At 38.7% G+C, this 72089-nt stretch overlaps 1 non-coding gene across 1 annotated transcript; it reads right to left on the bottom strand.

Annotated features, from left to right (window-relative positions):
* Positions 1-16790: 16790 nt before the first annotated feature.
* Positions 16791-16897, bottom strand: LOC145168233 (small nucleolar RNA R71). The gene has a single exon (XR_013741801.1). It is a non-coding gene; the product is annotated as a small nucleolar RNA R71 (small nucleolar RNA).
* Positions 16898-72089: the final 55192 nt, after the last annotated feature.

Below are 72089 nucleotides of genomic sequence, written 5' to 3' on the forward strand. Positions count from 1 at the left end.
AACGGGGACTGATTAAGTAAATCAGTAATATTTATGGTTTGGGCTCATGGACCTTATTGTTATAAGGTGGACGAAAGCTCTATGAGAATCCATAAAGATTTCGTCCAAGGCTTGTCCATTGGGAGTCCATATGTTGCTTAGGGCCTAAGCAAGGGAATTAGGGTTTCTAAGTTGAAAACCCTAGTAATCCTCAACTATAAAAGAAACCCCAATGGCTCTCAAAATCATCCCATGCCTTCAGAAGGAACCCTAGCCGACTTTTGAAGCCTCTTCCTCCTCCTCCTCCTCCTCCTCCCCCTCCTCCTCCTCTCTCTCTCTCTCTCTCTCTCTCTCTCTCTCTCTCTTATTCTTCCTTGTTGCTAGTGGTGTTTGTGACTCCATTAGAGGTGCAACATTTGAGGCACTAACCTTTCAAATGTCAACGATATTCAAGGTGAACTTGTTATTACTACATAACAAGAGAGGTAAGATCTAAACCTAGTTTATATGTCAATTTGATTGTTGTATGCTAGTCATAGGGTTATTGCTTTGGTATTCATAGTTCTATGTTCATTATAGAAAAACCTAGATCCAAAGCAATTAGGGTTGGATGTACACCATAGGAATGATGTTATGCTCATAACCCAACAATGGTATCAAAGCCTAGGTCGTTTTTCTATTGAATAGATGCAAAAGTGAACTGCCAAAGATCAGGAAATCGAAAAACTTGCTGTCTGACTGGATGACTCGCCGAGTCCATGTATGGACTCGACAAGTTTCATGAACTCGATGAGTTCCATAGTGGACTCGACGAGTTGAGCGTCCTGGTGTCGGGATTTTCAATTTTCTAGCCAGATTTTGATTGGCATAATCACCAAAACTCGATTTTCTTGCCTAAATTCGTTTTTTTAAGATTGGTATGGATATCCTTATCAAAATTGGTGGATTTGGTTAAATATGGATAACATAGGATTATTTTGATTCAAATATTTAACCTAGTAAGTTTGAAAAGTTTCAAATTACACCCTTTAGGTTTTATAGTTTAAATTTGAACTTAAAGTTTTAGTTTTTGAAATTTAAATAGTTAAACCCTAATATTTTGAAAGGTTTCAAAATTTGTTCTCAAGTTTTGGAATTTAAAATTAAATTAAAAGGTATTAATTTTGAAATATTAAATTCTAAAACCCTAGTGTTTTGAAAAGTTCAAATTACACCCTTATGGATTTTATTAAATTAATTAAGAGTTTAGTTAAAAGAGAGAATTAATAAATCCATAATAATATGGTTTAAGATTAATCAAATTAAAAGTCTAATTTATTAATAAATTAAACCACTTAGTATTTTAAAAGTGTAAAATACAACTTTATACTATATAAAATTAGAAGTCTATTTCTTACCGTTAGTAGGCCTCATTCACGAAGCTGGTCTACATGGGGTGTTTAAGGAAGCGGCATGTAAAATGACCGCCATTGGGTATCCATTCTTACCCACCGCACCTTGACTAGTGGAGGGTCATTAGCCGAACGGGTAGGATAGGACATAACTTTCCATTATAAGTATAATGAAATATGAAGTAACTAAACACTTTTATAAATTCCTAAATCTTAGTTACTTTAGGAAAATGTGAATTTGGTGCTAATTCATGAAATTGCACATTGCACCTTGTTGGTCGTTAGTGGAGCGTGTGTGGTTAACCGACACACTAATATGAGACCAATGAAGGATGGCAATGGGTAGCTCATAGATTATCATAGATAAATGAAGCGTATGTGGTTAACAGGCACATTGATTAGGTGATATAACTCTTCGAGAGTACCAAGCTAATTTGGATGGTTATTTGTACCTTGTTTGTGATCCTCGGTATCCCAGTCACAAACATGAAGGGCATAATCGAGATTAAACATGCCATTGAAAAGTTCAATGAATCTCAAAAGATCTAGGAGTTTCAATTCATTTAAAATATAATTTTCATTTTCGTTTTTCATGGTGGAAATTGGTAAATCGTCATTTACATACCTTTAAATATTCTGCAACTGGATTACGGCATCCCTCTTCCGAGTTGTAGAATATTGTGTTGGGTCCTGGCCTTAATATTTCATTCGGGTGTTATATTAAGGACTGAATCAACTAACTTGAATTTCTCCCGTTTTGTAGATGTCAAATTCTAACAACTATGGTCTTCCCGAATCTTATGGAAAAAGCTTTCCTCATGAAGATGATGTTCCATAATTGGATCGTGGAAATGAAAATCATTGTTCACTTCTGTGACACCAGTCAAGTTTTGGTCAAAAATAAATTGATCAATAATCATAATTGGGATGAACCAAGTGGTAGAGTTTGTAACAAGGTTTCCAAAAACATAAAGAACACTGACATCCGAGTTATAACGAAGAAGTTATGACCAATCGAAAATCCGCGGAAAAACCGGCAAAACACTGTTCAGTGTAAAAAGCGAATTTTCGATAAAAGGATTTTTAGCCTTAACAATCTAAATGAAACTTGTAGAATATGTTAAACCGAGAACGTTCATAAAAAGAACGTGAAAATCCGACTTCGTATGAGGAAGTTATGATTTTTCGAAGTTTCGGTTTAGCAGTAGACAGCTAAAAATTCGAAATGTAAATCGATCGATATTTAGCCGACGCAACTTAAACGAGAATCGAAGGTCTCGTCAAAAGTAGCACAACGGTAAAAAGACAGACGAAAACGGACGTAGGATGAAGAAGTTATGAATTTTTAACGGATTCCCGTCCTGGTCTGTTTAAAATAATAATATTAAAAATAAAGTCAAAATTAGCCGACTAAGTCTAAACGAAAATCGTAGAGTATGATTTTACCTACGCGTGCATATAAAGAACGCCAAAAACGGAGCTCGTATGCGAAAGTTATGATTTTCGCAAGTTTTGGCACAAAAATAAAGAAAAATAGGAAAACCGGGCAATTTCGCAAGTGACACGTCATCTCGCACGTGGCAGCTGCTGAGTGGACCAAAGCCATGCGTGGCACCTCCTGATTTGACCAACGCCGCGGTCCAATCCTACTCGGACAGCCTCGCATGAGACACCCCGGAGACACACCTCGGATGTTGCCTTCGCACGTGTCCTTCTTCTATTGGACCGAAGTCCGGTCCAATCCGAGCCACCCAGCAGCGAGCCTCCGGTCCGAAGAAGCCCCCTCCCTTCGCCATCTGTCCGATGCGTGGCAGCCTCGCATAGGCTCGGGTCCGAACCTTCGGACTATATAAAGCATGCGAGGGTTCCGAACTAGTTTACATTTTTCACCCTAATTTTCATTCTCTTTCACATTTTCCACTTCCACAAACTCATATACAACCCCGAAGGCCCCGGTATCACGTCTAAAGCCCGAAGCAAGCCCCGGAGCCCCGGAATTCTCGAGAATTCATCCTCTCTCCTGTCGAAACTCTGCCCGTTTTGAGCCGGTTTTTCGTCAAAGAAACTATTTCCGGGAAACGAAACGCTGCCCGAATCACCGCCTATCAAAGTGAGTTCATACCCCTATAATATACATTTTTAAATGGTTTTATATGCTTTTTAGGGGGGGGGGGGAATACAAGTTTTAACACAATATTAAATTGTGTTAATAACTGTATGTGATAATAATCATACAAAGAATTTCTGTATGCTTTTAAGAATTACCAAATACTTCCAAAATAACGTAAAGCCATGTTAAATTCTTTGAAAAATGTTTTATAAACTATTTCAAATTATAAATGCCAAAATCATGTTTATATATGTATAAATATATAAATAAGACTTGAAGGGCTGATAAATAATGAATTATCTTATATCCTTTTCCTTGTTTGGATGTGAAATTAAGGTTGTGTTATTTGTCCAAAGGTCGTTTCCTTCTTAATTATATATATATTATACATATATGAGTCTAAAAGGTTACTCCTTTTAGTATCATTACCTTTGTATCAGGCTGAGCAAAGGTGATATTCCATGAGAATTCATGTTAATCAGATAGAATATATAAATTATAATAGGTATAATTTATGATTCAAAACTAAAGATACAAGTATGATTTACAACTATATATACTTTCCAAGGAAATTACCAAAATACATTCAACTATACCAAGATATGTATAATACCTTTAATATAAAAACAACATATTAAAGAAGTAAAGATACATCATACCTAGTTTGCATTAACAAACCAGGGTTAGCAAACACGTGGTAACGCCGAGTTTGCATTAGCAAAGGTACTATACAGAGTACCCGAGTTAGCAAACACGAGGTAATAATACATTCTGCCGGGTTTGCATTAGCAAAGGTACTATACAGAGTACCCGAGTTAGCAAACACGAGGTAATAATTCATAATTTAAGTATACTAGAATACACTGTTTTACAAGAAACCAGGGTTTTGATTCAAAACAAATCAAGGGTTTACACTTATCAAATACATGTTTGGAAAACTAAGAATATACTGTCAATCATTATTTCAGAATGATTGTGTTTTCAAAACTAATATACATGTAACGTTTAATATGCTTTTTATGAGACTCTATATTCAGGTTGTTTAATTCATTTTAGACAACATAGGAAAGTCCTGACATTAAAACCAGAATCTCCAGCCGGGGATCGAAACAAGTGTGTGTAGATCTATATCGGGATTGACAACCCCGCACTCAGGCTGCTAGCTACAGTTAGATGAGTGGCAATTGTTATCACCAGTTTAAACGCCCACAAAGCGTTTGTTTCAGGCCATCCGTCATAGTATGGTTATAATAAAAACTACTCATTAAAAAGGTATTAACAATACGTTAATGTATAAACAAATAAACGAAAGTACACCTTCAAAATACCAGTTTATAGAATACAAAATACAATGGTTTAATACAATTTTCATTAACACCTGGTGGAGCCAGGCACACTCTCAGTTTCAAGTTTTTATAAAGGAATACAAATAATAAACAGTAATACAAAGAGAACGGTTTATGGGATTAAACCACTTATCCAATGGAACTTAGTCACTCAATCTCGGTAAACTAGTATAACATAAAAGACCTTTAGTGGTTAATTCTATAATTCCTTAGTTATTGCATCATAGTTATATATAAGTAATGTCCGATTGACAGTGAAATGTGTGACTTCCGCCTTACTTCCTGTTCGTTGTTTGGTTGTGGGCTTAGGGCAGATACACCCATTTAACTGTCAATTCAATATTAGGTTATGTATAATCAGTATAAACTAAGTAATTACAGAGGGAAACTATTGAGGTTATCAGTTAATCACCTCAGGAAATATATGATTTCCTGGAGAAACCAGTGAACTTATTCAAAGAAATTAGGGTATACTTAACAGAACTAAAATACTTATGAACTCACCAGCTTAAATGCTGATCTACTCTTTTCAAGTAACTTGTATTCTCAGGATTCCAGTAGACAGGTACACTCCCGAAGCTTTTGAGAAGACTACCTAGTACCGTACTACGACTCCTGTCTTCTCCTGTACCTACTTCAGTGTTTGAATATGTAATGTTTAAACGCTTATGTAAAACTTATACTTATTAATGCAATGGTTGTTTGTACTTTGATTACTATGTTACATGTGTTGTGATACTTACCTAAAGTCCTCCGCCCCCGAACGTTTCCGCCGTTCTGGTTTGGGGGTGCGACAGATTGGTATCAGAGCAGTGTTTATAGTGAACTCAGTATATCAGTCATAAATGATATACAACTATAAACCCATTGGGATAAAAACACTATGACCAAGTGTTATACTTTAAAAATATATTAATATTTTATAAAAGTATAAGTACATGCAGAGTATATATACCAGAATAAGTATCACAAGAAGAAGAAAACAAAAGTATTTGGATGTTGGACATTGCAGTTAAACCTAGACAGTGACGTAATCATATCTGGGATCAATATAGCCTGATCAACTATATTCATCCGAGATATGACCAACATGTGTTTAGGGGAGTGATTGTAATGTTGCAACTGGTCTAAAACTTACCTAAGCACCAGAAGAATTCTAGAACCAAAGACTAAAATACTATGGGAGTATTTTAGGATGCTATAACATGGAAACTGAAAACTTGTTAAGTTCTTGTATCTAGAAGTCCAAGAATCAAAGTCATAACTAAAATAACATGGAGGTATGTTACATACCCCTGGGGAAATGTTAAAAAGATCTTTTCTAATAGGTTTATAATTACTAAGTGGATACGTTAAGGTTATATATAGCCGATATTTTATAGACTTAGAATATGTGATTTTCACTCTACTTCCTTTTCCTTGTTTGGATGTGGTTTTAGAGTAGGATTACTTATTCAAAGGTCTATTTGATCTGGATTATATATAATCGGTACACACCATGTGATTATAGAAGGACTAGAAAGAATCACCTTCGTAAAAATTCAAATTTTCTAATAGATTCTTTAGACATTCCCATTCTCGTATAAACCGTTAGATAAACATAGTTACTCCAGCAATCAATAGAAGAATCAAGGAGGATCCAGCAAAATTTCATTAGGAGAATCCCAAGAAAGAAACATAGGAGAAGTAAACAAACCATAGAAATCATTTAGTGCCTTTACCCTATTAAGGACACCAATGAGATATTCGCATGAACTTCCGAGATTCAAAATCTTCATTATGAAGTAATGGGGATCTGTATCAGAATCGGAAGTAAGATAGCTCGGGAATTCAATATACCTACAGAGGAGAAGGACACCCTATAGATACCAGGAGAGAATGAATCATTACCACCCGGAATAGAACAGAGAACAAAGGAAAACCATGCATGATTCATGTGAAGTGTTCGAACACCTCTTCATCTAAGTAATAACTAGTAAATCCGTTCAACCTAGCGAGTTAGTGATTTCATTACTCACATTAGGTTTGGAGCTTATCCTCTTTTCCTGTCACGACTAATAACAATAAATCAGATCACAGAATCTTAATTGATAGTGATTACTTCCCAAATTCATAAATCTATTTTATGTAGACACTGTTATGAATTGTTTTCGAATATTTTCGAAAATTGGGAAACGATATCCACCAAACGAAGGTAACTTAGTTCGGATGATACTCGGTTCCTAACCGTTCTAGAAACTTAATTCTGTTCCTTACCAGGACTGCATCATAGGGATGCAGGTCAAATCATTAAGAACAATATAACAAAACGAAAGATTAATACATAGATACAAATGGTTAGAATACATCTAGATACACGATAGTCACTCACGAACTCATTTTCATATCATGTAACAGAATCATGCCTCCAAAGAAGTGTAACCAACCCACCAGCGAAACACCAATCCTTCAGATAGATGCGACTACGTTTCAAGCTGCGGTCACAGCAGCTGTAGCAGCTGTCATGGCACACCTTAATGCTAACAATACAAATGTTAGTAGTAATGCTATCAGTAACCCCGATCGTGGTGATGGCCAAGTATAGCAACGAGCACCTACTTATAAGGACATCTCGAACCTTAAGCCTAATATCCTTAAACGAAAGTTCGAGAACACGAAAGGGAGTTGTTCAACTCAAGAACCTAGCAGAGGGCAACGAACTGGGGCAGTCAATACCCCCATCAGCCCTGTTATTCTAGCACCTACCAAACCGTACTTAGGAAACCTCCCACACTGCAGCATGTGCAACTACCATCATCATGGAGTTTGCCGAGTGCTGCATTGCAATAGATGCAACATGAAGGGGCATACCGCCCGCATCTGTAGAACTCCGGTTGAGTTCATCAGTTTAACTACCGATGTTGGAAGCATTCCCATATGTCACCTTTGTGGTGAAATAGGACATTACAAGAGGGATTGTCCAACAGAGAAGAACGACGGGGAAGCAGGAGGATTTTGATCCCAATACATGGGAAAGCATCAAAGAACCCTGCTATATTTTGGTACGCTTCCAAACCCCGATAATTATTTATAATTATGATTACTCTTCCGTTCAAATTAAATCATAACACTTATATAAAATTTGAAACCCTAACAGGTAAGCTGTGATGACTTAGTGCATACATAAGGGTCATTTATAATTAAGATTTGTAGACTTAGAGTGAGTAATCCCGCCTCATTTCCTGTTCCTTGTTTGGTTGTGGATTTAGGGTAGGGTTGCTCAGTCAAAAGTCTTACCAATCTTAATTGTACATGACTTGTATACACCAAGCGATTATAGAGAGACCTAGTAAAGATCGTTTCATGAAAGTTCATAATTTCAAATTATCAGGACCCTCGTATTGGTAGTACCCGCCAAATTCGAATCAAAAGGGGTTCGTAGTGATAATAATAGAATAAAACCAGAAGCACGGAAAACTTAGGTACATAGGATAGCACCCTAGTAATCATTCGTCCCAAAACGACTTAATATCTATTTCGTCGAGAAAATTCTGACATCCTCATTCGACATGGTTTGGCCTGGCCCTTACCATGTGAAAATTCTTATGCTGTATAAGAGAGCTTTTTCCTTAATCTGCCGTAAGATGAAATTATTCCAATCCATAACGCAAAACCCTTAGGTTGTCTCTCATTTCAAAACTTCAGAAGTACTCATGCGAAGAGTACCCCGCCATTCTAGCCTACTCAGTAGACAGGAAACTCCAAACGAAAAGCACCGAAGTAGTCTTGGAAGTCAGTAACTACCGAAGTACCTCAATAGATCTCATAGGAAAATCATCGAACCATAGGTCAAGTTTAAGAATAGAGACTAAGAACTCATTGAGTTAATCTATCGCTACTAAGTGTATACACGAGAGTGGTATATACGTTAGACTTAACAAGATTAAGGATGTGTGATTCCGCCCTATCTCCTGTTCCTTGTTTGGTTGTGGACCTGGGGCAGAGTCACCCATCCGAACGTTTTGTGAAATCTAGATTATATACGACTTGTATACACGAGGTTATGGTGGATGAGCCAAGTATAAGTCTGATCATGAACTTCGGAGCAAAATCCAACATCATGTATTCTACCAGGTAGAATTCAACATGAGACCATGACAGTGTGTCGAGCTACTAAATGACTACGAATTTGAAATTTGTTATCATCTCGACAAAGCCAATATAGTAGCTGACACCCTAAGTCGGAAAGAGTACCCAGGTCATAGTGCCACTCACGGACTATGATAACCCTTTCAAATCTCTCCACACAAAGTAAGGAGGCTCAACAGGAAGCCTTGAAACCTGAAAATGTGGTAAGTAGAGAAGATAACTAGAACGTGTGAGTGTACGGTATGCCAATATCTGTTATCTCCACTAAGATAATAGAATCATCTCCCAGTTCAGGCCGTCACTCAAAAACCTCTAGGAACCAGAGTAGTCATGATTCTATGGGATCGACTATGGTAAAGAATGGGATATCCATTTACTAATTAGTCGAGTCCTTTATCACGCTAGCATTCAAGTTGCTCCATTCGAAACCTTCTGCAGTCAAAAGTGCAGATTCTATCTGCACTGGACTAAAGTAGGTAATACGCAACTAGCTAGAGATCCAATTTCCACACAACACCCTTGCTGATCTGGAATTCATCCGAGAAACTACCAAAAACAAAATACGAATCAGGAAGCGCCATAAAGCTTCCAAAGTTAACCAAAGAAGCTACGGCTTCGATAAAAGAAAACCTTTGGAATTCCAGGATTGATGACCTTGTCATGTGAAGGTGTCACTCAGGAAGGACAAGATGCGTTTGAGAAAGCGTGAAATACAAAACTCAAAGTACATAGGACCATTTGTGGTTCTTACCAGAATCGATCTTGTACTTTTAAACTTAAACTACCACCAAAAACTTAATAACATTCATCCCATCTTTCACATATCTAATCTAAAGAGGTGTCTACCCGCTGAAACACTTGTTATTTCACTCGATGAAATCAAGTTAAATAAAAGTCTACACTCTGTAGTAGAACCAATGAAAACCATGGATAGGGAAATCAAAATAACCAAGCAAAGTCTTATCCCGTTAGTGAAGGTTCGTTGGACTACAAACCGGGGACCTGAATTCACTTGGGAAAGGAAAGATTAGACCTAGTCCATGAGTATCACTTTAGACTTAATTTCGGGACGAAATTCCCCCTAACGGGGGGATAATGTGACACCAGTCAAGTTTTGGTCAAAAATAAATTGATCAATAATCGTAATTGGGATGAACCAAGTGGTAGAATTTGTAACAATGTTTCCAAAAACATAAAGAACACTGAAATCCGAGTTATAACGAAGAAGTTATGACCAATCGAAAATTCGCGGAAAAACCGGCAAAACAATGTTCAGTGTAAAAAGCGAATTTTCGATAAAAGGATTTTTAGCCTTAACAATCTAAATAAAACTTGTAGAATATGTTAAACCAAGAACGTTCCTAAAAAGAACGTGAAAAATCCGACTTCGTATGAGGAAGTTATGATTTTTCGAAGTTTCGGTTTAGCAGTAGACAGCTAAAAATTCGAAATGTAAATCGATCGATATTTAGCCGACGCATCTTAAACGAGAATCGAAGGTCTCGTCAAAAGTAGCACAACGGTAAAAAGACAGACGAAAACGGACGTAGGATGAAGAAGTTATGAATTTTTAACGGATTCACGTCCCGGTCTGTTTAGAATAATAATATTAAAAATAAAGTCAAAATTAGCCGATGAAGTCTAAACGAAAGTCGTAGAGTATGATTTTACCTACGCGTGCATATAAAGAACGCCACAAACGGAGCTTGTATGCGAAAGTTATGATTTTCGCAAGTTTTGGCACAAAAATAAAGAAAAATAGGAAAACCGGGCAATTTCGCAAGTGACACGTCACCTCGCACGTGGCAGCTGCTGAGTGGACCGAAGCCATGCGTGGCACCTCCTGATTCGACCAACGCCGCAGTCCAATCCTACTCGGACAGCCTCGCATGAGACACCCCGGAGACATACCTCGGATGCTGCCTTCGCACGTGTCCTTCTTCTATTGGACCGAAGTCCGGTCCAATCCGAGCCAGCCAGCAGCGAGCCTCCGGTCCGAAGAAGCCCCCTCCCTTCGCTATATGTCCGATGCGTGGCAGCCTCGCATAGGCTCGGGTCCGAACCTTCGGACTATATAAAGCATGCGAGGGTTCCGAACTAGTTTACACTTTTCACCCTAATTTTCATTCTCTTTCACATTTTCCACTTCCACAAACTCATATACAACCCCGAAGGCCCCAGTATCACGTCTAAAGCCTGAAGCAAGCCCCGGAGCCCCGGAATTCTCGAGAATTTATCCTCTCTCCTGTCGAAACTCTGCCCGTTTTGAGCCCGTTTTTGGTCAAAGAAACTATTTCCGGGAAACGAAACGCTGCCCGAATCACCGCCTATCAAAGCGAGTTCATACCCCTATAATATACCTTTTTAAATGGTTATATAAACTTTTTAGGGGGGGGGGGGGGAATACAAGTTTTAACACAATATTAAATTGTGTTAATAACTGTATGTGATAATAATCACACAAAAAATTTCCGTATGCTTTTAAGAATTACCAAATACTTCCAAAATAACGTAAAGCCATGTTAAATTCTTTGAAAAATGTTTTATAAAATATTTCAAATTATAAATGCCAAAATCATGTTTATATATGTATAAATATATAAATAAGACTTGAAGGGCTTAGGACTAATGAATTATCTTATATCCTTTTCCTTGTTTGGATGTGGAATTAAGGTTGTGTTATTTGTCCAAAGGTCGTTTCCTTCTTAATTATATATATATTATACATATATGAGTCTAAAAGGTTAGTCCTTTTAGTATCATTACCTTTGTATCAGGCTGAGCAAAGGTGATATTCCATGAGAATTCATGTTAATCAGATAGAACATATAAATTATAATAGGTATAATTTATGATTCAAAACTAAAGATACAAGTATGATTTACAACTGTATACTTTCCAAGGAAATTACCAAAATACATTCAACTATACCAAGATATGTATAATACCTTTAATATAAAAACAACATATTAAAGAAGTGAAGATACATCATACCTAGTTTGCATTAACAAAGGTACTATATACAGAGTACCAGGGTTAGCAAACACGTGGTAACGCCGGGTTTGCATTAGCAAAGGTACTATACAGAGTACCCGAGTTAGCAAACACGAGGTAATAGTACATTCTGCCGGGTTTGCATTAGCAAAGGTACTATACAGAGTACCCAAGTTAGCAAACACGAGGTAATAATTCATAATTCAAGTATACTAGAATACACTGTTTTACAAGAAACCAGGGTTTTGATTCAAAACAAACCAAGGGTTTACACTTATCAAATACATGTTTGGAAAACTAAGAATATACTGTCAATCATTATTTCAGAATGATTGGGTTTTCAAAACTAATATACATGTAACGTTTAATATTCTTTTTATGAGACTCTATATTCAGGTTGTTTAATTCATTTTAGACAACATAGGAAAGTCCTGACATTATAACCAGAATCTCCAGCCGGGGATCGAAACAAGTGTGTGTAGATCTATATTGGGATTGACAACCCCGCACTCAGGCTGCTAGCTACAGTTAGATGAGTGACAATTGTTATCACCAGTTTAAACGCCCGCAAAGAGTTTGTTTCAGGCCATCCGTCATAGTATGGTTATAATAAAAACTACTCATTAAAAAGGTATTAACAATACGTTAGTGTATAAACAAATAAACGAAAGTACACCTTCAAAATACCAGTTTATAGAATACAAAATACAATGGTTTAATACAGTTTTCATTAACACCTGGTGGAGCCAGGCACACTCTCAGTTTCAAGTTTTCATAAAGGAATACAAATATAAAACAGTCATACAAAGAGAACGGTTTATGGGATCAAACCACTTATCCAATGGAACTTAGTCACTCAATCTCGGTAAACTAGTATAACATAAAAGACCTTTAGTGGTTAATTCTATAATTCCTTAGTTATTGCATCATAGTTATATATAAGTAATGTCCGATTGACAGTGAAATGTGTGACTTCCGCCTTACTTCCTGTTCCTTGTTTGGTTGTGGGCTTAGGGCAGATACACCCATTTAACTGTCAATTCAATATTAGGTTATGTATAATCAGTATAAACTAAGTAATTACAGAGGGAAACTATTGAGGTTATCAGTTAATCACCTCAGGAAATATAGAATTTCCTGGAGAAACCAGTGAACTTATTCAAAGAAATTAGGGTATACTTAACAGAACTAAAATACTTATGAACTCACCAGCTTAAATGCTGATCTACTCTTTTCAAATAACTTGTATTCTCAGGATTCCAGTAAACAGGTACACTCCTGAAGCTTTTGAGAAGACTACCTAGTACCGTACTGCGACTCTTGTCTTCTCCTGTACCTACTTCAGTGTTTGAATATGTAATGTTTAAACGCTTATGTAAAACTTATACTTATTAATACAATGGTTGTTTGTACTTTGATTACTATGTTACATGTGTTGTGATACTTACCTAAAGTCCTCCGCCCCCGAACGTTTCCACCGTTCTGGTTTGGGGGTGCGACAACTTCCTCCACCTCCTCCATTAATTCTCCCCAACCCACATGTTCGAAGACTTGAAAAGTTCAAGGTCACTCAAGCCCTGTTGGCAAGCAAACTTGAAGATGGAAGGTCTGTGTGTGCACACGTCTTGGAGATGAAGTCACACATTGACAAGCTGGGAATGTTTGGTGTCGATGTCTGAAGGAATTTGGTTGTTGACTTGGTTCTTCAATCACTTCCTGACTTATATAGTGAGTTCATTAAATATTACTATATGATGGACCACGACGTGACCCTCATTGATCTTACCTATTTGCTTATTTTTGCTGAATCAACAATGATTTGGCGCACTAGTAAAGCAAATTTGACTGGTAGATCAAACTCCCAAAATTCCATGGACATTGGCAATGGCAACATTGGAAATCCAGAAATTCCCAATGGAAAGGGATTGGCCAAGGTCAAACCGTTTGACCGGATGGTAAAGAGAAAGGCTGGATCTGAAATTGTCCCATGTGCTATTCCAAAAAAGTCCGTTTGTTTCTACTGCCAAGAGAAGGGGCAATGGATGCGAAACTGCCATATCTACCTGAAGGATCGAAAGGATGGGAGAGTCAAGATGTATGACTCTGCTTCAGGTAAGTCCACTATCTAACTCTATTAAGTTCCTATTAGTAGATTCTTAATACATGATGCGATAAGATTTCATTTTGATGTTTTGTAGGATCGAAGAAAAAAAAGGAAGCTTAAAGGAAGAGCATGCGGATTCTGATCATGAAGAAATGAATTTCGATCGCATGGTTCGAAGATCAGATTTTTGAGCCGCTGTTTAAGAGTTAGGATAGATTGTTTAGAAATATTTAGTAACATAGTTTTCATTTGTAATTGCGTTGTAAGGACAAGTTTTTCCTTGTTTTTGTAAATAAAATAAATTTTGATTTTTGTCTTATTTATTTATATATCCTTGCAATGGCATTTGTGAAAACTGATGTTTGTATGTTTCTGATATTGCCTTATTTATACATATTTTTAGGCAATATTTATTTACATTTTTATTAATAATTTGGTTATTTGCATAGAATAATGGTACTTATAAGCTTAAATTATATTTTGCAGCCAAATTGAAGCATTTTCGAGGAAAGGGACTAAGATTGTCAAAACATAGAACTTTGGAGGCTTGGAGAATGATTAAAAAAGAAACCCACGAAATCTGCCATATTCACGACGTGAGCATTGAAGGCTCACGATGTGAGTAGGAGTATTCCAGAAGATTGACATCGCGAAGTAGAGTCCTTAGCCACCACGGAGATCCACTATTCACGTCGTGAGACATATCCATTCACGACGTGAACTTGGAAAAATCAGAAAGTATTTATACCCTTGTCCATTACGACTTGGGGAGACTTTTGGCTACTTGGAGGGTTCATGGAGACGATTTGGAGAAGAAGAAAAGTTCCGGAATTAGCTATTAGCATCCAAGGAGAAGAGAGTTCATAATTAGTTCAATCGTTTGGTACTTTAATCATGTCTATTACTTTCATTTGTTTTAGTTTGATTTTGAGTATGAGTAGCTGAATTTAGTTACTCCTGTTTAACTAGATGAAACTTTGACTTATGGTTTAGCTAATTTATTATGGATTTGATTAGTTGGTATTAAGCTTGTGTTTGATTGTTAATTCCTAGCATGTTAATATTTGATTCTTTAATTACTTTAATTCATGTTCTGTGTAGCTTAGTGATAATTAACTTACATGAACTTGACACCTAGTGATTTAGTGAACATTAAATTGCTAGAGCTAGGATCGACCAAATCTTAGGAAAGTAATTGAAGTAATTAAATTTAGCTGTGTTAGAGAGCATATGTTATGACCATAATTATGTTTGCCTAATAAATCTTACATAGCTTATTCATAATCATAACTAATTTTGTGTTTGATTGTGTGTGACCATGCATAGTTTTACATGAATAAGTTAATTATTGGTAAATTTAGACCTAAATTACTAATATAATATAAATTAGATAACCAACTTTGATAATCCATAGTTGTTAGCTAACCGGAAAGAAGAAGTGGATTCGAACTAAACGGGAGTATTTTTAGTAATTGATTGAATATGTGTTAAAGAGTTAAGTTCATATAAACTTGAAAAATTAGATAAATTCCATTTCTTTGTTAATAATTATGTTAATTTAGTAGTAGATAAATTAATTAGTCAAAACCGTTCCCTGTGATCGACACCCGACTTACCCGACTATTCTATAATTTGACTAGGTACACTGCCTAGGTGCAATTTAGTTAGTTAAGTTAGTTAGGTTATAAATATAAAATTAGGTGTAGCTATTTTCACGCATCAAGTTTTTTGGCGCCGTTGCCGGCGAACGGCTTATTTGATAGTTTATTTATTTGCTTTAGATTGATCGATCCTCTTTGTGGGGTAAAACCTGCAAAAAGTTACTTTTCCAGCTTAGATTTTATTTCCAGTACTAGATTCACGACGTGAGCCTTCAGCTCACGACGTGAATTTAGTGTTTTTCTTGTTTTTTTCGATTTTCTTTTCCGTTAGTCTTTCTGTGACAACACGAGGTGGTAACCATTACCACGTCGTGGTGGCCAGTCAGTAGGAAGTTTTTATTTAGTTTTTGTTCAATTTTACATTTTTATTTTGTTTATTTTGCAGGAGTTCATGACCAGAGGCTCTAACACACCTTTGGTGCCACCACTTGAAGATCTAGAGTCGTCCCTTCACAAAAAGAAGGATAAGAACGTGAAAGAAGATCAAACACCAAAGAAGACACCCTTACAAGAATTCAAGTCAGTGTTCTCAAAGAAGTCAGGGAAGAAAACGGAAGAGTCGAGTTCATCTTCAAAGAACAAGAGCAAGGTTGAAAACTTAGATCAAATACCTATCCCAACCGAATCCGAGTGTGACTCCGAGACCGAGTTTGGACTATATACGAGTGAACCCGAGAACGAGCCAAGAAACGAGATGGCAAACATTGAAGAAATGTTAATGGGAGCTTATAAGAAAAGAATTCGAGACGATGTTGGCCCTGGGTTAGTACAACCCACGATTCCTGCCACTGCCACATTCGAGCTAAAGGGACACATCCTTACTACACTTAAGGATGTTCCATTTTATGAAAGGATCATGAGGATGCTTTTAAGCATCTAGATGAGGTCAATGACATTGCGGATTATTTCAATGTCCCGAATGTTAATAGAGATACCATCTTGCTAAGGATGCTTCCCATTACTTTTAAGGGAGCTGCTAAGGATTGGTTAAAAGCAATTCCACCTGGTGCAGTCACTACTTGGGCTCAGATGCGCGAACAATTTTTGGACCAATTTTGCCCACCATCAAAGATAGCTAAACTCAAGAAGGCAATAACCAACTTTGAGCAACAACCGGAGGAGTCACTATACGAGGCATGGGAGCGTTACAAAGGATTGTTAAGGAATTGTCCTCAACATGATCTTAATGTTCAACAAGAGATGTCTATTTTCTATGATGGGGTCAATGTTATGACAAGGCAACTCCTTGATTCTCAAGGGCCACTGACAATGAAAAATCCAAGGGAGGTCAAGGAGTTAGTTGAAGAATTCGCAAAACACTCTCGTGAGTACCACAACCCAAGACAAGATGGAACAAAAGGCAGTGGGGGTGCACATTCTAAAGAGATGGCTGTTATAATGGTGATGTTGAATAATATGGACCGGAGATTGAACCAAATGGACCAATCAATTCATGCAATCAGAGTTGGACGTGAAAGGTGTAATGGTCCACACTTGACCAAGGATTGCAGCTTAGATGATAACAGGTATAAAAAGGATCAAGTTTGCCACTCGAATAGGGATAAGTATGTTGAGGATTGGAGAAAACCAAAGAAGGAGTGGCTGCCATTCGATGAGTACAAGAAGCAAAAGGAAGAGAAATATAAGCAGACAGTCCGAGGCTTCTACCAAAAAGAGCAACCACTAGCCGAGAAGAAAGTATAATTGGAAAATATTTTGACCCGATTTATGGAGGCCTCCGAGAAAAGGCATGATGATACTGATGCAGTGCTAAAGGAACACATGAAAATGATGAAAGAACAGCACACAATGATGATTGACCAGCAAGCCTCATTAAGAAATCATCAAGCATCGATTCATAATCTAGAAGTCCAAGTTGGTCAACTAACTACTTTGGTGAGCAACAAATTATCCTCACAATTTCCCGAAAAGAATTCTCAATCCCATGTTATGATGATTGATACTGAAGAAGAGGCCATATCTGAGTTCTTAGAAGCACTAGAGGAGGAGCCAAAGCCATCCGGAACAAAGCCAAAGAAGTCGAGCTCAAAAAAAAGATGTTGCTGAAGTACCAGACTCACGACGTGAGCCCGATATGCTCACGTCGTGGGCTCAGTCTGGACAGAAAATTTCTATAACTGTTCCAGCTTATCAACCGCCTTTACCATTCCCGTCTCGAGCTAATCTCAGTCCACTGGAACGGGAACATCTGGAGTTTATCAAGCAAGTGAAGGGTATTCCTATTAATACTCCTTTTATTGAATCAATATCTAAAATTCCAGAGTATGCTAAGTTCCTTCAAGACCTTATAGACACTCGTCAGCAATTAAAGAAGAACTCCAAAGTTATTCTTAGTGAACAAAGCTCAAAAGCTGTATTGGGAGATGATGAGAATATTATTCTCTTAGATCGATAGATTCAGCAGATAACAAATAATAATAACAAGAATGGAAAACGATGAACGCAATAATGAATCAAACGAGTGTCGAATGATTAATATGCACTATCTCAGAAGAATTCAATGTGAATTGCTACTGTAGAGATAGGCTAGGGTTACAATACTTGATAATCAAAATAAAGATCTAGAGGCGTTAATGATATAATGCATGCATGCACTATATATATATACTAAACCCTAAGACAAAAACACGGTTGGACAGGCCCAAACCGAGAGTACATAATGGACCAAACTATCAAGGCCCAATGGCGCAACTCCTTAGACCCAACAATCTCCCCCTTTGTGCCAATTGAAGCGAGAGATTACTTCGGTTGAGTAAGAGCAGATGACTTCACAGTCTTGAACAACTTCGGTATGATGGAAAGCAATGTTTGACGAAAGTTAATGTACCACCGAAGCATATATGTCACACCCCCGAACCAAGGATGGCGGAAACGTCCGGGGGTGGAGGACTTCATTTATAGTATCATAACAACAATCGTAATAGTAGTTCAAGCAAACACAACCAACATATATATAATTGAAAGAGTTACATCATTGTATGAATTACATGTTTCCAAATCAATTACAATATGTTGACAAAATATGAAATGTTTGACGCCTTAACGTCCCATCCTCAAAATGCACTTGGTTACCTGTTTAGTGATTTCCTAAGAATACAAGTTGTTTGAAAAAGTGTAAACACAAAGGTTGGTGAGTTCATAAGCTTTTGTTTTGTATTGATAAAAGCCTCTCTCTTGTAAATGTAATGTTTGTTCCAGAAAAATCCGATATTTTCCTTAAAATGTGTAATGTAGTCTTATATCCAAAGACCGAAATGTATAAGTAACCTTTCTTACTTATAGAAAATAATGTAAGTTTAAATCGACATAAACGCGTTTGATTTCAATGAAATTCCCGTAAATTCCTATGTTTGTTAATACTTTCTGTGAGTTATTATAACCATGTTATGACCTAGTTGGCCTGAAACGACGTTCTTCAGGCATCGGAAATGTTATGACATTTGTCACCCCAGACCTGCCGGTCTAACTGTTGCATGCAGTTAAGGTGTGGATTTGTCAGACCCAATATAGATCTATATACAACTATCACGCTCTCCCTCCAGGAGACTCTGGTTACAATACATGACTTATTTGTAAAGTGAAACGAATGTCTCACAAAGTCATTAACGGAATTACGTGTTGTGTAATGAAAATCCTCTTTGTATAAATGTACCCTTTTGAAATGTATGTATTATGTATGTAAACTATACTTAACATAGTTTATCCAAATGTTTGTATGTAATGGATGTACTTTGATTATAACAATTTATTATTTCTATGCTTTATCTAGCAAAAATCCATTTGTTAACTGTTGTATGTCCTTATACTAAGACAAAATGTCATATAATGCAATAACATATAATCACATAAAGATATACACCTTGCTCAACATGTTACAAGGTGTAATGAAATTGATAGCATTTTTCTGTTGTTAACAATTTCTATTACTGTTCTTAGAAAATTTGTAGAAACATCATCAAAGGTCCAAATCAGAATCCGTAAATTCTGAGAGTTTTCAAAATGAGTCTAGTTTGTTCATAAATTTTCTCACGATTTTTAGTGACCTCCAACTTAGGTGAAAACGTCCATAATCACAGACTGGTCCGGATTGGTTCTTGAAACGATAGGCAGTTTTGTAAAAATCACCATAAATTGTAGAAAAATCTTATGGGGATGTGCAAGTAGCCATTTTAAATCTAAGAACTTGAACTACTTGCACCTTGTACAGTTTTGAAAACAAAAATGTTTAAGTTGACCAAAACAGTCCGTGAATGGAGTCCAACTTTTCTGATGAAAGCTGTTAGAAGAATTTAGTTGTGTTCTTGGTGTTTTAACTTGTATCCCCCCCTTAAAACATAACAAAACATGAAAATGTAGGGGTATGAACTCACCTTATGTGATTTCAGTAGATGAATGTTGTAGAAGGGAAGTGTTCAACTCAAGAACACTGGAAGATGCCTTGAAGATTTTCGAGAATCTAACATCAAAGTGATGGAGTTTGTGTAAGCAATCGATGATTGGAGTAGAATGAAGTGTAATAATCACAAGGAGGATGAATTATACTTACCAAGAGTAGAATAAAGCTTGATGATCAGCCTTGGAGTCTCGAAATAGAGAGAAAAAGTTTGAGAGAAAACTTGTGTTTGATTTGCAAGTGAGTGAAAATGAGGAGAGAGGTTGATTTGTTCCAGCTCTTAGAACGTGGGAGGGGCTGATGATTGATGGAAAAGTACAAGGAAGTGACAAGGTATGGTGAGGAGGTGTATGGGTTAGTCATGGAGTGGGTGTGGTGGTTGCTTGTGTCATAAATCAAAGATAAGTCAACACTCCACCTTTTTGTACTTCACCCACTAATTTCTTGGATAATATTTGTATTAAAAACGTGGGAATTAATGATTTATGGGCTTTAATTGTTAAAATAAAGTTTTGGGTGAAAATCTCGCGTTAAAACGATGAAAAACGAGCTTAAAATGAAGTCGTAGTCGAAAACCGGAAAAGGGAGCCGAACCTGCGAGGGTTCAGTTCGGCTGCTGAAGGAAGCGAAGGCTGAAGAGGCGAAGGCGAAATGGACCGAAGGGTTCGGTCCCTGGTTGCGAGGTTCGGGCCCGAAAGGACCTTCGGGTTCGGGTCATGTTCTCGGTTCGGTCCTCAGCAGTGTTCGGTTCTCAGTAGGGGTTTCGGTTCCTAGGTGCTTTCGGTCCAAGAGGGTTCGGCCCTAAGAGGCTTCGGCCCTGTAAAGGGGTTTCGGGTCTTTTAGGGTATTTTACCCGTTCTAACCCCGTTTTAAGCGATTTTTGACCCGGTTAAGGGTCGGGATGACCCGAATGATTACAAGAAGTTACCGGAAACTTTGAGAGAGATTTGGGAGAGATTCTTAATAGAGAGAGATGGAGTGAAAACGATTGGGAGAGGTTTCTTTTGTGATCTTTTTGAGTGTCCGGCTTCGCAACGCAAGGTCCGTAAACCCCGTTAAGCAATGTTTTAGTGTCGTACACACTCCCGATGAGTGTGCATTGGTGTGTTATCGCTTTGGTTCAATGTTTATCATTATTAAGGCTACGAAAATTCAAACACACGAATTTTCCAAATGATGTTTTCTCATTAAAATAGCGTATTGAATAGTAATTACATAACGTGAACCCTAATATACAAGGGTTAATTTAGTTGATCGGTTTGACTTGTTGACTTTGTTTGACTTTGACTTGACCGAAATTTGACGGTTGTCACATCATTCCCCCGTTAGATGGAATTTCGTCCCGAAATTTGAATTTTGACTGGGACTTCAAGAGTTTGGGAAAAGATGCGGGTATTTTTGTTTCATTTGATCTTCGCGTTCCCAGGTTGATGAGAATAAATCTCAGATCGATTAGATCTTTTACAGGAAAAATATGAAGATCAAACAAAACAAACACAATAATGATATGAACACAGTATAGAATCAACGTTATGCTTATGATTCAAATATAGCCACGCCTCAGCACAGCTCGATAAAGAACTTCCACTATAGAGGCGAGCTAGGGTTTACAAAACTCAATGAGAAAAATAATGAAAGCGTTAATCACAAAGACTGCATGCATGCAGCTTAAATACTAAACCCTAGAATTAAACATGCATGGTTGGACAGGCCCAAACCGGCAACCAAAACTGGGCTAAGGACCGAGCCCATGACGCAACACTATAAGCCCAACAATCTCCCCCTTTGCGTCAAAATGAGGCGGGATATCATTTTCTTTGAGAGATCATTTTCTTTGAGTAGGCTTCACAGTCTTGACAACCTTGAACAGCCAAGGGATGATTGCAAGAAGTGTCTGCCGAAATTGAATGTACCATCTCAGCATATCAGTAAACATCTTCTTGTCGGCTGCAGTGTTCTGACTACACCTCTGAATAATCTCGAAAATGTGCTCCAAGCAAGCAGTTGAGAAGAGGTGTTTGTCAACAAGAGCGAATAGACATTTCTGACCTTCGCCCCTGATAAACATCACTGTGTGATACTTTGAATCAATTTTCCCCTTGACCATCGTATTGACATCGCCTGCTCTGCCCATTGGTTTGATCGTGGTTCGCTTGTGAATGGCAGAGGCGATCTCTTGGTCCATTTTCGCTACTTCGTGAATGTAGCACACAAGCATTCGCTTGACATGGTCAATGATCGGCTGATACTCCTGTGGATTTGACAGCAAGATATTGTTGAGGAGTATCCAGTCGTGGGGATTGAGGTTCGGTAGATCAGCAAGAGTGAAATGGTGAACCAAGCCTTCAGATCCTCGAGTCACTCGGAACTTGATATTGACAAAATTCCCGGCTGAGTAGGGCTTCAGAACCTTGACAGTTGTGATTTTCTGCGAACTCCAGGTCAAGTACTGAGGTTGAGCGAACTCTAGGTAGAACTCCAACAGATCTCGATCCACCTTCGGGTCTGGAGAAGGGATAGCAGCAGTTGAGTTGAAGCAGTGAAAGATGAATGCCTTTCGAGTGACGACATGTCAAACTGTGCATCCTTGGAGTTTTCAAGCCCAAAAGACATGACTGGTTCGAGCCAAAGAACACTTGGTTCGTCTATGGCGCTTCTTTGAAGCGAGTCAATAGTCCATTCTGGAAAAATGGAATTCTTCTTTTCCAAAAGCTCCTTCTCTTTTTGCTTCTTTTCTAGGTCAGCCATTTGCTTCTTGACCTTTTCTTGAAGCTCTTTATCAGTAGATTTGGTTTTCTGATAAGGGTTTTCGGAATTTTCTTCAAAAACATTTTCTTCATCATCAGTGTCATCTTCACCGATCTTCTTTTTCGTCTTGTCTCTGTTACTGACCGAAACACCCTCGATACGACTAAGGATGGCCAGTGCAGGAGGAGGTTGAGTCTTTGCTACCTTCTCTCCCCCTTGTTTTGGCTGGACACCAGTCACCGAAACACCCTCGATACGACTAAGGATGGCCAGTGCAGGTCTGAGTTTCTCAGCCAAATGCCTTCGGATGGTAATGGTTAGGATGGGATCATGGGCTTCAAGGAGGTGAAGTAAAATGGAGTGAACATCGCCAGCAGAGCTTCGAATAACCTCCCTCTCATATTTCAAATCATTGAGTTCAGCTGTGGCAGTACGAAGCTTGAGGTTCTGCATCTTCAGCTGAGAGGTCCTTTTGTCGAGCTCATCCATGATACGATTTTCAACAGCCAGTTCGGCTTCCAGCTGAGTCAGACGGTCCTTGACATCAGCATGAAGTTTTTCATTAGCAGCTTGAATGGCCTGTCGAGCGGCTTCAAGATTAGACCGTTCGGTTTCAAGAGAGCGCTGGAGATGATCGACAGAAGCATTCACTGTCTGAGCATTCTTTTGAGCAGCAGCTTGTAAAGAGTCGAGGAATAACTGAGCCTCAGAAATTAGTTTTTCGACTTTTGTGGTCGCATCTTTACATTCTTTCGTTGAGGCCTCAACAGCAAGCGAAGCCTTCTGACATTGGGAACTGGAGGCATCAATGGCCTTTGCTGCGGCAGAGAGAGAGGCATCATGCTCTTTGACAATAGAAGAGAATAACGACTTCAGAGCAGCATCGGAGTAAGCACCAGTGGAAGAGGAAGAAAGCAGTTGATCCAGTTTGTCATTGACTGTTTTGAGATGACGTTTGGTGACAGGTGCATCTTCGTCGTCATCACTTTGCACACGGTAAGGACTAAAATAAGTGGAATCAAACTCCAAGTCCTCACCGCCAAGAACTGGGGTGGTGTCAGTAGATGGGGTAGGTGATAAGGGTTTGGTAGTGGTAGGAGGTTCGGTTGTTACTGGTGGTTCGGTTGTAACAGGTGGTGTGGAAGCTTGAAAATGAGCCCCTGTAGTAGTGGTGGTAGTGGTAGTGTCTGTGAATATTGGAGCAGGGATGGGAATAGTGGTTGATGGTTGAGAGGTAGGGATAAGAAATATGGGAGGGATGGATATTGGTACAGAAACGGGTGAAGGAGAAGGAGGTTGGGAGCGAACTGGAATTTCTGGGGTAGGCGAGCGAGGCGGGGTATCACCACGACCCGAAGCCTCATCATCAGAGCTTTCGCTTTCAGAATCTGAAGGAGGAGCAGATTTGTGTTTAGGAGGAACATACTCTGAGTCTGAATCGCTTGAAGATTGGAGTATGAGTCTCCGAGCGGGCTTCTTCGGCTTCTTCGGTTGAGACTGTGATGGATCAGCTTTGTCTAACTTTCGCTTCTTAGGGGTTTGACCCTTGGATGGTTTAGCAACATTCCCTTCTTTCTGGGTTGTGGTTCGCTTTCCCCTCTTTGCTGGCTTATCAGCCTCTTCAATGGAGCGAACCATGGCTGGCGTGAGCTCCCTTGGACCCGAAGAAGGAATCTCCCTGTATTGTTGCAGAACATTGCTTGCTGTAGACACACATGCAAGCATGGTGTCAGGGATGGATCCAATGAAGGAGTACTTGGTGGGATCAGTGACGATTATCTTGGTGGAATGAAAAGTGGCGATGAAGGAGAGAAGAGAGTCCGCCATGATTGGAACGTGGAGACGATCCATAGCCCATTTGGTAATGATGGACCAGAACCTTCCACAGGAGATCTCTGAGTGTCTTGATGAAGAAACCAAGCTTTGAACCAGTTGTTGCCAGATGATGGTTCCATAATCCAAATCTATCCGGTGATATAGACCATAAAGCACAGTCATAAATGACTTGCTCGCTCCATCTGAGCCGGCGCTTCGCTCAGAAAGTCCTTTGAACAATAGAGTGAATAGGCCGTTCCATTGAGGAGGAAGGCATGACTTCTTGAACTTGGTAATAGTGGTTAGGGTTTCAGTGTACCCCATTTGATAAAACATTGAGAACAGTTGACCAGTAGTGATCGATTCAGGGTTTACCAAAGTTGGTGCTTGAGAGAGACCAATTAGGGCACATAAGCGGTTCTGGGAGATAGAAGTCTTCTCATTGTGGATTTCAAAGTGAATCCTCTCAGCAACCTTGTCGTAGTAAGCAGTTGAATAGACGTGTGAGAGGCAGGACATGGGAACAACTTCGACTTTGGACAGAGCGTCGATAAGAGGCGAGTATTTGAGACACTCGACGACATACAACATGTAGGGTTCATAGATGAAAGGAGTGAGATCGATGATCAGGTTTTGTTGAGGTTTGATGGTGAGGAGGGTTTGGTGAACAGATGTGTCGTGAACTGAAGAGGAGTCTGCCATTGTTGAAGCTTTGAGAAGAAGAAGATGAACAGTGAGAGAAATCGCTCTATGCCTTTGAGAGAGTGTGTAAGAGATAAAAGGGTAAAGTGGAGCGTGCCTGATCCTTTTATACGTACTAGTAGGAGAGAGAAAAATCCGGCTGATATCTTGGATTTATTTGAAACCATGCCAGATGTGACGGAGTGAACAGTTGTCATACCCGATGATGACGCAGGAAAGAGAAAGGACGTTTCCTTTTTACACGCCATTCCATAAAAAGTGCTTTTTCAAATCGTCAAAACAATTGGATAACTGCTGACTCAGCATTAACTTTGTCCCAAACGGCACCCCATATTGCACATGAATCGTCATTGCCTTTTAACTTTATCGATCAATGGATTAGTTGAAGAAACGAGGCTGGAACAAGTAGAGCATCATTAATAGAACCGGATTTTGGAAAATCAAAGATTTTCGTGCATAGAGTGAAAAAGATAAAGAAATAAAGCAAACATTTTGTGGGTAGTGGTGATGTCCTGTTGAGACATAAAGCAATTGATTCTGGGCACAAATCTCTTCCTTCAAAGTCAAGAGAGACTTAAAAGTGCTTGTGTGGTTTCCCATTAAATAACGATCAATAACTTGTTAAGAAGTATTGAAAGGCATCTTTTTAATTAAAGCTTATAAAGGGTGGCTTTCGCTTCAATTCATGATTTCGATACTTGATATAAGACCGAAAGTGAACGAAGTACTTGTGAGATCAATGTGATCTGTTGAACAAGTAGGTAGGGAAGATATGTATTGACTGTTGGATAGGTGAGAAATCCCAAAAAAAAAATTAACTGGATCCTTGGGGGAAGAAAAATTCTTGGTAATAGAAATTTTCAAAAGAATCACTCAAAATAAAAAAAATTTCATTTAAAATTTGTAACATAGTGATCATGTACCGTCAATTCATTAATGGTGTTGAATGGTGGGTTTCACTTAGTACATAGTGACACGAAACTAAGATCATTAACACAAATTTTTGTATAACCATAAACCTCAGTGGTAAATTCTGAGAGTCTCAAGGGTTATAATGGTGAGATGAAGTGTGATGAAGAAAATGTTAGAGGTGGTATGAGAAACAAATGTACCTCTGCTATAAAAGAAGGACTAAGCAGAAAACTCCAAGCTCAATATGAGTAGAGTAAGGTAGCTCATGATTAGAGTGAATATAGCAGCCTAGCTTGGGAAAACATGATTTGTATGTATCACGTTATTAAGGCTTCACTGAAAATCTGTCGAGGCTTTGGTCAACATGCAGCAACATGCTTCTAGGGACACGTAGAAGGTGTATAGAAAAGAAATTATACCTTCTGGATCTTCATCATCGAGAGTAACACTTATGCAAAAGAAATCATTAGATTAAAACGGAAAGAATTTTTGTATTTTGTGAAAATTGTTCAATTGAACGAAAAAGAGAGAAGATTTTTGGATTTTATGAATATAGAAAGAAGTATTTAAAAGAATGTACAAAGGAATACAATCAAAATGCCTTGATAAGAAAAAGAAGCGAACAAGTTCAGAAGGACCGAACCCGAAATAGACCGAACGTTTGGTTCATTTCGGTTCTTGGTCAAGCTTCACCCGAAATAGACCGAACGTTCGGTTCATTTCGGTTCGCTCTATTTCGCATCTTACCTTTATTGGAGCGAAGGCAATTTTGGTACTGATTCTGCTTCCATCATTCCTAGGCCTTGCAAAATTTTGTTGAAGCTTGCTTTAGGTAAAGCCTTAGTGAATATATCTGCCAGTTGATCAGTTGTCCTTACGAAATGAATTTCCACGTTGCCATCTTCCACGTGATCTTTGATAAAGTGATACCTTAGTGCTATATGTTTAGTCTTCGAGTGTTGCACTGGGTTGTGGCAAATCCTAATTGCACTCTCAGAGTCGCAATATAGTGGGATTTTCTTCATGTTCAGGCCGTAGTCTCTAAGCTGACTTTGTATCCATACAACTTGAGATGTACATGATGCTGCAGCGATGTATTCAGCTTCTGCAGTGGAGAGAGAAACACAAGTTTGTTTCTTGGATTGCCAGCTAACCAATTTACCGTCGAGAAATTGGCATCCTCCATTGGTACTTTTACGATCTAATCCACAGCCACCTAAGGCAGCGTCTGAGAACGCTTGGACAAAGAAACCTGAGTTGGCTGGATACCACAGACCGAGAGAGGAGGTTCGCTTTAGATAACAAAAGATGTTTTTCACAGCTTGCATATGAGGTTCGCGTGGGTTAGCTTGGAATCGGGCACAATAACAAAATGAGAACATGATGTCGGGTCTGCTGGCTGTGAGATACATTAGTGACCCAATCATTTGACGATAAAGCGTCATGTCAGCGGCTGGCTTCTCCAACGAAGGTGTAAGCTTTGTCCCAAAAGCCATTGGAACTTTAACTTTGGAGTCTCCCATCATGCCAAACTTATCAAGTAATGTCTTTGTGTATGCCTCCTGATTGACAAAAATGCCTTCGGGTCCCTGTCTAATATTTAAGCCAAGGAAAAAGTTAATTGGACCCATTGAGCTCATCTAAAATTTAGTTTCCATCAACTTCCTGAATTCAGCTGTTAAGCTGGGATTCGTGGAGCCGAAGATGATGTCATCAACATAAATTTGGACTATCATAAGGTGGTTACCCTCTCTCTTACGAAAGAAGGTTGGGTCAACCGAACCTTGTTTGAATTTAGACATTTTTAAGAATCGAGTTAGAGTTTCATACCATGCTCTGGGAGCCTGCTTTAGGCCATATACCGCTTTGTCAAGTATGTAACAGTGATCTGGATACTTCTCGTTCACGAAGCCTGGAGGTTGCTCAACATACACAGTTTCTTCAAGTTCTCCGTTGAGAAAGGCACACTTGATGTCCATCTGATAGACTTCAAAGTTTTTGTGTGCAGCATAGGCAAGAAAGATACGAACTGACTCTAATCTTGCAATAGGAGCGAAGGTCTCTTCATAATCAATACCTTCTTCCTGACAGTAGCCTTTCACAACTAACCGAGCTTTGTTACGAATCACGTTCCCCTCCTTATCCAACTTATTTCTGAATACCCATTTGAGACCGACAACCGAAGCATCCTTTGGAGTTGGAATAAGGCGCAATACTTTGTTTCTTTCAAACTCATTTAACTCATCTTGCATGGCTTGAACCCAGTCAGAATGACCAAGAGCTGAATTAACAGTCTTCGGTTCAACTTTGGAAACGAAGGAGTTGAACATGCAAAACTCTACTTTAGAGAAGAGTGCTGTTCGTTTCTCTTTTAGTTGAGAGCATGTAAGAACTTTTTCCGTGGAGTCACCAATAACTTGTGATTGAGGATGATCCTTGGTCCATTTGACGAGTGGAGGATAATTAGGATCGAATGAAGGATCCAGTTCAGCATTCACTTCAACTTCAGACTCCGACAGATTGTCATTATCGTTATTTTTTACATTCTCCCCCTCGAGTGAAGATGCATCTTCTGTTGCAGGATTAGAATCCTTCTCGATGAGAGGAGATAACACCTCAAATTCGGGCTCAGAATTGCCCATTGGAATTTGACTTTCGGTTGTCGAGCTCTCCCCCTGGAATGATGGATCAGGGTTTGGAATATCAGTCGAACCCTCCCCCTGAGCATGAGAGCAATCCTTTTGAGGTTCACTCACGTCTGGCCTCTCGGTTGCTTTAGGTTGATCAGCAGCCATCTTTTGAGCAGCATCGTCGATGATTTGTTTTAGATTATCAACCTTGTTGTCTTTCGCCGTTGATTCAGAATCAATTGCCGTTTGAGGCTCATCAAAAAGAAGCATATATTGCTCGAAAAGATTTGAAATAGAGGCTGTAAACTGACTAGTCTTTGGAAAGATTTCCTGCATTGCCCCTTCGGTTGTTTTCATCTTATTGACATATCTATCGTCGAAAGTGACATAGTATGTTTCTTCAATCTTCTTAGAACGCTTGTTTAGAATTCTATATGCCTTAGAATTCAGGGAGTAACCTAAGAATATTCCTTCATCAGCCTTAGCATCAAACTTGTTTCGATTCTCTTTAGAGTTGAAGACGAAGCATCTTGAACCGAACACATGGAAGAATTTTACATTCGGTTTGTGATTGTTTAAGATCTCGTAAGGAGTGATAGAGAATCGCTTGTTTAGATATGATATGTTCTGAGTATAACAAGCAGCAGCAATTGTATCAGCCCAGAAATATAAATGCAAGGATGCGAAGCATAACATCGTTCGAGCTGCTTCACACAGAGATTGGTTTCGCCTTTCCACGATACCATTCTGCCGTGGAGTATATGGAGCTGAGAAATTATGAGTCGTTCCCTTCTCAACAAGAAAATATTCAAAATCTTTGTTTTTGAATTCCAAGCCGTTGTCGCTTCTTACGTTACGAACAACTTTCCTCAGTTGAATTTCTACCTGTTTTATGAAGAGCTTGAGCTTTGGAGTAGCTTCAGATTTTTGCTTCAAGAAGAACACCCATGTGAATCGAGAGAAATCGTCCACTATGACCAGAATATACTTGTTTCCACCAATGCTTTCAATGGAAGAGGGACCACACAGATCGATATGTAACAGCTCCAACGGTTCTATCACCTTTGTGTTGATAATAGAACGATGACTTTGTCTACTCTGCTTTCCCATTTCACAGGCTGCGCATAGATGTTCTCTGTCGAACTTGAGAACTGGAAGACCTCGAACATGATCTCCTAAAACCAGCTTGTTGATATCCTTGAAATTAAGATGAGAGAGTCTTCGATGCCATAACCAACTTTCATCTGAGTGAGCCTTCGTAAGTAAGCAAACTGCTCGTTTACCTCGAATTAGGTTGAGGTTTAAAGGGTACATTTCCCCCTTTCGCTTCCATTTCAGCAGAATGTTATTGGACTTCTTCTCGACTATTTCTGAGCCTTCATCATCAAACGATACCTTCAATCCAGTTCCAACTACCAACTGTGATACGCTGATAAGATTGTGTTGGAGCCCTTCAAGATATGCGACCTTTCTTATCGAGAAATCACCATTCGTAATCATTCTATAGCCTTTGATAGTGCGATATAAGTTGTTGTCGTACTTCACAATTCCACCATCCTTGAGAGACCGAAACTCCCTCAGTTCTTCCTTCCTTCCTATCATGTGAGGCGAGCAGCCACTATCAATATACCATTCTTCGTCAAACTGCTCGTCACGGATAACCTGCAAAATATTAAGCAGATTTAGGAACCCAAAGTTTCTTGGGTCCTTGTGAGCCTTTTACATGATAGGGAATAGTAAGAGAGATATCAACCAAATAAGTATATTTAATTAAAGTTGTTTTATCTTTTCTTTTTATAGTGAAAACTTTAATTTTGTTTGACTTTGATTCAGTAGGCGTAGGATTTTTGGTTTTGACGTCTGCATTCTTTTAGATCTCTTTTGGACGTCTATCATCTTCCGGAAATAGCTTTCCTTTCCCCTTTAAATCTTTTGAAGGATAAGAGTTAGAATGAGAGGAGTTGGGTTTAGAAGTGACATTGGATCTTCTGTTCGTCTGATTGAACTTGTAGGGTTGAGGACCGAAACCGCTCTTTCGGTTGCTATTGGGTTGAGGACCGAAACCGCTTTTTCGGTTGATGTTGTTTTGAGGACCGAAACTCTGCTTTCGGTTCATTTTAGTCGAGGGACCGAAACTACCCTTTCGGTTCCTTTCAGTCGAGGGACCGAAGCTACCCTTTCGGTTCCTTTTAGTTGTGGGACCGAAACTATCCTTTCGGTTCCTTTCAGTTGAGGGACCGAAACTACCCTTTCGGTTCCTTTCAGTCGAGGGACCGAAGCTTCCCTTTCGGTTCCTTTCATTTGAGGGACCGAAACTACCCTTTCGGTTCCTTGATTCCTCTTGTGACTTATGTTTCCTTTCGTTCCTGACATAGTGAGGATTTTGTGATCTCCAAAACTGTTTTCTTTCTGAGAGATTCTTCTTGTATCTCAGATTTCGTTGGTGTTTTCGATCTGCCACCTGTTTTGGATTTTTGTGGATGTTAGCCTTTTTCTTTGAAGTACGAGCATAGTTGTCGTTCTTTGTTGAAGATGTTTCACTGGTAGTTTGCATCGATTCGCCCAATGATGTTTTGGTTCCACTTGTGCTTGGCACATCATATCTTGTAGGCTCATTTAGTGGTTCTGGCACGTATCTCCCTTTCACTCTCCATGAGGTCTTCTGAGATAGACCTTTTGTCTCATCAGCGTTGTCTATCGGTGCTGACCAGAAGAACTCATCACATCCAGCTGCATTATCTTCTTCCACCATAGCTGTCAGTTCTGCGGTTTGTTGTGGAGTGACTCCGGGAACTGTGTAGACTTGATTCGGAGTGGTTTGTACCTTTTGATACACAACAGCTTTTGCTTTGAGAATTTTGGTCATGTCCGTTGATGAGCGAGCGAACTCAACAGAATTCTCAGAAATCATATTTTTGCGTGTTTCAGGTTCGCTCTTGACTAATTCTGAACAGTCCACCAAATCCTCTACAGAGATTTCACTAAGATCATCATCCTCATTAAGTTCAGATGCATTTTCAACATTAATTTTATTTTCTGAACTTAATTTGGCATTTAACGAGTCAAATTTCTGTACGGTTTCGGTTCTTAACTTCAATCTATCATTCTCATCTAACAGATTTTTGAGCATGTCCTTATGGTCTTTGGACTTTATGTAGGATTCAATTTTGTCAAGACCAATTTTGTATGCAGGTGAGACCTCATCAGAAGATACAACGTTTTCACAGTTGTAAGCTTCGACATCGACTTCATCCTCCTTTAACTCAAGGAAGGGTAAAATCATGCGATGTATCTTCTTTCCTATTTCACAATCGAGATGCAACTGAGTGATATTAAAATAAAGTCTTTTAGCAATCAAACATAAAACATTTCGTTGTTTCAAAAGTTTAAGATTGTCTCGTTGTAAATAAATCGATTCATCCTTAGACCTAATCAACTCTTTCTCCTTCTGCTCAATCCACATCCTCCTTTCCTCACTCTTCGACGATATCCTGCTAATTTGATCAGTCAGGTTAGAATTTGTGACACGGGTTTGGGTAAGACTGCTACTTATACTTGAAAATTTAGATTTTAAGCTATTCAATTCCTTTTCATAGTTAGTAACAGGTATATTTAGAGAAGCAAGAATATTTTGTACCTTCTTGATCAACTCATCACATTCGTTGATCTGTGCACTAACAGGTTTCGCAGCAAAACAGCTGTCCTCTCGTTCCTTCTCGCCTTCTACCCCACCATCAGTTGTATATCCTTTCATCTAATATACACCTTCGGTCACCATTAAACACCTTCCAGCAGCAGATTCTTCTTTCACCAGCATCGCCTTGCCATGAGTGGGTTTTCTTACTTCTTCATCCTCTGAATCCGTGGACCATATTTCCACGCCACCAAATTCATCCCGGTTGCCTGTATCCTGTACAATCAAAGCATTCATAGTTTTATTGTTAGCAGCTGACTTTCTTTTCTTGATTTCCTCCAGTCGTCTCAGGAGGCTCGCTTCCTCATCATCTTCATTTGTCTTTTCTGCCTTCTTTTTCAGCATACAGTCTTTGGCAAAGTGATTCTTGCCTCCACACCAATTTTTACTTCTTTCTTGGACTCTTCTGACTTTGACCCTATCTTCGGTTCCTCCTTAACCTTTTCAGCGCTGTAACTTCCCTGCCAGTTTCGGTTCTTGTTGGCTGGGAATTTTCTTTTAATGAACTTTCTAGGATTGGACACCATCAGGGCATACTCTTCACCGGTTAGATCGTAGTCGGCAAGATCCAATTCCTCTTCTTCTTCAACAGAACTTATCCGTTTAGAAACAAGGGCTAACGAACCCAAACTTGAAATCACCTTCGTTTCCTTAGACAGTGCACTTTCATGGGATTTCAAAATTCCCACCAGTTTCGCCAGAGAATACGATTTAAACTATTCATGTGCTTTAACAGTGGATACGACAGCCATCTATTCAGGTCTTAGACCGTTCCTGAATGTAACCTTCTGTTTAATAACCTTCCTTTCGATCCCATGCTTTATCATCTTACTTAAGAGATGATTAAAGTGATCAAAAGCCTGAACCAGTTTCTCTTCGGGCTTCTGTTTGAAATCACCAAATTCAGAAAGCAAAAGAGTTTGAATCGAATGTTCCAGATCTTCATCAGTGGAATACAATTCTTTTAGCCTGTCCCAAATCTCTTTAGCAGTAGCGCAAGAACTCACCAAACGGAACATATCTGACTACAAAGCGAACCTAATCATCCTCAAGGTCTTGATGTTGCATTGAAACTTTTCCTTCTCGTCTTGAGGTATATCTTTCACATCACCAATGAGTTGATTATATTCCTTTTGAGTTTTAACAACTCTGGAAGTACTTGTATGAACGAAAGGGCCAACAGTAATTGCCTCCCAGATTAAGTGACCATTATCTTCAGATCCAATCACGTAATCTTCGAAGTGATGCGTCCAAACTTCATACTCTTGAGTATACAAGATTGGAATCCTTGTTGTTGAACCGATGCTGTTAGAGATGTTGATTGGATTGGTTTGAAAATCATCCATGGACATTGTGACGGCGTTTGATCAATTACCTGTTTTAAGATCAGACTTGTAATTTTATCAATTAGAGTAAGATTGACGATTAATGAGATACGTCAATATGGAATGACGGCTCAATTAATATCAATCAATGCGGAATAAAACCCTAACAACTTCTTCGACAGAAGAGATGTGTATGAATTACACAGTCTCCCGCTCTGATACCAATTGATGAGAATAAATATCAGATCGATTAGATCTTTTACAGGAAAAATATGAAGATTAAACAAAACAAACACAATGTTGATATGAACACATTATAGAATCAACGTTATGCTTATGATTCAAATATAGCCACGCCTCAGCAGAGCTCGATGAAGAACTTCCACTGTAGAGGCGAGCTAGGGTTTACAAAACTCAATGAGAAAAATAATGAAAGCATTAATCACAAAGACTGCATGCATGCAGCTTAAATACTAAACCCTAGAATAAAACATGCATGGTTGGACAGGCCCAAACCGGCAACCAAAACTGGGCTAAGGACCGAGCCCATGACGCAACACTATAAGCCCAACACAGGTGAACTCAGGTCCTCGTTTAGCGTTCCAACGGACCTTCACGATGGGGATACGACTTTGTTTTGTTCTTTTGATCTCTTGATCCATGATTTCGACTGGTTCCTCCACGAAGGTGAGGTTCTGGTTGATCTCGATCTCGTCGAGTGGAATGACAAGAATCTTGTCGGACAGATACATTTCAAGTTTGAGGCTTTGAGGGTAGAACGTATGGTACTGAGTTTGCGGGGTAGGTTGAATTTGTAAGATACGGGGCCGATTCCAACAAGAATCTCGAAGGCATCAATTATCTTGGATTTAGATTTCCATACTTTCCGAAACGTATCAAGCCTTTCCAAGGTGAGACTTCCCAAAAGAATTTGGTCTCTCTCTTGGAATTCTAAAGGTTTCTTTCTCTTGTCTCTCTTCCCAGTTAAGGGTCATTCCCTGCTGGGTCAAGGTCGTAAGAGGTTCCGTAATTCGAGAGGAGTCCCGAATGCACTTACGACAATAGTCTGCGAGACCTAGAATTTGGCGAATTCTCGTAGGTGTCTTTGGTGCTGACCAATTCTCAACGGTTTTTGATTTTGGAAGGGTCCTCATGAATTCCCACCTCACTCATAGTGTACCTTAGGAATTCGGCTCTTCAATTCCCAAAATTCGTATTTAGAGAATTTTGCGTAGAGTTTCTCTGATCGTAATGTTTCCATGGTTTTGTTGTAGTTGCTTTTTATGATTTCATTCTCACTACGAGAGTATTTAAATAAGTCATTTCCCAAGGAGAATGACGAACTGGTCCTAGCAAGGATGGCATACCCTATTCATTTACTTCATGAACACTACAGGTGCATTGGTCTTATCCGAGGGGTATCATTTACGGACTCGTGGCGTCCGTATCGAGTTTGGAAGGTCGTCATCGGGACATCCTTCTTTAACACTCGCAGCTGGGGATATTCGGGTCTCAGGTTCATTTCTGAAAGGTAATTTCGTTCCTTGCGGTTGGTCAAACGATCCTTCTAAACGAGGCAGGGGTAATGATTTCTATTGGGGATCTTGTCGAGTTTTCCGTTAGGCGATGCTCTTACGAAACCATTCGTCTATCTTTTTGAAGAATAAGACCTAAGCTCTCCTAGGTAAGGAGCTTGGTCTTCAAAATCCATTGCTGAGTAGTTGTTAAGTTGTCCAGACGGTTCTTGCATCTTCGTGGGTGTGAGACTGTAGGCGATCTGGTTACATGAGTCGTATTGGGTTATGAGTTTGTTTGCATGACGATGCGATTACTCGTAGTCTTGGGCAGTCTCCGTCCTGAAGTTCATATTAAAAGTCATACATGGTTCATCAATCAAAGACTCGTGTATACGAGTCGTATATAATTAAGGTTGAAAAGGTAGTCGAATAAATGATTCTAGTGTAAGCTCACATCCCAACGAGGAAAAGAAGTTAGAGTGGAATCATCAATTCTAAACCTGTGGAACCTTGTTTATATACCACCGTTGTGTATACGTTCTTCAGCGATAGATCAACCGCATGGGTCTTTGGTCTGAATTTGACGTACTGTACTAGTTGTACTCCGGGAAGGTTTGCTGAGGTTTCTTCGGAACGGTCACAAAACATGAGGTACTCCGCATGAGTACTTCGGAGTTGTGGAGTGACGACTTTGCTAGGAAGGCGATTTCGGAGAAATAGATTTACGCACGAAACTGGTATTGTGAGGATCGAATGGACTCAAGTTGTATGATAATATCGGACTCACTTAGAAATAACGGCATTAGATTTGATTATAAAGGCGTCACAGACAAAACACAATAGTGCAACTTTTAACAGAGTTATAGTACTTTAGATTAACTACTAGATTGTTGCTGCGAACAAGGAGTACTACGAATAGGCAAATATACGCAGCACGAGGGTCCCTTTACTGACGGGATCTCGCAAAAGATAAGACTCTAGTTGCACTAGTTTTAAACAGTTTTATGGGTTTATTACAATGAAACGCCTTAAGTACTTTAGCGTGGGTCCGGGGTAGTCTCTCCTGCGGCAGTGATCCTTAGTATCCTCCCGTCTGCGCCGGAGTTCTTTGTTATTGGGCAATCCTTTTTGAGGTGTCCAATCTCACCGCATTGATGACATATCTGGCTTGTGCTAGCATTGGTGGTGGAAGTGAGGTGTCGAGCCAGAGTTATGTAGACACGGGTGTTTTCCTTGTTCATCCACTTTGAAACTTTCCTTTGATAGGGTCTGGTTTTACTACCACCACCCCGTGCAAGGTTGATCCCGCTGTCAGGGACTCGAGTGGTGGGTCGTGCCGGTGCTCCCCAGCTATGGGCATGGTGTCCTAATTCGTGGCAATTGCAGCATTGCATTTCTTGACAAGCCCCATTATGATGGAAGTTACACTTATGACACTTGGGAAGTTTGCCCTTGTATGGTCTGATTGGTGCTGAAATGACAGGGGTTGCCACTTGTTGCTGTAGCATGGCAAGTCTTTGGGATCGCTTGCGCTCCTTTCGGGCTTGGCGTTTTCGTTTCCTTTTCACGGTTTTACGGTTTTGCAAGTACGTGGCTGTTGTCGTTTGTTGGCTTCCCGGATCGATACCACAATTGAAATTGTCAACTCCTTTGTCAGTCGTGATTTCGTTGCCAGAGCTGAGGTTCACAAGGACAGCCGCCACGGTAGCTGTTACTGCGGCTTGGAAGGTAGCGGCGTCGATATGAAGGATAGGAGTTTCGTTGCTCGGCTGACTATTTCTGAATGACGACATGATTCTGTCATATGAAAGAAAAGGAGTTCGTGAGTGATTATGTTTGAACCTAGCTGTATTTTGATCGTTCATGCAAAGAGTGGTATTATGTTCTCGAGGGTTTGACCTACATCCCTATGATGCAGTCCTAGAAAGAGTATGAGTCAGTTCATAGAATGGTCACAAGACGTTTGCCGTTCGAACCGGGGTACCATTGGTTGGTGGACAACATGATCCAACCCTTGAAAGAGAGTTGGAAATGATCCCGTGGCCAAATTACTATAGTCCAATAGCTTGATAAGAGTGAGTTTCAGATAGACTTCAACGATAGTCTGAGGAAAGTATTTGAATAAAGAGTGACAAAGAAATTAACCAACCGTCAAAATCATTGATATGGTACGGGGGTAGTTACATAGAAAAGTGCTACATAGAGCATAGACAGGAAAACGATTCCTTAAAACGAGGACTGAAAGATAAAGCGTCTCCTACTGGTGATGGTCATCCCTCCGGTGAATCCTCAGTTCAGCCAGCTGGCGCTCCATGTCAAGCATGTGTCTTTCATATACCCTCTGGCGTATTCGAAGTTCTATGACTTCGGCTCGTGTTTCAAAGAGTGCTGACAGTAGGGTCTCATGGTCCCTCTCAGATCTCTCACGAGTGTCTTCAAGGCGATTGGTGCGGAGGGTATGCATCCTTGCATTGACATCAACCTCTGTGATACGTTGGAGAGCTGTCCTGCCCTGTTTCCAAGCATTCTACCCAAGGGGGTGTCGGGCCATGAAAAAACCGGACGAGGGTTAGGATTTGGAATGGGAGCTACCGGGGGTAGGTTTTCAACCTTGGGTTCGGAGTTAGCTCCATCCGAAAGGTCTTCAGCATGGTGATCATCCACAGGGATTGGATGGTCGTCTTCTGGCTCTTCATCAAACCATCCAGCATAGCCTTCGATTGGTAGGTACGGTTTGCCATGGGGATGGAGTCCAGCCATGTTATCTATGCGAGAATAGGGAATAGAAGGATTTGATAACGGAAGATCTATCTAAGAGAAGTATTTTAAGATGATCTTTATCGGTTACTTCAATAGTTGCAAAGTGCATACTAGTCATATGTGATCAAGACAGGATAGTCCTTCGAATAGATGACCCTAACTCCAAGTCCACAACCAAACGAGGACAGGAAATGAAGCAAAGATACATAAATTCTGAGTCTATAGCATCTTAGTTACATATAACCTTAGCGTATTCACTTACCAGCCATTGATCTATAAATAAAGACCTATTTAATTCTCAGATAAGTTGTTATAGTAACACAAAATACTCCTATAGTATTTTAAATTTCTGTTCCGTTCTGTTGTCATCATTGTGGTAGTATTGGTAAGTTTGTTAGACTTGTTGCCATATCATGACTATCTCCCAGTATATGCAAGTCACTTTTCGGACAGATATAGTTGATCAGGCTATATCCCTCCCAGAATTCATTCACATATACCAAGGCATACTCATAATGTACAACTCCTCTTCTTTTGCTTTATGTTTTCCCTAGTCATGATACTATGCGAGCATGTAAGGCATGTATGTATACTTAAATTAAGAAAACCATTAATTTTCTAAAAGTATAGTCATTTGAAAAATTGTTCAAATCAGAGACTCTTAGTCCCAAATGTGTTTATAGTTTGTATATCTTATGTGGTTTGATATACTTAATTCACTATAAACCGTGCTCTGATACCAATCTGTCACACCCCCGAACCAAGGATGGTGGAAACGTCCGGGGGTGGAGGACTTCATGTATAGTATCATAACAACAATCGTAATAGTAATTCAAGCAAACACAACCAACATATATATAATTGAAAGAGTTACATCATTGTATGAATTACATGTTTCCAAATCAATTACAATATGTTGACAAAATATGAAATGTTTGACGCCTTAACGTCCCATCTTCAAAATGCACTTGGTTACCTGTTTAGTGATTTCCTGAGAATACAAGTTGTTTGAAAAAGTGTCAACACAAAGGTTGGTGAGTTCATAAGCTTTTGTTTTGTATTGATAAAAGCCTCTCTCTTGTAAATGTAATGTTTGTTCCAGAAAAATCCGATATTTTCCTTAAAATGTGTAATGTAGTCTTATATCCAAAGACCGAAATGTATAAGTAACTTTTCTTACTTATAGAAAATAATGTAAGTTTAAATCGACATAAACGCGTTTGATTTCAATGAAATTCCCGTAAATTCCTATGGTTGTTAATACTTTCTGTGAGTTATTATAACCATGCTATGACCTAGTTGGCCTGAAACGACGTTCTTCTGGCGTCGGAAATGTTATGACATTTGTCACCCCAGACCTGCCGGTCTAACTATTGCATGCAGTTAAGGTGGGTTTGTCAGACCCAATATAGATCTATATACAACTATCACGCTCTCCCTGCAGGAGACTCTGGTTACAATACAAGACTTATTTGTAAACTCAAGCGAATGTCTCACAAAGTCATTAACGGAATTACGTGTTGTGTAATGAAAATCCTCTTTGTATAAATGTACCCTTTTGAAATGTATGTATTATGTAATGTATCATAAACTATACATATTATAGTTTATCAAAACAAGGGTAGTAGTAGTATTGTATGTAAACTATACTTAACATAGTTTATCCAAATGTTTGTATGTAATGGATGTACTTTGATTATAATAATTTATTATTTCTATGCTTTATCTAGCAAAAATCCATTTGTTAACTGTTGTATGTGCTTATACTAAGACAAAATGTCATATAATGCAATAACATATAATCACATAAAGATATACACCTTGCTCAACATGTTACAAGGTGTAATGAAATTGATAGCATTTTTCTGTTGTTAACAATTTCTATTACTGTTCTTAGAAAATTTGTAAAAACATCATCAAAGGTCCAAATCAGAATCCGTAAATTCTGAGAGTTTGGAAAATGTGTCTAGTTTGTTCATAAATTTTCTCACGATTTTTAGTGACCTCCAACTTAGGTGAAAACGTCCATAATCACAGAGTGGTCCGGATTGGTTCTTGAAATGATAGGCAGTTTTGTAAAAATCACCATAAATTGTAGAACAATCATATGGAGATGTGCAAGTAGCCATTGTAAAGCTAAGAACTTGAACTACTTGCACCTTGTACAGTTTTGAAAACAAAAATGTTTAAGTTGACTAAAACAGTCCGTGAATGGAGTCCAACTTTTCTGATGAAAGCTGTTAGAAGAATTTAGTTGTGTTCTTGGTGTTTTAACTTGTAGCCCCCCTTAAAACATAAGAAAACATGAAAATATAGGGGTATGAACTCACCTTATGTGATTTCAGTAGATGAATGTTGGAGAAGGGAAGTGTTCAACTCAAGAACACTGGAAGATGCCTTGAAGATTTTCGAGAATCTAACATCAAAGTGATGGAGTTTGTGTAAGCAATCGATGATTGGAGTAGAATGAAGTGTAATAATCACAAGGAGGATGAATTATACTTACCAAGAGTAGAATAAAGCTTGATGATCAGCCTTGGAGTCTCGAAATAGAGAGAAAAAGTTTGAGAGAAAACTTATGTTTGATTTTTGGTGAAATGAGAGCAAGTGAGTGAAAATGAGGAGAGAGGTTGATTTGTTCCAGCTCTTAGAACGTGGGAGGGGCTGATGATTGATGGAAAAGTACAAGGAAGTGACAAGGTATGGTGAGGAGGTGTGTGGGTTAGTCATTGAGTGGGTGTGGTGGTTGCTTGTGTCATAAATCAAAGATAAGTCAACACTCCACCTTTCTGTACTTCACCCACTAATTTCTTGGATAATATTTGTATTAAAAACGTGGGAATTAATGATTTATGGGCTTTAATTGTTAAAATAAAGTTTTGGGTGAAAATCTCGTGTTAAAACGATGAAAAACGAGCTTAAAATGAAGTCGTAGTCGAAAACCGGAAAAGGGAGCCGAACCTACGAGGGTTCGGTTCGTCTGCTGAAGGAAGCGAAGGCTGAAGAGGCGAAGGCGAAATGGACCGAAGGGTTCGGTCCCTGGTTGCGAGGTTCAGGCCCGAAAGGACCTTCGGGTTCGGGTCATGTTCTCGGTTCGGTCCTCAGCAGTGTTCGGTTCTCAGTAGGGGTTTCGGTTCCTAGGTGCTTTCGGTCCAAGAGGGTTCGGCCCTAAGAGGCTTCGGCCCTGTAAAGGGGTTTCGGGTCTTTTAGGGTATTTTACCCGTTCTAACCCCGTTTTAAGCGATTTTTGACCCGGTTAAGGGTCGGGATGACCCGAATGATTACAAGAAGTTACCGGAAACTTTGAGAGAGATTTGGGAGAGATTCTTAATAGAGAGAGATGGAGTCAAAACGATTGGGAGAGGTTTCTTTTGTGATCTTTTTGAGTGTCCGGCTTCGCAACGCAAGGGCCGTAAACCCCGTTAAGCCATGTTTTAGTGTCGTACACACTCCCGATGAGTGTGCAATGGTGTGTTATCGCTTTGGTTCAATGTTTAGCATTATTAAGGCTACGAAAATTCAAACACACGAATTTTCCAAATGATGTTTTCTCATTAAAATAACGCATTGAATAGTAATTACATAACGTGAACCCTAATATACAAGGGTTAATTTAGTTGATCGGTTTGACTTGTTGACTTTGTTTGACTTTGACTTGACCGAAATTTGATGGTTGTCACAATATCCGAGAACAACTTCTTGTCTGCATCACTGTTCTGATCACACCGGTAAATGATTTCAAGAATATGCTCCAAGCATGCGGTGGAGAACAGGTGTTTGTCTGCAAGAGCGAACATGAATTTTTGACCTTCGCCCCTGGTGAACAAAACAGTGTGAAACTGTGAATCGATCTTCCCCTTTATCATGACAGACATGTCGCTTGCTTTCCCGATCGGCTTTACAATGGGCTTCTTTCTGATCGTAGATGCGACTTCTTGATCCATTTTTGCGACTTCAAGAATATAGCATACCAGCATTCGCTTGATATGGTCAATGATAGGCTCGTAGTCTTGTTGATTGGTCAGTAAAATATTGTTCAGAAGGATCAAATCGTGAGGATTCAAGTTTGGTAGATCAGCAAGAGAGATCATATGGACCGAACCCTTAGAGCCTCGGGTCACCTTGAACTTTACGTTAATGAACTTTCCTGCTGAAGTAGGTTTCAACACCTTGACAGTAGTGATCTTTTGATTACTCCATGTCAGGTATTGCGGTTGAGAGAACGAAAGATAATGTTCGAGTAAGTCTCGATCAACCTTTGGATCAGGAGAAGGGATGGCAACTGTTGGTTCAAAACAGTGAAAGATAAATGCCTTTCGCGTGATTGGCATGTCAAACTGAGCATCCTTGGAGTTTTCAAGACTGAAGGAAATGACTGGTTCAAGTCAGTGTGTGCTTGGATAGTCAATCGCCTCTTTCAGAAGTCTTTCCATTCTCCATAGAGGGAATAAGGATTTCCTTCGTTCCAAGACATCGTTCGCTTCTTTTATCTTCTTCTCCTTTTCAATTTCTTCATTCGCCTTGGAAAGCTTTTCATCAAGCTCTCGATCGCTATGTTTGAATTTGGGATTTTCAGGTTTGGAGGCTTTAATTACCACCTCATCGTCATCATTTACCTTCTCCTTTCCTTTGTCCTGTATACTTCCCGAAGCTTCATTACCCTTCGGTACAGCAGTGACTCTTGGTTGTTGAATGGGTTTACTTGAAGGAGGTGGTTGAGATTGAAATCAACCAACATTATCTCCCCCTTGTTTCGGAAGGACCATAGGTTCTGGAACACCCTCAATCCTGCTCAAAATGTCCAGAGCAGGTCTCAATTTCTCAGCCAGATGGCGACGAACCGTAATTGTAAGAGAGGAGTCATGAGCTTCAAGCAGATGCAAAAGAATAGAGTGCACGTCACCGATGCTGCTTTTGATGATAGCCCTCTCGGTCTTGAGATCAGATTTCTCCTTTCGGACCTGGGTTAGTTGCAGAGCTTGAGTTTTGACCTGATTAGTTTTGAGAGCCAACTCATCCATGACCTTATTTACCATGGCGAGATCGTTTTGCAGTTTGTCAAGACGAGAGGAGATAGATGATAAATGAACATCCTGATCAGCTTTGAGAGAAGCACACACCACATAAAATTTTGTTGCTCCCCTTGAAGTGACTTGGAAAGAGAGTCAATAGCAGAATTGACTTTGTTGGCATTGGACTCAGCAGCTCCCTTAAGAGAATCAAGAAAAATCTTGGCATCGTCAATCACTTTGGCCACTTCTGCAGATGCATTCTTGCAAGATAAAGTAGAAACCTCTACAGCGCTGGTTTCCATTTGGATGGACTCATCATGCTTTATAATAGAAGTTTCAATCAGAGCTTTGACAGCCGCATCAGAATAAGCAGAGGTTGAGGAAGTGGAAGATGAAGCGAGCAACCTGTCAAGCTTCTGATTGAGATCTTTTAGGTGTCGCTTGGTGATAGGAGCATCTTCATCATCATCGCTGAGAACACGATATGGGCTGTAATAAACAGAGTCAAAATCCATTTCGGCTCCGCCAAGAACTGTATCAGATTCGGTTGAGGAAGGTGGGGATAAAGGTTTTGAAGTAACAGGGATTTTGAGACCTTCAGTAGTTGCCCTCGTATCAGATACGTTGACAACAACTGGAGGTTTGGTTGTAGTAGTGGTGGTTGTTGCTTGTGTGATGATGGGAGGTGGAATAGGAGCAGTTGAAGTTGTTGTTGTAGTTAAAGTAGGTTGAGAAGTAACCGGTGGGGGAAGAGGAGCAATTGAAACATGCACTGTAATGGGAGATGGAGAAGGTGGAGGATTTGGGACAGAGTCGTCTAAACGAACCTCAGGAGTTGGGTAACGAGGAGGCGTGTTTCCTCTCCGTGATCCTTCTTGATGAACATCTTCTCCTTCAAGTTGCTCGTGATCCGACGTAACATAATCCGAGTCACTAGATGCGGCAGCTTTCGGTTTCTTAGCCATCCTTTTGATCTTTCGCTTCTTGTGGGTACACGAAGGTTCTTTTTCTTCCTTGCGCTTTTTGGGCGAGGCTTCCTGGGAGGATTGCCCTTCTGCGTCCTTGTTTTTCTGATCTGGTTTCTTTCCCTCTTTGCCGGTTTATCAACCACCTCCAACTCACTTTGCATGTCTGGAGTTAGTTGTCTCAGTCCTGTTGGTGTCAATTTCCTATAATCAGCCATCACGTTGCTATCGGCTGTGACACACCTGTACATCGATTCGGGGATGGAACCGACAAACATGAACTTTGTAGGATCAGAGACGATGATTTTTGTTGTATGGAAAGTCGCAATTGAAGATTTCAATGCGTGCTCCATGACCGGAATTTGAAAGTGCTCCATTGCTCTACGAGTAATTAACGTCCAGAATCTTCCACAAGAAATTTCGGAGTGTTTGGAAGAAGAATTGAGACTCTGCACCAGTTGAGACCACATCAAAGATCCATAATCTAGATTGATCCCATGGTAAAGACCATAAAGAATGGTCATAAATCCCTTGCTGGCACCATCAGACCCAACAACCCATTCTGCTAATCCTTTGAATAGAAGAGTGAAGAGGCCATTCCACTGAGAAGGTAAACAAGACTTCTTGAATTTCGTCACCGTGGTAAGCACATTAGTGTAACCCATATCATAGAACATTGTAAATAGCTGGGTGGTGGTGATGAAATCAGGAGAGATGACGGAGGCATCTGAAGCAAGCCCTAACAGAGAACAAAAATGTGCTTTGGAAACGGAGGACTTGTGATTAAAGATTTCAAAGTAGATCCTCTCCTTGGGTTTATCATAGGAAGCAGATGAATAAACTTGAGATAGCAGTGACATTGGGACCGATTCAACATGGGTTAAGGAAATAACCAGTGGTTAATATTTGAGGCATTCAACCACATGCAGCATGTAAGGATCATAAAGGAATGGGTTCAGTTCGATAATCAAGTTTTGGTTTGGTTTGATGGTCAGAAGAGAAGAGGAAGCGGTTTGTTCATGAACAGATGAGGAGTCCGCCATTGTTGTAGGAACGAAGAAGATGAGCAGTAGAAAATCGCATGTTGTATTCTTGAGTTATTTGGGAAGTGGTAAAGAGATAAAAGGGGTGTAAGAGACCCTTATATACCATCCCTAGGAGAGAGAAAGTATCAACATTAATGATGATACGATCGTCTGAATCGATGCCTGAAAAAGCGCGAATTGACAGCTTGGTTTCCCTAGAAATACGTCACCAGGCGTGGGAGTAGGAACCGTTTCAAATTCACGCGCCCTTTGCAAATCTTATCCATTGACTCGGTTTAAAATCTTATCTTGTTACCGCCTCTTCAACTTCAAAACATTTGAAATTCGTGTACCAACTGTGACTCACCCTTCGCTTCATATAATGCTAGTAATGTTCGCTTCTGAGCATTAGATCTGAAAATTTTCCATTATTGCCAAGAACAAGAATTGGGAAAATCATAAAGATATTCGTGCAAGAGTGTGCCAATAAAGAAGAAATAAACCAAATTATTTTTGTGGGATTTAAGTGACGTCTATTGAGACGCAAAACAGTGGATCCCGGGCACAAATCACTTTCTTCAAAGTTAAGAGAGACTTAGAAGTGTCTGTGTGGTTTCCCATTGAAATACGATCAAATGTTTATTAAGAAACATTGAAAGGCATCTTTTCATATGTAAGCTATAACGGGTGGCTTTGCTTCAACCGAACTTCAGGACTTGACATAAGACCAAAAGTTGGATGAAGTACTTGTGAGACCGATGTGGCCTTTAAAACAAGTAGGTTTGAATTATTTTCAGTGACTTGGTGATTGTTATAGAAATCTCAAAAACAAAAATGAACTAGATCTTATGGGAAGAAACGCCTTGGTGTTTAGACAATTTCATAAAGATCACACAAATAAAATAAAAAAGAGACTTCTTGATACCTACCACAAAAGTGGTTTCATTTAAAACATGAGTAAAAACTAGAATAGTTAATTGTTCATCGGCAAATTCGTTATTGGTGTTGGATTGTGGGTTTCATTTAGTACGTGGTGAAACGAAACTAAGATCATCAACACAGATGTTGTGTAACCATAAACCTCAGTTGTAAAGGCTGAGAGTCTCAAGGGTTACTATTATGAAACGAAATGAGATGGAGAAATAATAAGAGGTGGTTAAAAGAACCGAAAGTACCTCTGCTATGTAAATAGACCAAACAGATAACTCTTAACTCGATTTGAGAAGAGTAAGGTAGCTCATGAATTGAATGATATTATCAGCCTTATTGGGAAGAAATGATTGGTATATATCAAATCATTAAGGCTTCACTCAAAGTCTTGGAGGCTTCGGTCGACATGCAGCAACATGCTTCTAGGGACACTTAGCTAGTACATAGTTAGAAAGTATATACCTGCCCCAGTTCCATCATGAGATTTTGTCTGTGATACGGATTAAAAAAAATATTTTTGGATTTTATGAGTTTTCTGAAAAAGAAATAAAAACAGATAAGAAACTATTTTTGTGTTTTATGAATTTAAAGATATAAGAATAGATATACATAATATACAAAGGATATATGAGTTCCAAACCAAAAGATGAAACAATCGCTTGCTTTAAAGAAAAATTATAATAAGCGAAATAGACCGAGCCTTCGGTTCATTTCGGTTCCCGAAAAATTAGGAGCCGAAATAGACCTAGCGTTCGGCTCATCAGAGGACCGAACGAAGTGAATTTCAACATTCCTGTCTTCTACGTGATCCTTGATAAAGTGATATCGCAGTGCTATGTGTTTTCTCTTGGAATGTTGTACTGGATTATGACAGATCCTAATGGCGCTTTCAGAGTCGCAATAAAGTGGAATCTTCTTCATGTTAAGGCCATAATCTCTTAGTTGACTTTGGATCCAAATGACCTGGGAAGTGCAAGATGCTGCAGCGATATATTCAGCTTCGGCTGTAGAAAGAGAAACACATGTTTGTTTCTTGGACTGCCAGCTGACAAGTTTACCATCGAGAAATTGAGATTCGCCTGTAGTGCTCTTTCGGTCCAGACCACATCCTCCAAGATCAGCATCAGAGAATGCTTGTACAAAGAATCCTAATTTAGCGGGATACCACAGACCGAGAGAAGAGGTTCGCTTCAAATATCTGAAGATATTCTTAACAGCCACCATATAAGGATCACGTGGATTAGCTTGAAACCTAGCACAATAACATACAGAAAACATTATGTTTGGGCGACTAGGTGTTAGATACATAAGTGAGCCTATCATTTGTCGTTAAAGAGTCTTATCAACAGCTGGTTTCTCCAAGGATGGTGTTAACTTCGTTCCAAACGCCATGGGCACTTTTACTTTGGAATCACCCATCATACCAAACTTCGCTAGCAGTGTCTTCGTGTAGGCCTCCTGATTGATAAATATGCCTTCGGGTCCCTGTCTAATATTCAAGCTAAGGAAAAAGTTAATCGGACCCATTGAGTTCATTTCAAACTTAGTCTCCATCAACATCCTGAATTCAGCTGTTAGGCTGGGATTCGTGGAGCCGAAGATTATGTCATCGACATAAATTTGAACGATCATTAAATGGTCACCCTCTTTCTTACGAAAGAAGGTTGGGTCAACCGAACCTTGTTTAAACTTTGACATTTTTAGAAACTGAGTAAGGGTTTCATACCAGGCTCTAGGAGCTTGTTTTAACCCATATACGGATTTATGTAGAATATAGCAGTGACCAGGGTACCGTTCGTTCACGAAACCTGGTGGTTGCTCAACATATACGGTCTCCTCTAGTTCACCATTCAGGAATGCGTACTTGACATCAATTTGAAACATGTCAAAGTTTTTATGTGCCGCATATTCCAAAAAGATTGATACGGATTCTAACCTTGCCACAGGAGCGAAGGTTTCTTCATAGTCGATACGTTCTTCCTGACAATATCCCTTCACAACCAATCTCGCTTTATTACGAATCACATTCCCTTCTTTGTCCATTTTATTTCTGAAAACCCATTTTAGGCTAACTACGGATGCATCCTTTGGTGTGGGAATAATTCTCCAAACTCGATTTCGCTCGAACTCATGGAGCTCGTCCTGCATTGCCTGTACCTAATCTGAGTGATCGAGTGCAATGTTAACCATTTTTCGTTCGATCTTTGAGACGAACGAGTTAAACATGCAAAATTCAACCTTACACAACAGAGCAGTTTGCTTCGCTTTTACTTGAGACCGAGTAAGAACTCCCTCACATGCTTCACCAATTACTTGAGTTTTAGGATGATCTCTTGTCCATTTAGCGAGAGGAGGGTAGTTCGGATCACAGGCTGGATCCAATTCAGCATTAATTTCCTCTTCCAATTCCGATTGAAAATCTGAATCATCATTCGTATTATGATTCTCCCCCTCGAATGATGAGACGACTTCAACATCAGGATCAGAATGCTCCCCCTCGAAAGAGACGTCTTGAGACTTAGTTGGTGATTGATTTTCCTCTTGAAAAGATGAGACAGGGTTTTCTGATGTCGATGAACCCTCCCCTTAGAATATGGAACTTTCTTTTGGAGGTTCGCTTGGACCTGGCTGTTCGGTTGGTACGTGATGTTCTCTTTCCATTTCTTCTGCTGCTTCATCTATAACTTTCTTCAAGTTGTCTATCTTATTGTCAGCTGCCTTTGTCTCAGAGTTTATTGCTCTATCTGGTTCATCAAATAGCAACATGTATTCGTCAAATAAATTAGAAATAGGGACCGAGACTTGACCTGAAGGTGGAAAGATTTCGTCTGTTGGATCGTTGTTGGATTGAAGTTTCTTCACATAATCATCATCAAAGGTGACATAATAGGTTTCTTCAATTTTCTTTGAACGCTTGTTCAGAACCCTATATGCCTTTGAGGTTAGTGAGTAACCGAGGAAGATCCCTTCATCTGCCTTTACATCAAACTTGTTTCGGTTCTCTTTTGAATTGAAAATAAATCATCTTGAACCGAACACATGGAAGAACTTGACGTTCGGTTTGCGATTATTCAGGATCTCATACGGAGTGATGGAAAAGCGCTTGTTGAGGAAGGATCGGTTCTGGGTATAGTATGCAGCAGCTATAGCATCGGCCCAGAAGTATAAGGGTAAAGAAGCAAAGCTAAGCATGGTTCGGGCTGCTTCACACAAAGAGCGGTTTCGTCTTTCAACAATTCCGTTCTGTTGTGGAGTATAGGGAGCTGAGAAATTGTGAGTTACTCCCTTATCAACCAGAAATTCTTCGAATTCTTGATTCTTGAATTCCAGCCCGTTGTCACTCCTTATATTTCTGACCAGCTTTGGCATTTGAAGCTCCACTTGCTTTATAAACGCTTTAAGCTTAGGAGTCAGCTCTGATTTCTGTTTAAGAAAGAACACCCAAGTGAAACATGAAAAGTCATATACAATAACCAGGATGTACTTACTACCACCGATGCTTTCGATTGCAGAAGGACCACACAAGTCGATGTGTAGTAGTTCCAGTGGTTCAATAATCTTTGTGTTAACACGAGTAGGATGACTCTTTCGGCTTTGCTTTCCCATTTATCATGCAGCACACAAGTGTTCCTTATCAAATTTAAGAAGCGGAAGTCCTCGTACATAATCGCCGATTACCAACTTGTTGATGTCCTTAAAGTTGAAATGTGAGAGCCTTCGGTGCCAGAGGCAGCTTTCGTCAGAGTTCGCTTTTGTCGAGAGACATATGGCTGGATTTCCTCGAATAGGGTTAAGATTTAAAGGATACATCTCTCCTTTTCGCTTGGATTTCAACAGGACAATCTTCGTCTTCTTTTCGACAATCTCAGACCCTTCAGCATCGAATGAAACTTTTAACCCAGTTCCTACGACTAGTTGAGAAAAACTGATGAGATTGTGTTGTAGCCCTTCAACGTATGCAACCTTCCTGATAGAGAATTCTATGTTTGTTATCATCCCATAGCCTTTGATCGTGCCATATGAATTATTCGTGTATTTGACACATCCACCATCCTTAAGGGACCGAAACTCCCTTAGCTCTTCCTTCCTTCCTGTCATGTGACGTGAGCAGCCACTGTCAATATACCATTCGTCGTCGAACTGCTCGTCACTTATTACCTGAAAAAAATAAGTAGATTTAGGAACCCAAAGTATCTTGGGTCCTCGTGAGCCTTTTACAGGACATGGAATTGCAACAGAAAGATCAACCATATATGTTCTCTTTATTAGTGTGGTTTTATCTTTTCGTTTAATGGTAAAAACTTTGATTTTATTATTTTCTTGATTTTGTTTGCTTAAAACCGACTTTTTGTTTTTGCTTAGATTTTCAGTTAAGCCTATTTTTAGATTCCTAGGGTTAGCTAACTTTTTCTTGACTTGGGCTTCAGGATGCGAGACTAGCTTTCCATTTCCTTTGATATCCTTTACTGGATTTGGCTTCGGTTGTTGATTGACTTTAGGACCGAAGCTGGGTTTTCGGTTCATATTCCTGCCTGATTCAGCACCGAAACTGTCTCTTCGGTTTGTTGGTTTGCAAGACTGACAGTGAGTGCATGGAGTGTTGTTCGTCTGAGGGCTAGCTTTTGCCGATGGGTTCGATACTTTGTGAACATAATTAGCATTTTGGGAATTCCAGAACTGCTTTCTCTCTTTGAGATTTTTTTGATACCTTCTGTTCCTTTGACGTGCTTGCTCAGCAAGTTGCTTTTGAGATTTATGAATATATGCTCTTAGTTTCGGTTTGTCTTCACAAGCTTCACTTGGCGATGATTCTCCAGATGCTTTTTCCGTTTCGCCTGGAATATCTTTAGTGCCACTCGTACTTGTCTTATCAAAGCTTGACGGCTTGTTGAGGGGTTCAACCACATATCTACCCTTGACTCTCCATGAGGTTTGCTCGGACAGACCTACTGTTTCGTCTGCATTGTCAATGGGGGCTGACCAGAAGAAGTTATCACAACCATTAGCATTGTGTTCATCAACCAAGGAAGTCAATTCAACTGTTTGCTTTTTGGTAACTCCAGTGGTGGTATAAACTTGATTAGGTACCGTTTGCACCTTTTTGAATACCACTGGTTTTTCTTTAAAGACTTTGGACTTGTCCTTTGACATGCGAGCGATAGCAACCGAGTTTTCAGATATGAGAGGTTTAGCCTGTTTGGGTTCGCTTTTGAGGAATTCAGAGCAGTCAACCTCATCCTCTACAGAAATTTCACTCATGTCGGTGTCCTCATCAAATTTAGAAGAATTTTCCACATTCATTTTATTTTCTGAACTTAATTTGGTTCTCAACGAGTCAAATTTTTGCATGGTTTCGGTCTTTATGTTTAATTTGTCATTTTCGTCTAACAAATTCCTAAGCATGTCCTTATGGTCTTTGGACTTTATAAAGGACTCGATTTTGTCTAGACCAATCCTTGTAAGCATCCGAAACCTCATCTGATGATACAATTGACTCACAATTGTAGCAATCTACATCCACTTCATCCTCCTTAAATTCAAGAAATGGCAAGATCATTTTGTGAACCTTTTTGCCAATATCATAATTTAAGTGCAACTGAGTAATATTAGAATAAAGACGTTTAGCTATTAAACAAAAAATATTCCGTTGTTTTAAAAAATTTAAATTGTCTTGCTGTAAATATATCAGCTCATCTCTCGCCCTAAATAACTCTAACTCCGTCTTCTCGATCCACATTCTTCGCTCCTCACTTTTGGACGTGGCCCTGCTAAGTTGATCGGTTAGTTTAGCATTGGTGAGGCAAGTTTGCATTAGGCTTCCACTTAAACTAGAAAAGTTAAATTTTAAATCGTGTAATTCCTTTTCATAGTTTGTTACAGGTATTTTAAGTGATTCGAGAATAGATTGTACCTTCTTGATCAACAGATCGCAGTCGTTGATCCTTTCGCTCACAGGCTTGGCCTCAAAACACTTGTCCTCCTTCTGATTCGCCTCGTCATGCTCACCTTCGGTTGTATAACCCCTCATCTGTGACACTCCAGCTGTCACCACTAAGCATTTTCATGCGAACTCATTGTTATCCTCTTTTGCCACAAACGCCTTACCGTGCGAGGATTTACGTACTTCCTCGTCTTCTGAGTCTATAGACCAGACTTCCACGCCACCGAACTCATCATCCATGACATTATCCTGGACAATCAAAGCATTCATTGAATTGTTAGTAGCTTTCTTCTTCTTAATCTCCTCCAACTTTCGCATATAATATGCTTCATCATCTTCACCCTCCTTCTTCTCTGACAACTTTCTTAGAATGCAGTCTTTGGCAATGTGGTTTTTTCCATGACAGAAGTTGCAGTCATATCTGGAGTCTCCTACCAGTTTTCTCTCCTTCTTTTCTTCTTCTTTTGGAGGACTACTTTTGTTATCCTCTTTCGCTTTATCTGAGCTGTAGCTTCCCTGCCAGTTTCGGTTCTTGGTAACAGGGAACTTTTTGCGAGCAAATCTTTTTGGGTTGGAAACCATCATAGCATAATCTTCATTTGTCAGATCGCAATCTGACATCTCTGATTCGTCTTCATCTTTTGCCACGTTCTTTGCCTTAGAGAGAAGGGCCAAGGATCCCATACCAGTAACTACTTTCGCTTATTTTGTCACAACACTTTCGCGAGATTTGAGAATACCCACCATCTTTGCCAGGTAATATGATTTAAAATGCTCATGAGCCTTTACCGTTGATGCCACAGCCATCCATTCGGGTCTTAAACCATTCAAAAACGTGACCTTCTGTTCGATCACTTCTCTTCCAATACCATGCTTGATCATTTTTCTCAGCAGGTAGTTGAAACGATCGAAAGCCTGAATGAGTTTTTCCTCCGGCTTTTGTTGGGAGTCACCGAACTCTGAAAGCAATAGAGTTTGGATGGAGTGTTCCAGGTCTTCATCAGTTGAGTATAACTCCTTGAGTCTATCCCAGATCTCTTTCGATGTGGTGCATGGGCTAACCAAACGAAAAGTATCGGACTGCTAGGCGAACGTTATCATTCTCATGGCTTTCACGTTGCACAATAACTTTTCTTTTTCGTCTTGAGGAATCTTCTCCACATCTGTCAAGAGTTGGTTGTATTCCTTTTGAGTCTTTATTGTTCGATTTGTTCCAGAATGAACAAAAGGACCCAATGTTATTGCTTCACATATAAGATAGCCATTGTCTTCAGAACCGACGACGTAGTCTTCAAAGTGATGTGTCCAAACTTCATAATCCTGAGTGTAAAGAATAGGAATCCTCGTTGTGGATCCAATACTGTTGGAGATGTTGATCGGATTGGTTTGAGAATCGTCAAGAGACATGATGATATTTTTAGATATCTGCTAAGAATCAGACTTGTAAAAGCTAAGTTAGGGTTTTATCAAAAGTAAAAAACAACGTCAATAGACAGACGACAGCTCCTACAAATTCGATAAAAGCGGATACCCTAAAAAGACTCTTCCAACAGAAGAGATGCGTATAAATTACACAGTCTCCTGCTCTGATACCAATTGATGAGAATATTATTCTCTTAGATCGATAGATTCAACAGATAACAAATAATAATAACAAGAATGGAAAACGATGAACACAATAATGAATCAAACGAGTGTCGAATGATTAATATGCACTATCTCAGAAGAATTCAATGTGAATTGCTATTGTAGAGATAGGCTAGGGTTACAATACTTGATAATCAAAATAAAGATCTAGAGGCGTTAATGATATAATGCATGCATGCGCTATATATATACTAAACCCTAAGACAAAAACACGGTTGGACAGGCCCAAACCGAGAGTACATAATGGACCGAACTATCAAGGCCCAATGGCACAACTCCTTAGACCCAACAGGAGCGATACCTAAGAAGATGGGAGATCCTGGACGCCTCACTCTTCCATGTGAGTTTGGAAACAATTTGAAGACTTATGCATTAGCTGATTCTGGGGCTAGCATAGATTTGATGTCATATTCATTCTATCAAAAGCTGAATATTCAGAAAATGAAGGCTACAAAGATGACCATCCACATGGCCAATCGTTCGGTGACGCATCCTAGGGGGATTGTAGAAGACATCCTTGTTAAAATTGGGAAATTTGTTTTCCCAGTTGACTTTGTGATTATGGATATGAAGGAGGATGTAAATGTCCCAATGATTCTTGGTCGCCCTCTACTAAATACTGCTAGGGCTTTAGTTGATGTTCGTGAATCCAAGATTACATTGAGGGTTGGTGACGATGAGGAAGATTTTGGAATACAGGATGGATTTCAAGGAGATGATGTTGAAGGATAGGTGTTTAATATTGATGAAGATAATGAACTTGAAGAATTAGAAAAGCTCATGGAGGAAGAAATCAAGACAGGTCATGAAGTCAAATGCACCAAACCGAGTGCATCCGTCCCGTTTTTCGTTGAAGTCATTACCTACACAAAACCAACAACTTTGATGAGTGAGGAAAGAGATGATTTGTCAAGTGATGAAGATGAGGCTACTTCCAAGGAGACGAGTCCAGTGGTGAAGGAAGAAAATATTCCTATGGAGCTTAATAATAGTGATGAAAAATTAGAGACTAAAGGGATCAAACGTAAGCTCGATGTAGATGAAGGAAAAGCTAAAAAAGAGAATTCAAAGAAGGCGTACATTAGACGAGTTCAAGCGTACAAGAGGCGATGGAAAGAACAGAAGGTGCAGGTGGTGGACTCCTCTAACAGCTCAACGTAGGAAGCACGGAGTCCAGCTCATGACTCCTTCAAAAAGAAGCGCTTCTCGGGAGGCAACCCAAGTTCGGTTTGCATTTTCTTTTCTTTTTCTTTTTTTTAGCTTTTTAGGAAAATCGTTCATGTCATCTAAATCATTTTAGGCATAATAGAACACTGAGTGTGGGGTCCCTAAAATTAAATAGTAATAATTATGAAATATAGTTAATCAAAATTGGGATTAATTATGAAATTATATGCTCAGACAGACTTCACGTCGTGAGCACTTATGATTCACGACGTGAGTCCAGGAAAATATACTGACTTCTAATTTGTTAGCCCATTCTATGTTTCAGCCCAATAAATGCTTAATTAAATGTCCCACTACATGGCCCAACCCATTTGTTCATTAATGGAATGGCCCAAATTTTCAGTCCACGAGAACTCACGACGTGAATCTTAAGAATTCACGACGTGAATTTTGAAATGTAACGGGACCACAAATGAGAAACAGATTCCATTGACCAGCCACTTTGTTTATTCCCCACGAAGTGAGGCTGTCTTCTGGTCCCCCCCGCATCTTCCCGATTTAAGCCAAATCCAATTTCTACTCTCTTTTTGCTCACGTAATCTTCCAATTTAAGGTAATAATACTTAACTCTCATGGCTAATTTTGTTATAATAATAGAATTTAGGGCTAGGGTTTGGTATTTAGTAAATTGTTTATACATGCCCTAAGATTCATGAAATAGCATTTGCATTTTGTTGGATTGTGCTTAGAAGTAACATAGGAGTAAACCCCAACGAAATTTTTGGCCCGATTCGGAAAATGCCTTGACCGATTCTTACCCTCGTTGACGAACTCACGACGTGAATCCTTAGGGATTCACGACGTGAATCCTGGATGTGAATGATACAGTTTTCTGTTTTCTCATAATGTCTTGGATTTTTGTTTTGTGGTTGTTTGTTGTTTTCTTTTGCAGAAATGGCTCCAAGGCGCGAGATTCCAACCAGGGTGGCTAGTTTGCACCCGTTTTATGTCTTTCCTACGAACATGTCCCGGGATGTTTTGACACGATGCAACAACCGGCTAGGTTGGTTGTATAACCGGGAGATTGCTGTTGCCCCCACGATTAATTGGGCAAGATTGAGGGAGGTTGGGCTTGTTGATCAGATGTCCCAGTATCTCACAAAGATATTTTTGGGAAATGGATTTTCTTTTACGTGCAAAGGGTGGCACAATTTGTTTAGAATTCAAGAGAGGGTGTACAAGGAGCTTTGTGTGGAGTTCTTTGCAACTGTGGCATTTCATAAAAATGTCCAAGATCCTACCTTTCAGCAAGCTGTGGTCTTCCTTCTCGGGGGCGAATACCGAGAATGTAATTTGGTGGAGTTTTATTGGGGTATGGGGTTGTATGAGGCGCATGAGACCATGACTCATGAGTTTATTATGTTTTTAAGGGAGGCTGCCCGAGGATATGAGAATGGAGCATCGGGGGTTGGTTTTTGGAACAACATTGCCTTATCACCAGAGAGCAGCATCAAATCTCCCATCCACCGCCTACTCCACCGCCTTATCACCTTTTCCATCCACCATAAACGTCATGGGGACAAGGTCACAAAGATGAACTTGTTCTATTTGTGGTCAATTTTACAGCCTGGTGTGTGTTGCAACATTCCCTACTTTCTGGCCCGCTACTTGGCGGAATATGCTGTGAGTTCCCGCCCCGGGAGCCCCATTTGTGGAGGCCACTTTATCACACGTTTGGCCCGGTCTTATGGTTTGATCGTTCCCAACATTACCCGCTCTTTGACTTGTATGGAGGGTAACGAGTTCACTAAGGGATATATGGAGACGATGAAGTTTGTTAGGAATTATGGATCATATTGGGGGATTTTGCATACTGAAGATGATGATGATGATGGTGAGCAGCCAAGTGACCAACATGAGCAACAACCACAACCACAACCACAGCCTCGGCGGAGGTTTGTTAGAGGTAGAGGAGAGAGAGGGCAGTCGGTGCATCAACACGCACCCATTGGAGGAGCATATTTTGGAAGAGATATGGCGGGGTATTTTGATCAGCTATCGTTGAGTGCTAATTGGATCGGGGGTACGATGGAGAACAAGGTCCGACATTTCGATATTACGCAACCACCACATTTGGGGAGTCAATACCCCATTTGCCCAACATAGAGCTCTTATCAACATCCAAGGAGAGATGAGGCTGGCACTAGTGGGACACGCGAAGATGAAGAAGATGATTGATCATTTTCATTTTTATTTTTGTTTAGTTTGGTTTGAATTTGTGTGGTTTTTGAACTTGTTTGGATTGTTAAACTCTTGTTACGATATTATGTTACTTTTATTTTTCCTTTGGTTGCTATATTTCAGATTTGCTAAAGGAGTCTCGGGAAGGAAAGTCGAGTCGAGAGCGTATACGTCTAGACAAGTGTCATTTAGAGTCTAAAGTCGAGAGTCGAGACCCACAATTGGAAATAAGTGTGGGGTGAGTCGAGAGAAAGGGTAGAGTTAGAAGAGTCGTCAAATACTGCATTTAGAAGGGTCTTAATTCATTAATACATTGGTTGGAGTACATTTATTTACAAGAAGGATGGGCTGTTTCAGTTTTTGTTTGCCCAGTTTTCACGTCGTGAGTCCTTATTCCTCATGTCGTGAGCTGGGTTACGAAGGAATTCAGAATTCAGATTCAGCGACCTCACGTCGTGAACACTATGACTCACGTCGTGAGTAGAAAATTCTCAAAAAAATGATAGCCTCTTCATTCACCTTTTCTACACACTTCACCACCATTCTCTTTGGAGTTGTTTTGAAGATTATTCTGGCTCGTTTCCTCCACTATATAATGTGGCGTAAGCTTTCCCACATTATTCTTCACGTTTTCGAGATTTGCACCACCTTTATTGAAGATTGAAGTTTCGATTCGTTATTGGTGCTTTACATATCTAACAAGATCAAGATCCAAGTTCCTATTTAGAAGAAGTCCATATTCGAGATGCACATTTTATCCGCACGACTGGAGTTCGATCTCGCCACTACTATCCTAGGGGAGTCTGTTCCTTTTTCTCCCTTTTATTGTTTTTAATTTGTTCTATGCATACAATGAGGGCATTGTTTGTAATAAGTGTGGGGTTGGGGGTCGAAAAAGTAAAAAGTAAATTGGTAGAAAATATAAGTAAATATAAGTAAATTTAGAAAATTTAAAATTTTAGTAATAGATTTTAATAGGTTTGAAATAATAATCTAGTAATTTATCTAGTAATAATGATAGTTTAAACTTAAGTTGCTAGTGTTGCATGGGGTGATCCGATGAGAGCTCAAATGTTTAGTTGAGCCGATATACGTTATAGTGCATTTGTGGCCTCCTTTATTCTAGTGAAATCATGAGACAAAAACACAACCTCGCTTAGTTTGAGGAATGAAATATGTTTAGCATCATGTACTTGAAATATATCCAGGAAAACTAATATCTTTAACCAATAAGGGTTGAAGTTAAGCGCCCTTGCTTAAGCATGTAGGGTTTTGAGTGAAAAAAAAGTGAGTACATGTAAAAAAAGAGAGAGAGAGTAATTACGCAAAAAGTTGAAGGATTTTTGGAGCTATGAAGTATAAAGTATGAAGATCAAAGATCAAAAATTCTGAAAAATAAAAAGTTGAAGATACCAAAAATCACACAAAAAGGTGGTGAATTCGAAGAAAACAAAGATCAAATATCAAAGAGAGTGAAGAATTCAAGAGCTCCATATTGTGTTATCTTAAAGTTGTAATTATCTAGTTTATGTATGCTTGGGTAGCTTTACAAAAATACCTTGAGGTTAGAAAGTTTTCTGAGGATGGATTCGGAAGGGATGCATAAAATGAGCATTGTTCAAAAGAAGTGGGTGTGTGTTTATGAGGATTGTGAGTATTTAGAATTGAGGGGGGTATTTATGAAAATTTTAGACACAAATGAACGCGTTGAGGTCTTGGCATTATGGTTGAGTTTGAGTTGGATCGTTCTATGTGATATTGGTGATGAAGGTTTGAATTAAAAATAGTTAAATTTGCTTGAGGGCAAACAAACCACAAGTGTGGGGTATATTGATATTGCCTTATTTATACATATTTTTAGGCAATATTTTTTTACATTTTTACTAATAATTTGGTTATTTGCGTAGAATAATGGTACTTATACGCTTAAATTATATTTTGCAGCCAAATTGAAGCATTTTCGAGGAAAGGGACTAAGACTGTCAAAACATAGAACTTTGGAGGCTTGGAGATGATTAAAGAAGAAACCCACGAAATTTGCCATATTCACGACGTGAGCATTGAAGGCTCACGATGTGGGTAGGAGTATTCCAGAAGATTGACGTCGCGAAGTAGAGTCCTTAGCCACCACAGAGATCCACTATTCACGTCGTGAGACATATCCATTCACGACGTGAACTTGGAAAAATCAGAAAGTATTTATACCCTTGTCCATTACGACTTGGGGAGACTTTTGGCTACTTGGAGGGTTCCTGGAGACGATTTGGAGAAGAAGAAAAGTTATGCAATTAGCTATTAGCATCCAAGGAGAAGAGAGTTCATAATTAGTTCAATCGTTTGGTACTTTAATCATGTCTATTATTTTGATTTGTTTTAGTTTGATTTTGAGTATGAGTAGCTGAATTTAGTTACTCCTATTTAACTAGATGAAACTTTGACTTATGGTTTAGCTAATTTATTATGGATTTGATTAGTTGGTATTAAGCTTGTGTTTGATTGTTAATTCCTATCATGTTAATATTTGATTATTTAATTACTTGAATTCATGTTGTGTGTAGCTTAGTGATAATTAACTTACATGAACTTGACACCTAGTGATTTAGTGAACATTAAATTGCTAGATCTAGGATCGACCAAATCTTAGGAAAGTAATTGAAGTAATTAAATTTAGCTGTGTTAGAGAGCATATGTTATGACCATAATTATGTTTGCCTAATAAATCTTACATAGCTTATTCATAATCATAACTAATTCTGTGTTTGATTGTGTGTGACCATGCATAGTTTTACATGAATAAGTTAATTATTGGTAAATTTAGACCTAAATTACTAATATAATATAAATTAGATAACCAACTTTGATAATCCATAAATGTTAGCTAACCAGAAAGAAGAAGTGGATTCGAACTAAACGGGAGTATTTTTAGTAATTGATTGAATTTGTGTTAAAGAGTTAAGTTCATCTAAACTTGCAAAATTAGATAAATTCCATTTCTTTGTTAATAATTAGGTTAATTTAGCAGTAGATAAATTAATTAGTCAAAACCGTTCCCTGTGATCGATACCCGACTTACAAGATTCCAATTTAGTTAGTTAAGTTAGTTAGGTTATAAATATAAAATTAGTTTGTTAAGTTAGTTAGGTTATAAATATAAAATTAGGTGTAGCTATTTGCACGCATCAGTTTCTATTATTAGCAATATTGAAAAGGATGTGATTCTTAGTTGTGTTATTTGTGGTAGTGTCGAAAATTTACCAAATAAGGAAAGATTCTCATCACCCAAGCTTCAATTGGATAGAAACTTGGAATCATGGAACTGGTATTGTATGATGAATGAGAACCTTCGTATTTGGGAAACTAAAAGTAATTCCTTGTTCACATGAGTATGTGAGTCAAGTGAAGGACTAAAGGATCTAGTACGCATTGTTGTGCACTGTTCAAGTCCACCACAAAGAACGATAAGAATATTCATCATGATTTTCTAAAAGTTTAGTGAATATGGTTATGCTTACAAGATTAAGTGTAATTTTGAATCGTTGAAAAAAGGTTTCAATATAAAGCAGAACGAATAGAAGAATCAATTAGGCAGAAAGATAAAAGTTTCTTCATTCTGAAAAGAAGGGAGAGTACTTAAGTATCGTGTTTTATGATTTACTTAGTGATTATCAAACCGTGTCACAAATGATCCTCCAAGGACACCTTAGTGAATTAGTATGGCTAAGAAGAGGAATTGGGAATTATTGAAATGGTTAAATCAAAAGGTGAATCATACTTCGTTCCAAAATCGAGTGTTAGAGTCATACTCCAAGATTGTGACTTGAGTGACATCATCTTAAGAAGGTTTATAACACTCATGAAATATGGATTAGAAAAGTTTCCTACCCATGCACGTTTGAAATTGGTAAGTTATGACCAACTAAGACTAATTGTGTGAAGTTTTTGTCTTGATAAGAACTCGCACTAACTCTTGAATATTTGGTTGTCAAGGAATGTTTCTTGACAAGAGAATCTTATATGTCAAGAGGTCAATGGGAGTCTTAAAGATCTTGAAAAAGATTTAAAGAACTTATCAAGAGTAAACCTATTGTTTATCACTAGCACACGACTTAAGGTTTGTAACCTATCGTGTTCACACATTCTTATTTCGTTGCTCATTCCAGTTGACTACGCATGTGAGTTCTATGAGTTCTCATTTGACTGCATAAGGCAAAGCACCTTGATCAATGAAAGTTCAATGATCTGTATGGGTGACCTGCTCAAAAACATGGAAGACATGGTATGCCCTTGTGCTGCCAGGTGGCAAGAAATTAAGATTGAACAAGTTCAGTCCATATGAGTTTAGATTTGTCACAAACATTGTCATATGATTATGGTTATGAAAAATTCACATGGATAGGAGCACATAAACCGTAAGATCTAAGTGATAAGGTTTCTCTCCATTTCATGAAAATGATTGTGAGGAAACGCTTTCACTAGAAAGATTTTAAGGAGATAGTGATTGTGTAAATTGCATTCTCAAATTCGATTATGATTACGGCATCCCTCTTCATAGTTCGAATTGTGAGATTTGACAATTAGTCTGAACCTTTGGGACTTATTGATATAAGTTCTGAAATAGTTTATATACACATATGAGCTTTCTAATAAAAGGTGTATGAGCTTCGATAAAGTCTCATCGAAGCATCACGTATCAGAAATATGAACTTTGGGAAGAAAGTCAATAAGAATTAATTTCTAGAAGTCCAGCTGTTTTCTGAAGTATAGGTCAAAGCTAGTGGGATCATAAATGTGATGCTGGTAAAGATATAATTATCATTTTACTGGGAGCATGATTATTATGGTAAATGTTGCGAGTTAGCAATATTAATTATAGAAAAACAAGAGTTTTAATTCACAAAGTTGCAGAGGTTGAAAAGTTGTTTTTCTATAATTAAGGGAGAAGAATTTATACTTCATTTCAAATCTAAAAGATTAGATCGAGAAATTTTAATCAAATTTAGTCAAAGGACATATATGAATGTTATGTTGAAAAGATTCAACTTAAATGAATTCTATATATAGCAATATTATAGCAAAAGACTTGTAAAATATCATGTCTTTATGTAAGACATTATGTATCGTATCCCATACGCTTCGGGTATAGGATCGATTACATGTGTTGTAATATTCGACCGTTCTGTCTTTTCCAAATGCCTAGGGCATTAAGAGGGAAAAGGACCAGAACCAGATATGACTAAAGTAAGTTACACAACTGTCAAGGACAATCTAAGGTTTGTTGAGGATTTGTCGCTTGTGAGCAGTTGGAAGTATAGTTATGAATGAACCATATTGACATTATTATGAATAGATAGGATTCTACTAAGAATGAGTTGTAATATGGAAATTATGGAAATGTTTCCATAATGGGAGTTGGATATTGAGAATCTATGTGTAGGTTAGAAACTTTTATGCTAGAAAGACGTTCAAAGGAATGTACTTTGAATTTGAGACTTCGATTTCGTGGAATTGTCTTGTAACAATCTCCAATGGAATGTTTTGTAATATCATTGACCAAGTTTCTGTGACTTTGGTACCTCGAGATTACAAAAGGATCATTGCATGTTATTTTGGAATCTAACACATTCTACTAGTAGCAAGAATTAGGCATTCTTACACTAGTGATAAGGATTAGGCATTGTGAAATGAGTCTTAATTGGAAATGTGTTCAATTGATCTATTTCACAAAGTAAGGACCATAGGTAAACATAGTATGCATGCTTGGAGCATGGGATAACTAATGTTATAATTCAAGTATTAAGTTGATTATTCGAAACATTATACAATCAATAATGTGTAATCAATATGGTGATTAAATAATAAGTGTTTTATTTATACTCAAAGTGTTGAGGCCATATTGGATTTAGTTATTCCCGTGTTTCACTTCGCATGTTTTGACTTCCCGAACAACTAGGTTATTCAAACATTTACAGTCAATCATACTTTGGAAGTAGGTAATGAGGTACGACTGTCATGAATCCGACTGTAGATTGTCTAAAATGTTTAGACATAGCAAAAGTCTGTTGCAGTGTTCATGAGTGCTCCTGAAATAAGATTTGAGTATTGGACTAAACCCACGCTCACTTGAATCACTTCATGGATTTTATCACGAGTGATTTTGAGGCGATAATATCTTATATTCTTGAAATGGAGAGATATGAGTTTTTGTTTGCAAGTCGGTTGCACATCGGTAATACGTAAACACATCTGTAACTTGATGTTATAAAACGTATTGTTGTGTGTGATTTGATGATTAAATAGTACAAGCATATGAGTCGAAGTTTATCCATTCCTTTTACCCAATGTGGGATAAAAGCGATATATGTAGGCCCCTCGATGATTTAGTGATGACACCTAAGCACTTGGCCAAGCCTGGACTAAGTTGATGTGTTCAAACTGAAGTTTATTGTTAGTCGTCTTAAATCGGAAATCGGGAAACAACACATAGACAGAGTGTGACAACCCGAAATTTTCATTTGTATAATTTCTACAGTCAAACACTTCAAATATTAGTCAAAAACATTTCAGTACATTTTTGGCCGGATTTAAGTCCGTTTGGGTGTTTTATTTTATTTTTCGTCAAACGATTAAATAAAAAGAAGTGACGTTATTAGCGATGTGTAGCAAACAAAACAATAAACACCTTAGTTAGGTGTTTACGGCCAAACAAGGGGTGTTTGGGCCGTAAACACCATTTTCCCAAGACTCATGCATATAGCATGAGTTTACACATCTTTTCCTCATTCTCCACCTCCCACCTCAAGAACACAAGGCTTTTCTCTCAAGTATCATATGTCCATTCTTCCAAATCCGCCAAAAGTGTAAGTTTTCCTTCCTAAATTCGTTCATACAACATTTAATCTAGTGTTTATACATCATTTCATCCATGGATTCTTGGTTTTTACATAGATCTTCAAGTATTCTTCAAAACAACAAGAACACGAATAACACACACTAGTGTTCTTGGGTCCTAAACACTCTTACAAGCTTCCTATAAGTAAGTATACTCTTCCTAACTAGTTATTTGCTTAGTGTGCTTACAAATCCATGGAATAAACACCAAAAATCCCCAAGAACATGTGTTTACGGTTTGGGGATCTCCCAAAACCGTAAACACCCCCAAAGGGTGTTTTGATGCCCCTAACACCTTCTAATGCTTGGATAAGAGGCTAAGAACTTACATGCATGAACTAAGAACCACAAAACATGAAAAGAATGAAGTGGCCAAGGGTTTACAGCCGTAAACTCTAGGGTTTACGACCGTAAACTCCCAAGGAGTGGTCCAAGGACCGCAAACTCCAAAGGAGTGCCATTTCGAGCCCTAACCACTTCCTAAGCCTTTGATTCAACCCTAGGACACTTCTTTGTGAAACATGAGACCTTGAAACACCCAAATGCTCCATTCCCATGAGTTTACGGCCGTAAACTCAATGGAGGAATGGTCCATCAACCGTAAACTCATATAGGGTGACCATTTGAAGTGTAAACTCCATAGTGAGGCCATACACTCCTTAGAAGCAACCCTTAGCACTCCTAGCACTTGAAACAAAGTGTTTTCATGCATTAGAGTGTCTTTACTTACTTAATTAGTGATTAATTAACTAATTAGATACATTTATGTATCACTACATATTACATAGGATTCGTGTGTGTGTTCAAGTCCTCACGTGACACCTAGCATCCTACCCGACACCTCCATCCAAACTACTCACTGCAGGTGAGTTCGTACTCCCTTAATTAACCTTTTAAATGTTTTTAAATGCTTTTATGGGGGGGGGAATACAAGTTGAATCAAACAAGTTATAGTATCAATCACATGTGATTTATAACTTGCAACCAAAAGGATTTTCTATACTTTCAACTGCTTTGCCAACAAAACTGCTTCAAATGTTTATCAAACTCATTTTCGTATTAAATTGTTATAAAACTATTTCCAAACTCTTTTAAACTTCTTTTATTCCCAAACCATATCTTTACTAATATATTTATATAAGTAAGATTTGAAGGACTTAGGACTGATAGCTCACCTTACTTCATGTTCCTTGTTTGGTTGTGGACTTAGGGTATTCTGTTATTTGTCCGACTATCATTGAATTCTTAGTTATATATCATATATATTTGTGTTGGATATAAAATTCTTCACTTCAGTTCAGTACCTTTGTGTATCAAAGGCATGCAACCAACCTTACTATTTAACTATAATAGGTATAGTTAAGGAATATTACTCATTACTCCTATTACAATGACATCTACCCGAGTCAGTACAGCTATGAGTCAATTCATGATAAATACTATACAAAGAGAATACTATATGCTATCCAAGAGAACACTCTATACATTATACCAGAAAATACATTATACAATATACAAGAGAATATACTAAAACAAACTGTGACATACTACTTCTCGATACGACACTTCATTGTGCTATCACCGTGTAACCAGAGTCTCCTGGAGGGAGAGCGGGAATTATGTGTATAGATCTATACGGGACAAACACTCCAACATCCCGACTGCTAGCTACAGTCCGAGCCGACTAGGCCCAGGGGTGACAAAATGTTACCATACTACGTGTGACCTGGAGGGTCATCAGTTATTCGATCGTCAATCAGCATGGTTACATACGAGTTCACATTCAGACCTTTAATTAACACTTTAAGAATTAAAGGCAAAACAGACTCCCCGAGGTGTATTGTACATTTAATACCACCTGGAGTCTGCATTTTCATTACATTCAGTCGGCAGTGACACTGCTGGGGTAAAACATTATTTTCCCATTTCTTTACATTAATGAGGTCAAAAACTATATTTTCATGATAATAGTTTCACTGGGAAAATCTCCACATTTATGAAAGAACAAATATACAAACAATTGAGTCTTGGTAGAAGGCTACTTTTTACTGGAAACATAGGGTTTTCTAGGGAGTATACTATTTTCAAACATTGAAACCAGATATTATACCACCTTGTTGTAAACATTTTTATACAAGCAATGACACTAAATACTTACGAACTCACCAGCTTTTTGCTGATACTCGCTTTCAAAATAACTTGTATTCTCAGGTCATCAGTAGACAGGTACAGATGCAGCTTTTGAGAAGATGGAGCATATACCAGACTCCTATTTATTTTGATTATACTTTTGGTGTCTAACAAACTGTACAGAACACGCTTGTATTACAATTATTATATTAATGCAATGGATGTTGTTGCTTGTCTTTACTATTATGCATTGTTATGATACAGTACATGACGTCCTCCACCCCAGAACGTATTCCGCCGTTCTCGGTTTTGGGGTGTGACATAGAGAGAATGATTATAATCCATATTTCATATCTATACGATATCTTGAGAATGGAGGAATATATGATCCCTTATCTAAAGGACACATTGCTGATAATATCAGAGTTCGACAGCGGCTTTTGAAAACTACGATTGCTAATCAAATTTTGAAGCGGTCCTTGCAATAATAGTTATTAGACTTATCCAAGTGGGAGACTGTTGGATTAGGTGTCTAAGCCCATAACTATTTTTGGTATGTACCTGATTTGATTATGAGCATGGTCCTTTTGGGTTGCCTTCACCATAGCAACTGATAGGATGAATAAGAGAGAAAGAGGATTAATTATGGTTTATTAATATATTATAAGAATAATATATTAATTGATAAATCATATTATTTAATTAGTATTGATCAGAAATTAATTTGTAATTAATTTTGTGATCAAAAGAGACTGATTAAATTAATGGGGACTGATTATGTAAATCAATAATATTTATAGTTCGGGCTCATTGACCTTATTGGTATAAGGTGGACGAAATCTCTATGAGAGTCCATAAAGATTTCGTCGAAGGCTTGTCCAATGGGAGTCCATATGTTGCTTAGGGCCTAAGCAAGGGAATTTAGGGTTTCCAAGTTGAAAACCCTAGTAATCCTCAACTATAAAAGCAACCCCAATGGCTCTCAAAATCGGCCCATGCCTTTAAAAGGAACCCCAGCCGACTTTTGAAGCATCCTCCTCTCTATCTTATTCTTCCTTGTTGCTAGTGGTGTTTGTGACTCCATTAGAGGTGCAACATTTGAGGCACTAAGCTTTCAAAGGTCAAGGATATTAAATGTGAACTTGTTATTGCTACATAACAAGAGAGGTAAGATCTAAACCCTACTTTATATGTCAATTTTGATTGTTGTATGCTAGTCATAGGGTTATTGCTTTGGTATTCATAGTTGTATGTTCATTATAGAAAAACCTAGATCTAAAGCAATTAGGTTTGCATGTACACCATAGGAATGATGTTATGCTCATAACCCAACAATTCGATCTATCCGAGATCTCCGGATTCCACACTGACCTTCTAATAAACTAGGATGTAGAATCTTTACCTGTTTGTTTATACTAACAATCTTGCACATGGTTGAACAACAAGACTCCACTCACAAGTCTAACCGATAAAGGCTAACGTAGCCTATCTGCCATACAAATCTTAATGGGTTTTGAGCCTATCTAGATTCCAATGTGTACATGCAACCCTATTTGCTTTGGATCTAGGTTTTTCTCAAGTTATACATGCAAATAAAATTTCCAAAGCAAGAACCCTAGATCTACTATATAAAATCAAAATCCATATTACAAGGGTTAGAAGAATACCTTTCTTGTTATCTAGTAATAACAAGTAATCCTTGCTTGATCTTGACCTTCGAAATCTTAGTGCCCCAAGCGTTGTACCTCTAATGGAGTCACAAACACCACTAGCAAAAGGATTAAGGAGAAAGAGGAGGAAAGGCACCAGAAATCATCCAGGGTTTCTCTTATAAGCATAAGGACGATTTCAAGGTGCTGAGGGGTCTTTATATACTTGTGGTTGCTAGGGTTTCAAGATAGAAACCCTAATCTGATTGCTTAAGCCCTAAGCAGTCCATGGAACCTTATAGAAGGCCTTGGACGAAATCTCTATGGGCTTCCCATATATTTTCGTCCACTCCTTCCTTAAGGAGTCCATTTGCCCAATAATGCAACTATCAATGATTTGCATAATCAGTCATTGTTCTTTTAATCAGTTCCTTTAATCCCAAAATCAATTCTTAATTAATTTCTGATTAAATACAACTTAAATAATATAATTCTCAATTAATATATTATTCATATAATATATTAATAAATCATTGAATAACCTCTTTCTCCAAAAGTCATCCTGTCAAGTTGCTATGGTGAAGGCAACCCAAAAGGACCATACTACTATTAGATCAAGTACATACCAATTATAGTTATGGGCTTAGACACCTAATCCAATAGTCTCCCACTTGGATAAGTTTAATAACTAAAATTGCAAGTATGACTTCAGAATCTGATCAGCAATCGTAGCTTTCAAAATCCTCTGTCCAACTCTGACATAGTCAATGCCGCGTCCTTTAGATAAGGTATCATATAATCCCCCGTTCTCAAGATATCATGTGGAGAAAGACATGGAATAGAATCATTCTCAATGTCCATCAATTTGTTTCCAATTTCTGATTTGTTTGACAATGAACTTAATTGAACATATCAATTTAGTCCCGACCGGGCCCGACACATAAGTCAACACAAAATCATTGAGGTGCCCAAGATATCGCTTTTACCCCTTGATGTAAAAGGAACAGATAAACTTTGACTTATATGCTTGTACTATTTACTTATCAAACCGTACACAACAATACGTTTTATAACATCAAGTTACTGATGCGTTTACGCATTATCAATGCACAACCAACTCACAAACAACACTCATATATCTCGGTTTAAAGACTATATGATATTATCATCTCACAATCACTCGTGATAAATTCAATGAAGTGATTCATGTGAGCGTGGGTTTAATTCAATACTCAAATCCTATTTCAGGAGTGCTCATGAACGTTGTAGCAAACCTTTGCTATGTCTAAGCACTCAGTCAATCTACAAGCCAATTCATGACAATCTTCATTCATTACTTACTTCCAAAGTATGATCGACTGTGGACAATTCGAATAATCCTATTATTTAGGAAGTAAAACATGCAAAATGAAACACAAAATAAACAATTGACAAAAGATAGTAAACTTTACTCATAAATAAATCTTCCATTACTTAATCATCAAAAGTAAATTACATTTATAATGTTACAAGTTTCTAACTATCTATCTAATCAATAAAACTAATATCGTCCTTCAGACCAATGCTCCTTGCATGCTGAACGTGCTTGATCCTACTCAAACCCTTTGTGAGGGGGTCTGTAGGATTCTCTTCTGATGATACCCTCTTGACCACGAGGAGTCCTTATTCTACCCGATGTATGATGAAGTGATATTTTCTATCGATGTGTCTTGATCTACCATGATCCGATCCTATGGTTCCTTGGTTAAAGCAACCGCTCCTTCATTATCACAGAAAATTTCTATGGGCCCCTTTATGGTTGGTGCAACTCCAAGGTCTCCAATGAAGTTCTTCAACCATATAGCCTCCTTCGACGCTTCGCTCGCTGCTATGTACTTTGATTCGCACGTTGAATCAGCCACGGTCTCCTGCTTGGAACTTTTCCTAGTTACTGCTCCTCCATTCAGGGTAAATACCCAGCCCGACTGAGAGTGGAAATTATCTCTGTCGGTTTGAAAGCTGGCGTCACTATACCCTGTGACTCTTAAGTCATCACTCCCACCAAGTACAAGGACCTAGTCCTTAGTTCTTCATAGGTACTTAAGAATGTTCTTTACTTCAATCCAATGAGCTCTACCCGACTTCCTTTGATATCGACTTACCATGCTTAATGCAAAAGCCACATCGGGACGAGTGCATGTCATACGTACATGATCGAGCCAACGATGGAAGCATATGATACTCAACTCATTTCCACTATTTCAGCATCGGTATTCAGACTTTGAGTCTTAATCAACTTGGTATTGCACTGGATAGGTAACTCCCTTTTCCTGGGATTCTCCATGCTAAAACGTTTTAGCACCTTGTCCAAGTAAGTACTTTGACTAAGTCCAATTAGTCTCCTACTCCTATTTCTCAATATCCTTATCCCCAGAGTGTAAGCAGCTTCACCTAGATCCTTCATAGCGAAACACTTTCCAAGCCAGGACATAACTGTAGTGATTATAGAACATGGTTTGGCATGCGGAATTAAAGATTGCATAATGAACATGGTGATTTGGGTGTTCAAGAGATGTATTGATTATGTATTGTGTTACAAAAAGGGATCTAGATCTAGTCTACATAAATACGACACACTTACACACTTAACTTTTACACCTCTCAAGCACACCTCCATAAGTGGTACGAACCCACCTTATATAGAGGTGTTTACATGTCTCTCTCTCACTCTCTATCTCATGAGTCAAAAGGCTAATGCACCACATGCAAGTGGGTTTTACAAAATTCAAACATTACAAAATCATTCATGGAAAACTTTGTACCTCAACATTCTCCCCCTCAAAGTTAGGAATGAATGACCCATTTCAAATCTTCCAAAATCGAGCAACTACGCGATCCGAGCCTCAAGGGTGACACATGTCGAAACGAAATTCAATCTTCAATTCTTCCATGATTCTTCAATTTGGGCTCTAGGATGTGAGACCATATGAACCAAGCATCAACGAATGATCACGAGCTTCTCAAACTCCAAATTGATCACCAAAAGTTGAGCACAAAAGCACACCCCAAAAATCTTCAATAAAACCAAAAAATACTAAGGTGTTAACAAAACATATTTATAGGAATAGTGAAAGCATACAAAAAATGATGAGTTTCAAAGAATGTTCTTTCTCTAACTCTAGTAAAGTTCCATATTTATAGGAACAGTGAAAGCATACAAAAAATACTAAGGCATTGACATTTAAGCTTCGTACGAAATACACCTCAGTAAATAAACTTAACAAAACATACGAAGGGTAAAACAAACTTCGACATATTACAATATAATTCGACCCTAACAATCTCCCCCTTTGTAATATTGTTGACCTTCGTCAGTCCAATAGTATCTGTATAGCATACAGCATAACCCTTCGAATCTCAGTGTACCATGAGATTATTTTCTTCAGTTCCTTCTTATCTCCTTCGTTATTCTTCTTGCAGCTATTCATATGAACAATGAAATTCGTATATTGGGATGTTGTATATCTTTCCACTTCGGAAGCTTGAAACAAGAATCTTTTTGCCTTCCCATTTTTATCTTTCCCAGCAAATACAATACCAAATGGTTTCAAACATATTTCTCCGTCAGCATACTTCTTCAACTCAGGTTGAGTTAAAGGAAGTTCCATTGGCACTTTTACAGTCAATCCCTTTGTTGTAGCTAACTCAACACCAGTAAGTGCTAAACACTCATAATAGTTGTCAATGAAAATCTTGATGTGAGCCAATCCAAGTCGAAAAACTTCAGGATCAGTTTCTCGAAGATATGAAGCGTCTTTATCCTTTAGCAGCAATGCAACTTCTATAAGATCATACAAGTTCATAAAAGGAAAACAAGCTACTGAAAAATCACACACTTGCCCATTCGCCCTTGAAACAATAAAGCGAAGATTCTGCATCATATTTTCGAACAACACATCTCGCTTTATACTTATCACCTTCTTTATCTTCACCAGTGACCAAATCTCCTCTGGAAGCTTTCCAAGTACAGCATGAAATCTGATCTTCATGTAAGTTTACTCATCATCATTATCAAATTTTTCAGCTAAGTGTACAACATGAATGATCACGAGCTTCTCAAACTCCAAATTGATCACCAAAAGTTGAGCACAAAAGCACACCCCAAAAATCTTCAATAAAACCAAAAAATACTAAGGTGTTAACAAAACATATTTATAGGTGTTGGGTTTTGAGCATTCTAACACTTCCTAAGTGTACATGCAACTCTATTAAACCTTGGATCTAT

Source organism: Lactuca virosa, chromosome 3, assembly GCF_052849685.1.
Source record: "Lactuca virosa cultivar CGN04683 chromosome 3, Lactuca_virosa_CGN04683_v6, whole genome shotgun sequence".
Taxonomy (NCBI): Eukaryota; Viridiplantae; Streptophyta; class Magnoliopsida; order Asterales; family Asteraceae; genus Lactuca; species Lactuca virosa.